This window comes from Zea mays, chromosome 8 (genome assembly GCF_902167145.1).
Source record: "Zea mays cultivar B73 chromosome 8, Zm-B73-REFERENCE-NAM-5.0, whole genome shotgun sequence".
NCBI lineage: Eukaryota > Viridiplantae > Streptophyta > Magnoliopsida > Poales > Poaceae > Zea > Zea mays.
Window position 1 is genome coordinate 143,905,700 of NC_050103.1, and position 71,034 is coordinate 143,976,733.

The 71,034-nt window shown below is 48.1% G+C and overlaps 3 protein-coding genes and 1 pseudogene across 4 annotated transcripts; 3 read left to right on the forward strand and 1 right to left on the reverse strand.

Annotated features, from left to right (window-relative positions):
- The first annotated feature begins 5,454 nt into the window (after window positions 1–5,454).
- LOC100381597 (uncharacterized) lies at window positions 5,455–12,191 on the forward strand. The gene is made up of 8 exons (NM_001365884.1): window positions 5,455–5,787; window positions 8,554–8,703; window positions 8,798–8,932; window positions 9,025–9,090; window positions 9,264–9,329; window positions 9,477–9,566; window positions 10,515–10,596; window positions 11,670–12,191. Exons 1-8 carry the CDS (start codon window positions 5,590–5,592, stop codon window positions 11,867–11,869), a joined length of 987 nt encoding a protein of 328 aa, NP_001352813.1. The 5' UTR covers window positions 5,455–5,589; the 3' UTR covers window positions 11,870–12,191.
- A 4,455-nt stretch (window positions 12,192–16,646) lies between these two features.
- On the forward strand, window positions 16,647–19,344 carry LOC103636039 (uncharacterized; annotated as a pseudogene).
- A 3,759-nt stretch (window positions 19,345–23,103) lies between these two features.
- Window positions 23,104–26,861, forward strand: LOC100273691 (putative ACR family protein). Of its 2 annotated transcripts, none has more exons than NM_001148103.1 (10): window positions 23,104–23,486; window positions 23,586–23,647; window positions 23,736–23,879; window positions 24,096–24,206; window positions 24,290–24,485; window positions 25,077–25,135; window positions 25,252–25,304; window positions 25,374–25,596; window positions 26,086–26,194; window positions 26,280–26,748. In NM_001148103.1, the coding sequence occupies exons 1-10, from the start codon at window positions 23,207–23,209 to the stop codon at window positions 26,543–26,545; spliced, it is 1,503 nt and encodes a 500-aa protein (NP_001141575.1). In that variant the 5' UTR covers window positions 23,104–23,206; the 3' UTR covers window positions 26,546–26,748. The 2 variants fall into 2 exon arrangements, with proteins under 2 accessions (NP_001141575.1, XP_008654595.2); XM_008656373.3 differs by having other exon boundaries at window positions 23,106–23,486; window positions 23,561–23,647; window positions 26,280–26,861.
- Window positions 26,862–30,038: 3,177 nt separating this feature from the next.
- Window positions 30,039–34,147, reverse strand: LOC100191347 (carboxy-lyase). The gene is made up of 7 exons (NM_001136781.2): window positions 33,728–34,147; window positions 33,042–33,139; window positions 32,415–32,445; window positions 31,406–31,505; window positions 31,238–31,308; window positions 30,626–30,769; window positions 30,039–30,551 (listed from the first exon to the last, which is right to left on the reverse strand). The coding sequence occupies exons 1-7, from the start codon at window positions 33,932–33,934 to the stop codon at window positions 30,435–30,437; spliced, it is 768 nt and encodes a 255-aa protein (NP_001130253.1). The 5' UTR covers window positions 33,935–34,147; the 3' UTR covers window positions 30,039–30,434.
- Window positions 34,148–71,034: the final 36,887 nt, after the last annotated feature.

Genomic DNA, 71,034 nt, shown 5'->3' on the forward strand with positions numbered 1-71,034 from the left:
GTCTGAGGGGTCAAATATGTTTCCCTTTTGTAACTAGGTAACGCATACGTGTACGCCAATCCGGTGGGGTCTGTCCCCATAAACCCGGCCTATTGGTCTGCACCCATGCATGACGAGTTATATAGAAAAACTACCCCCTCAGTTGAGCCCCTATTATAGTTCCATCTCGCTGCTCCATGGTCTTACCTTGCAGTTTTTCAGATAATACTTTTTATCTAACCCACCCATACGGTTCCCATCTGTCCTGACATGACGACATCCGAATTGAGCAACCAGGCTTGCAGTTTAGGGCCACCGATACGAAAGTTGGGAGGTTCGACAGCCTGGGAGCCGGCTCTAGAGAACGAGACCCCGTTCCATGGGGTGGTCCGGAGCCTGTGTGGCTTAGCCTGGTTCCGTACCCGAAAGCCTGCACACTCCACCACTCCATGACGGGTACCTAGTATTTGGGGCTATAAGTCCTGTGGGTCCGACAACCTCAGGTCCGGAGCTAGAGAATGGACATTAGTCTCCTGGGGTGGTCCGGAGCCCGTGTAGCCGCTCAGCCTGGTCCCGTACCGTGGGCCTGCACGCTCCACCACCCTGCGACGAGTGCCCTAGTATCTAGAACCGCGACCCAAGGGGGTCCGAACACGCAACTTGGCCACCCGGACTGAAACCTGCGAGTCCCGAGCATGTATCAAAGGATGGCTAATACCAGATAGGGAACCCTATGGGTGTACTACTAACGCTCCCTAGTTGAAGCTGTGTACAGATCTAGATCCCAGCGAGGTTGCCTCCCGAGAGTTGTTGACAACCTTTTCAGATACGCTGGTATCCAACCTCAACACATCGAGCTTGCATCCCAGGCGGGGGGCCAGGTACCAGGGAGGAGTCAACAATATCGCACACAGCAGAAACAAATTGAAAATAGATAAGTACTAATACTGCTTAATAAATAGTACTCTTGAGTACCTTACAAAAAGCGAAAGTATTACATCTGTTTCGAAGCGGAGCCCTAGCTTCATCTCTACTCTACAGGTATGAACTACCTCCACACCAGTAGGGCCGCGGGATAGCTAGCTCCGAGCGGCTTGCCAGCGAAGGCGACCACCTCAGCACCGACGGCGGCGACCACCTCTGCACCAACGACTCGCCAGCAGTGGCGATCACCTCAGCACGTGCGCCATTGCGAAAAGGTCCTCGCCCCCGTCTTCCTACGGGGGCGACAACGAGGCCATTAAAGCCAAAGAGTTAGAGGCTCGGCGGCAGGTGGCACTGATGGTCTCGCCAGTGGAGGCAACCGCCTCTGCAACGGGCAGACTCACCAGCGGCGGTGACCACCTCAGCACCGACGACAGCGGCCACCTCTGCACCGGTGGATGGCGGCTGCCTCAGCACGCGCGAAGAGGTCCTCGCTCCCGTCCTCACCAAGGGAGTGAGGACAAGACCATCCAAGAACGAGGTCGCCGCCCCCGCGACGCACGACGTCTTATACGACCCCCCGGTGCGGCCGGCGGCGCGAGAGAAGCCGTGGATGTGGTGAACCCGCGCACGGCGCGACCGTTGCTCGTGCGGTGGACGGATAGCCATGCCCCGACCAAACGGCAGGAGGCAGCATCGGAGGCGGCGCCGAAGCCATCCAAGCCGAGGAACCGGGCACACGGCGGCTGGCGGCGCCTGCAGTCGGCCGGTCCCGCGTACCCGAAGTTCGCCTCCTCCACAAGGCTGGTGAACGCCCTTCTCCCCCAAATGTTGGAGGAAGAAGCGGGCCGCCAGCCCATGCGGAAGGCGGGACCCCAACTCGGCTCGCCCTTCTCCCCAGCGCGGATGATGAACATCCTTGAAGCTGAGGGCAGGGGGGAGGCCACAGCCCGACTCGCTTCTCTCCACCACAAGGCTGGTGGTCATCCCTCTAGATGACCACTGGCGGGAGATTGCAGCCGGGCTGCATGATGAAAATCCTTGAAGCCGAGCGATGGCGGAAGAGCGCCAACCCCCACGGGGTTGCACTCCTCTAACAGCAGCAAGAAGAAGACAAGATCGACAGCACCACCACGAGCGCGAGCTCTCCGGCGGTGAGATCGCCGGAGGGGGCGGCCCCGACACGGATCCCTCCAGAGAACACCGGCGCACCCCATATGGAGGCCCGGAAGGCGGAAGGGCACGATGAATGCAAGAGGAGCGAGGCATGGCTACTGCCCGGGAGATCGACCCCTTTTTAAAGGTAAATTTCCCCACTCGCGCCCCAAAAGCGTCACGGGCAAAGTCTCCCCCGACGTGCATCAGGGTTCCCACCCTATGACACGGGGCCAGGCCCCACATATCATACAGACTGACCCGAAGCACGAAGAAGGCGAACCACCGCACAAGGAGCGTGCAACTACCCCGCGGTTATGCGCCCCTTCATTTTCGGAGCAACCAACGGTCAGGAAGACGAACCGCCGCACAAGGAGCATGCAACTGCCCCACGGTTATGTGCCCCTTCATCTTCGCCGAAACCAGCGGTCGAAAAGGCGAACCGCCACGCAGGAAGCGTACAAGCGCCCCGCGGTTGTGCGCCCCCTCAGCTTCGCTGCAACCGACGGTACAACATGGGGGCCCAGGCCCACATGTCATGCAACCGGTGCGCCGGTTACCGGGTGCGGAAAAATCGCACTGCCGCTCGCGCCAATGCCACGTCTTCTCAGGGTCGCCGCGGAAGACTGAAAAGATAAGTTTTCAGAACCAGTGCAGCGACTCGAGGCATCCCGCGCATGGCCCAACAGTAACATTAAGTACGAAGGTCACGGGCCAGTTAACCGTGGGAATAGGCGTAGCAGTCGGCATGCCCATAGGCGGGCCGACAGTAATTGCGTCAACAGGCGCGCAGGAGCAATATGCCAACCACTAATCATACTTTGGCCCCACCTGCAGGCTCGCATCCTCCCCTGAGGCGGGCCCGGGGGCCACTTTCGGTACTCTGAATCAGGGGTACCCTCTTCTACAGTATGAAGACACTGTACACGTACGACGCCTCCAGGCCACATGGAGAACGGCACCCGACCCCACCACATGGGCAGGTCTAAGGGCACCATGTGGCAAGGAAAGATAATACATCCTAGGATGCATCATTGGGTCCGGACCTCCACAGAGGGACACCGGACCCCTGTACGTATAAGTCCGGAGCTCCCAAGAAGGCATGTCGGGTCCCTCGGGTGGGCCACGGGTCCCTCCGAGTAAGGTCCAGGCCTTAGCAAGGTCCCGGGACGGGGAGGACCCCGGCATGAGTAAGGGTCCGGTGCTGGCACGTGTCTAGGCCATGCCCTACGCTCCTCGCTCAGGCGGAGACCCACTGCTGCTGCGTGGCTTGTGGCCCGTGACATAAGCCAATGGGCTGAGCCTGACGTAAGACCCCTAAAGCCGCATAGCCTCTGCATTTATTGCGGAGAGGACGCGCCGCCTACCACCACGCTGACGGGCGACGTGCCCTCTCAGCATTTAATGCGTCCTGTCCAATCCGCTGGCAGACGACGTTAGGGTCATCCAGCAGACGACGCGCCTGTCCAGTCTGTTGTCAAACAGTACGCCCGTGCCATGCGGGGCACAGTGCTCATTATCCCTTCTACGAGAAGCTTCCCCTGCACGCCGAGGATACGCAGATCTCGGATGTCAGGGCACGAGAAGATTGCCCCAGCCGCGAACCTTTGTAGCTTGAAGTGTTGTATTCTTTATGTCCCTGGGCCCACATGTCGGGGCTCAGTACCTTTGTGCATGCCCCCTTCAGCTATAAAAGGGGAGGCATGCGACGTTACAAGACAGATCCAATCTTAGGCTCACTCAGACACTCACAAGTTCATACAAGCTCCCAAGCAATACATCACACAGTGGAGTAGGGTGTTACGCTCTGGCGGCCCGAACAACTCTAAATCCTTGTGTGTTCTTGTGTTCTTCCCATTTTCCAACTAACAAGAAAAACGCTTAGGCCCCTCCTCATCTTAGGATTTAGGGCGGGTGCACTCCGCCACCCGGCCGGAGATTTCCTCTCCGACAACAGCCATATGCCCTCAACTGAACATGGCACGTACCCTCAACAGGAGAATTTTGCAAACACGGCACAACTACTGAGGGTTTAGGGTCAGAACATATGCCCTCAAACTGCAAATAATCAGAATCCTCCAAACAGCTATATGCCCTCAGTATTTTTTGCAGGTAACAAAACCAAGTGTAGTATACAATTATAATATTTCAAAGAAATCATCATAGGGCAACTACCAAAGTGAACTCATAACTGAAGAAGACAGCCATATGCCCTCAACTGAACATGGCACATACCCTCAACAGGAAAATTTTGCAAACATGGCACAACTACTGAGGTTTTAGGGTCAGAACATATGCCCTCAAACTGCAAATAATCAGAATCCTCCAAACAACTATATGCCCTCAGTATTTTTTGCAGGTAATAAAACCAAGTGTAGTATACAGTTCACTATTTTGAAAGAAAACATCATAGGGCTAAACAATTAGATCATCTCACATTAACACAAGCCTTAGGTCAATTTTTTCAACGAAACAGCATCAAACAGGCTAAAACAGCCATAGCCCTCAGTAATTTTGCAGCATAAAAAGAACAAGTGTAGTATAGAGTTCACTATTTTCAAAGAAAACATCACAGGGCTAAGCAACTTGACAGTAATAGTTTGAGAATACAAGCATTGCCTGGCTCAGTAATAGTTTGAGAATACAAACCTCACAGTATTTGGCCATTGTCTCCTTAGCACAAACGACGGCTGCACTCGCCTGTTTGTAAGAACGCATAACACTTTTTTCCGCCGCCACAGCGGATTCAAGAATATCAAGAGTAGAAACCACATCGTTACCTAAGGAAAATATGGCGCAATAATCACCAGCAACCATACAAGCGGTAGCAGAAGCTTTCATTATGTCACAGGCTGCATCAACGGCCGCAGACAGCTTCTGGACACATAGCTCCGCGACAGGTTCCATGACGGTCGCCTAGTCTGCAAACCCTAGGGTTACAGATGTAAGAGATCTCACCAGCGTCGGCGGGGCGGCAATGGACCATAGGCGCTGGATCCGCCTGGGGTGGAACCTGCTCAGCAGGGGAAGGGCGAGATCCGGTGGCACCACAGTGCGCGACGAACAGAGCCGAGAGAGGAAGGAGGGAGGAAGACGACGACCAGTAAAAGAACAGAGAGACTGAAGAAGAGAATAGAGAACGGCAGAGGATGACGACGTCCAGGGGAGTAACAGCGCGAGGGCACGCAGAGAAGAGGAAATGTGCTAATGACCATTAAGCGGGCTCGATGCTAAATGTTCAAACCGTGAAGGATTATAATGCCACGATTTTAATTGCCGTGATGAAGCCTGCCGTAGGTGGTGCCTCCTCGACAGTGGGCGCGCGCGCACACACAAGGGCTGAGCCCAACGCATCCGAACCACCGACCCAACCCAACCTTCACCCAGCGGCGCTGCCCCTGTCGTCGTCTTCCCGCACGCTTCCGAGCGCCGCCCTCCCCTTCTTTCCCCATCGCCTCCCTTCCACCCCCTCTCATCTCCGTCTCCCGCGCCGACGACTTAAGTAGGGTTTGGCCTTAGGGTTCAGGCAAGATGGGTGAGCGCAAAGTGCTGAACAAGTATTACCCGCCGGACTTCGACCCGTCGAAGATCCCGCGGCGGCGGCAGCCCAAGAACCAGCAGATCAAGGTGCGCATGATGCTCCCCATGAGCATCCAGTGCGGTACCTGCGGGACATACATATACAAGGGCACTAAGTTCAACTCCAGAAAGGAGGACGTCGTCGGAGAGGTAGGCCTCATACTCGCCCTCGACCTAGTTACAAGCACGGTCGCTAATTGAAATCTCTGTGGGCACTGATTGGTGCTGCAGTGGCCATATGAAAAAAATATATTATGGCTGGCCTTTGCTCGTTCGGATCAGACCCAAATGCGCTAGGAGCAGATTGTTGGATCCCTCGCTATTGTTAGGCATAGGTGATACATATCTGTTCCTGATAGTTTTATGCTGCTAAGCAAATATTAAGCCACCCACCACATTGCACGGCTTTTCCATATTGAAGTCATCGTCTTAGCTGTTGGTCTGCTGTATGTTTTGTTGATGTTGTCTTCCACAATCGAGCTGTATACTAACAGAAACGAAACGGGTGCCTGAGAGCTGCCTGTGATTGTGCAATCTTGATACCAAGAGTTCGGTTTTAGGTCATACATTGGTTGTTAATGATCCAACCAACAACAGGGTATCTAGTATTCTACATACATGGGTTGTGGACAATCATTATTAGGGTGGTCTGGTGGATAAATAAAAGGGGCTAAGTACCATTGCTTGCTTCAGCAGTATAAGCAAATAGAGCAGATGAGGTATCATAAGTGCCAGTAAAACACTTCTTGGCTTAACAAAAATATTGCTATAACTATAATCTGTTTGAATGGACCATATGCTAACTCTGAGACAACAAATGGCAGAAATAAGAGCCGGTAGAATTAACATGGTAGCAGCACTGCAGTACAATGAAGATGCAACATATAATTTGTGATCCTTGTTGTATAAATTCTCTAGATAATCACAAAAAGGAGTTCGAAAATTAGACTCTAGTCCTAGACTAAAAACACTTATATTTTTACAAACATACTTGTCGTCCACCAACATAGTTATTAAGGCGTCGTTAAAGCGACGTTTAAGCATCGCTTTAGCGATAAGGCGGAGCTCCAGGGTAAGGCGTCGCTGTCGCCTTACTCGCCGGTGTAAGGCGTCCGCTTTAGGATAGGGCGTCGCCTTCAGGGCGTAAGGCGATGGACAATGGACGCCTTAGCCCTGGGTAGGGTTGGGGAAGGGGTAAAGGAGGAGGTGAGGTCACATGGTTTAGTTTGGGATACAGAGGAGCTGTCGACTGGGAACCTTTGGTGGTGGCGGTGGCTCTCCCGCGGCGACTACTGGCTCCCGCTGCCCTCCGGTGGCGCGCGGCGCACCTGTTGGGGCCTGGGCCGTTTATGGTCCACTGGAAGGGAGAGGAGAGCGGGAGGCACGCAAGGAAGGTCGCTAGAGCCGCTCCTGTGTGTCGAGCGTGAGTGGGGGAGGGAAGATCGGTGGCGGCTGGAATCTGGGTTTGTGCCTTTGCGGCTGATGCGCCTTGCTGGAGAAGTGAAAAAATTTAGGGTAAATAAACGTATGGCGTGGGTTTGTGCCGAATTGATGGGCTTCTAGATGGGACACAAGACAAAAGTCCATACCATTTTCCCCTTTCTTTTTCCATTTCTTTTTTGTTTCTAACATCTGTTCATAGTTTATAACTCAAAAATGTTAAATCCTTTGAGTTTTGTATTAGGTATCTCCCTTTAGAGTGTTCATGCCCTAATTTATACTCCCTCTGTCTCAAAATAAAATTTGTTTTAGGGATTTATTGGATTCACACCATTGGCGAAGCTAGAGTAAAATAGAGGAGGGTGCAAATATCTTAAGGGTGCATGGTAATAACCGGTAGGGGTGCATATATGGTAAAAATCTGGTCTAAATCACTAGTTTTGTAAAATTTCGCGGGTGCATATGCACCCCCTAGCTTCACCCCTGATTCGCACAATACTTGATGTATGTGTTTTGTATATGTGTCGAGATTCATCTTCATCCATTTGAAGATAGACATATAAATCAAGAGCTAAAATGACTACTATTTTGAAACGGAGGGAGTATTATATATTTCTATAAATGCTTCATCTTTTTACTATCTTTATATATGAGTAAGGCGTTGCCTCGCCTTATGCCTTTCTGCTTAAAAGTTAAAAAGGGCCCCGCTCGTCTTAACTCGCCTTATTGCCTTAATAACTATGTCCACCAATATACATAAAAAGGGCATACCCAGTGTCAGAGGCTCCCACATGAGTGGGGTTGGGGGAAGGGATAAACCGAGGCAAGCATTCTCCTGCAAACGAGGAGAGGCTGCTTCAAACCCACGACCTGGTGACTCAGCCAGATAGCTCTCACCACTGCACTAGGCCAATATACATGATTACATGAAATCTGAACAAAAGCTGGCATCCACATCAAACTCCCAATGGTCTGCAAGCTACATGGCCTGTCTTTTGTATTTATTCTACCATTCTAGAGTAGTTTGTGGATTTTACTTATGTTGGTTTATATTAGATTTTTTTGTCAGCCCCGCGTCATTTATCTAAAAGTGTTCTTCCTGCTTATCTAGGTTGTCTGTTGTCCAGTGTTGATAGCTTCACCTTTTGCATCCTATGCCTTTGTAGAGCAAAAGATTCTGCTATCTTGGCATTAAAGTTGCTTAGAGACATCCGTTCTTTGTGTTCTGCACTTGCATCTCTTCATTTAGCTAAACACAATAGCCTTTTCATAGACATCTTTGTGCTTTTCAATTTACAACCATGGTTTTAGTTTATTTTTCACAATTCAATGGCCTGGCATAATGTTTTATTTGATTGTCTTCTGTCTTGGAACTGTGGAATTTCATATCCGTCTGCTGTCTTGGCCTGACATAGTGTTTTGTTTACTGATTGTATGCTAACCCATGCTAATGCTATTCCCTTCTTTTGTGTGCAGACATACTTGGGAATACAAATATTTAGGTTTTACTTCAAATGCACTAAATGCTCTGCTGAGATCACATTCAAAACGGACCCTCAGAATTCTGACTACACAGTGGAATCGGGGGCTAGTCGCAATTTTGAACCATGGCGTGCACAGGACGAGGTAAGTGATTTTGGGGCATATTTGAAGGATAAATTCCATGCTCCAAGCATATAATCTTCAATTTGATCACCATGTTGCACATTCTTTTCTTCAGGCAGCAGACAAAGAAAAGATTAAACGAGATGCTGAGGAGATGGGTGATGCAATGAAAGCGTTGGAAAATAGAGCAATGGATTCAAAGCAGGATATGGACATCCTTGCAGCTTTGGAAGAGATGCGGTCCATGAAGGTTGGATCTAGTTCTAGACCACTAGCTTTTGTAGAGTTCTTATTTCATGGCATTTTGCTGATTACTAATATTGTTTTCTGTGCTGTCTACAGTCTAGACATGCTGGTGTCTCTGTTGACCAGATGCTTGAAATTTTGAAGCGTTCAGCACACGAGAAGGTTAGACCTTAAAAACATTGTTTGCTTTATCATGTTTTAATAAATGTCTGAAATAAATTATTCCATCCTTTTGTTATTTAGAATAACTTTATCGCAACAATGTAGTTTCCTATCGCAACAATGTAGTTTCCTACGTCTCACTGTTAACATTGATATTCTTTATACAATGACAGGAGGAAAAAGCAATTGCAGAGCTTGATGAAGAAGATGAGGAACTTATAAAATCAATCACTTTCCGAGTAATTCTCTATCTCTGCATCACAATGCCGATTACTGCAGTCATGCATAACTTCTGCATGGAGGGTGTTGCCTTTTGAAACTGCACCCTTTTATTGTTTACAATTAAAGTGTCTCCCTTTAATTTGTGATCCTATTGTTTAATGCAGAACTCTGGATTCTATGTAAAGCGGATAGAAGATGACGACGACGATGATGATGAGGATTTGGCTCCTGGCCAATCAAGTAGAACAATAAAGGTACGTGCAGATGTGCTGTATTCCTTCCCTTTTGTTTGTTTTTGCTGCTATTTTGTGTTGATGTTTATATCGATACATTTTCATGAATATAGTTTACAATTAGGAGTATTTGGATGAACCATTTTGTTTATAGTTAAACTAAATACAATTGTTTAATCCACTTGGTTATTAGTTTACAAACTATGGGTCTAACTTGGATTTTGGAGCTTGAGCTATGCCAAACTGGGCCCTGTACCATTAATTTACACTTAATTACCTGTAACCTCAAAACATTGTTTTACCATTCCATACATCACATATGTTCTATTATCACCAATGGTGAAATACCCTTTCTTGCAGTTTTTCACTTAGTTTTTTAAGCTATGAGAATTTAACATATTAGATTTTGAATCCGGCACATGTCCTGTGTAAGGTTTCTATGATATCTAGTTTTCTTTAGGATGAGGGGACTGTTAGAGCTAAAAAAAAGGTAAAGACCCTTCGAACATAGATACGCTAATAAGACTAAAATTTGTTGTTTAGCAATGCACGAATTTTCAAATTGTAACCGGTGGGTGCATTTGGATCACTTGCTCTCGCCTTGCTGGGCAAGAAGCTGGAAATGCAGTATGTTTGGTTCCTTTACTCGCCTTCCATGTTACCTGTGCTAGGGATGTTTTCCCTTGCTAGCTTGGGAGAGCTGATTTTGCATGCCTGCTCTGGCAAGGCTAGCCTTGCTGGGCGAGGTGAGCAAATCTGGCAACTGAACCTAACGGCCCATACAAATGAATTGTTGCTACTGTGGAGTAGCCAAGTAGCTATCACCATACCATTCTTCATATGAAAAATATTATGCACCTCAGTTATGAACTCTTAGTCAATATTGTTTCTTGCCCTAAATGTATATTTTCATATGAAATGTCTTCAGTTTGTTTGTTTGATTGGCTAATATTTTGTACTTTTTTGCAGATCAATGAATCTTCTGAATCTGTGACTAAGCCAACAGATGTTTTAAGCAAAAATAACGGATCAGAGGTTGCCAATAAAGAAGGTAAGCACTAATAAGAATTTTTTTGTGTTACTACATCAGTCTACATGAAGCGCATAAAATCTCCCATATCCATAGTTATTAAGGCGGTAAGGCGACATAAGACGATCGATCCTCTTTTTATCTTTTAGGCGGTAGAGCGTAAGATGAGGTGACTCCTTAATTATATAGATAAGTATAAAAATTAGACTAAATATTAGTTATAATCACTAATACGAGCAGCTTAGTAGGCCCATTTCAGCCTAGTAAAATAGAAAAAAAGGAAAAGGAAAGAAGCCTATCCCAACAATTTTAGGGTCAAGTCACCTCCCTCACGGCAGATTCTCCCTCCCTCTCCTTCACAACAGCCGCCAGCTCTCCTTCCCCGCCAGCAGCCAGCTTCTCCCTCCGCTCTCCTTTCCCGCCAGCAGCCAGCTTCTCCCTCCCCGCAACTCTCTTTCCCTGCAAACCTCACCACAGCCGCCATGCGCCGCAACCCGTGCGTTGCCGCCGCCTTGACCCCCGTGCCACCGCCGCCTCTTCCCCTCGCCTCACTCTCGTGGGCAAGGCGACAGGATGCCTTGCCTCTCCTGGTCGCCTTACTGCTTAAGCATCTCTTTAGCGACACCTTAATAACTATGCCCATATCACAGAATTTTATTCTGTATTTCTACTAAATGCAGAATTGAATCTGGGATACATTATACATCTATTATTTACTGTTACATTATGGTTTCATTATACTGTCAAATTAGTGTTAACACGAGAACTTTAGGTACAGGGTTTTAATTTTCTTTTTGGGGAACTGTAAACTGTTACCATTTTACACATTTAACTTGGTAGTGTCTTATTATGAATTTTGACAGTTTGTCCATGGCAATGATCATTCCAAGTTTTCAAAATATATAAAACCTTCATATTTTGCATTTTACAATGAATTTATCTGTGATGTTCTCTATTGCCTGGTTAAAAATAATCATCTTTTTTTTTTCACGAAATTTTCTCTCCATATTCTTGTTCTCTTGCCCCCTATATATGTAGATTTGCGACATATTTTCATGTGTAAACTTACTGTTGGGCTTGGGCATGTTTTGTAGGGAGCAAGAGCTGGATGCCCAAATTTATTGTGAAACCGAAGTCTGCAAGCGCAGATTCTCATAAGAGACAGAAGATTGAATCCACGGCTGTCCAAGACACCGGGAAAGGCCAAGATGATGAACAAAAAAGTGAACCTGCGAAGCAAACCAATGTTCTCCAGTCCCTCTGCCAGAACTACGATAGTGATGATAGTGAATGAATGAGGACACCGCCCTCTTGAAGCCATAACAGTCCTGGTTGCCAATGCTGTATTATACCAGAGGATGTTAACACATGTAGTTCCCCAAACCACTGGCATTGTGCCATCATGGCACATGATATTTATCACAAATCTCTGATTGTCAATGGGCCAACTACAAGTATTGGCTCTTACAAATATGGGCTATCCAGATAGAGCTGCGTTATTGGATAAAATGATAGTTGCAGAAAGTCAGATCTGCGGTTTGTACATCAAACAGCCATACACAAGCTTGTTTATGCAGCATCACTGAATTAATCATTGTTTGTTTGAAGTGTGTGATATTTACTTGCTTTTGCTTGTGAAAATTCAATGAAATGTCAAAATGCAGATGAAGTGTGGTTGTTTGGTTTTCTCGTCCTAGTTGTGTTAAAAACTTGTACAAAAAACTAATATATATTTAGATCCTTGGGCTCACATTAACAAACAGAAGCCATGATCTAAATCAGGTCTGTTAGGAAACAAATACACAAATACAGTTGGTTCGACCCCACCAGTTTGCAAATCAGGTCCACCCACAACCAACGTCAGTTAGGAAACAAATACAGTTTGCAAATCAGGTCCACCCACAACCAACGTCAGTTAGGAAACAAATACTCATACGTACCCCACCTTCAATCCCGGCGTAGGCTTCCTAAACAACCGCCACGACGCCTCCTCGTTTCCTCCGCAGACTCCACGCTTTCCATTTCTTCTCTGCGTCTAGGCGACTAGGAGGCGAGCGAAGCTTTCTTCGGCGTGCAACAGAATCTTCTCCAGCAGCGAGATTCGACGGCGCGCCGAATAGGGCATTTTGTCATCACCCACCTCAAGCTACGGAGTCGGCCGACAGTTCCATCGCAGGTAAGTTTTTTCGGTCCGCCGCTCCTCTCATCGCTAGTGTGAATTCCTGGCTGGTGTCGTCGCTCGCAGATTTCTCCTTTCATAGTATCTAAACCGATCCATTTCACAGTTTATCCGCATTGGGGTTTTCAAAGGTGTTCACTGGCATTGCAAGCGACCTCGTGCAATCCGCCATTTTTCATGTAGCATCTTTCAGTGACCTAATCTGTTCATAGGATTCGAAGGCATGCCCAGTTACGAGTTTTTACATCTGTTATTGTTGCAACCGAGCTATCTAGGGTTTAGATTGCAATCTAAAATTATGTTCTAATATCTTGTATGGTATCCATAACATTAAACCCCAAACAACGGATAGCGGAACCCTAAATTATGTTCGATGTGCAATTATTATGCATATTTTATTTTTAATTAATTGGAAACAAACATACATAATGGTACACATTTAGATGGCTTAGGCAAAATCTTGCAATATTTATGCGGATTACGTTCACATTTATGATACTAATTAATTTAAAGAGACTCATATTAGGAATGCATAAATGTATTATACACGTAGGTAGTTGGATGACGTTTGCACTTATGCTAATTACTTAACAGAGACTCACATTCATCTCTTAATTTTTTATATAGTTATGACAAAATATGTTCGCTGTTATGCTGATTACGTATGTAGTTATGACAATAATTATTTACATAGATGGACATTAGTTTTGATGCCCTCGTAATATATGCTAACATGTGGATGTAGTTATATTCAATTCAATGTTTTTTGGAATAGTTAATGAATGTATCAATACAATTCATACAATGTCAGGTTTTTATATATAACATTTGTGTGGTTGTTTCATAATATATGTTTTAAAGGTGTAATATATCTCAAATATTGTACATATCATTTATGCAGATTTAACATTGTGCAGAAGTTAGATTCAGAATGAAATTTGTTGACCATCCTCCCTCCAATCCAAAGAAAATAACAATCGAATCAAGTCAGGAAGTATTCACTTTTGAAATGCCCCGCTCTGGGAATAATGCCAACAATCTGAGACAGTCGATTGTTCCAGATGTTGATTCCCCAAAGCAAATGAAGCAACTTTATGTTAGACGTAATACAAAGCGGTCTGCAGGATGAGGGAAAAAAGAACCTGACGTAAGTGAAAACATAGATAATGATGGTGATTTCATACCTGCCCCAAGAAGAATTGGTATGTCAGATTTGATGAGAAACCAACGTCTCCTTAGCGACAATCGCCACATAGACCTGTTATTTATCATTCACCAAATCTGCCAAAGCAAAAAAACATTGTTGAAGATGCAACTATCAAGCAAACAACTGTGGTGAAGAATAGAAACAAAAAGAAAACCAAAGGCAGAAGAACACATGTTGGTGACAACAACATCTAATTTTATTACTATTGCAACAATTATTTTATGGCTACTTAATCATGTTGGGTCAGTTAACTACATGTTGTTAATTGGTATTATATGTGGTCTTCATTTAATATTTATGAATCAAAATCATACGTGTTGTTTTTATGCCTTTTTCAGCTTAGCATCATGCATTATTGGGATCGATCATTTTTTATTATATTTGTTTACATGTTTCTATATGTTTTCACACAGAAACTGAACATCCGGTGCATCACGTATGATGTCATATTGTTTATATGGATAATGAATGACCGTCAACACGAGATTGTAGCGAGGAAATGCTTCCAAAGTATACTGGAAATGTCAACAGATGGCCTTGTTGTTGGATTGTTAACAAATGTATCCAGTTGACATGACCATACAGCCTGGCCCAGGAAAGGAGCTGAAGATAACAAAGGAGACTGTTCGCCTAATTCTTGGTTTGCCGAGTGCTGGAGGGGGGAAACCGTTTATGGATTGGTACGGAGAAGTTGATGCTGCTGGCAGGCTTAGGAAAGAACTCAAAATATCGAAGGGTGAGTTTGATATTGCCACCCTACATGAAATAATTATCACGGGTCGTGATGATGATCTAACCATTAGGTGTTTCTTCCTTATTTTATTCAACCAGTTGTTGTTCCCGACTTCTTCATGGTCAATCTCCAACAACGAAGTTCTAATGACAGAAGACATGGACCGGCTCCTAGACATCTATTGGTGCCAGTTAGTATTTAACAATTTGTGTGAGGTTGCTGCAAAATGGCATAAAAGGAACACTAATCATGTCACCGCTACGATATATGGGTGCTCCATAGTCATTGTGGTAATTCCTGTGACTATTATGTTCATATTCGTAAAATGTAATTAGGCTAACTTTTCAGATAAATTTTTTTTCGTTGATATCTGTTATTTGTTTGTAAATTTCTCAGATATATTATCTAGACCATCTCCATCACGAGGTAGCTCCAGAGAACAAATATGGCACTCCACGTATTAAATACTTTGATAAAGAGACAATTGATTCACTGACCAAGGCTGACATGAGGAAGCCTCGTCATGCTGGCGAAACGTATGGTCATTGTCATGTAAGTTCATTCCCATATTCAAAAGCAGATTCTTTTATGCAATTTATGCACCCATTTTTTATGTTTTGTTACTGTTTGATTAGTAACTACGTGTGTTTGTTACTGTTTGATTAGTTCCGTAACAGGACAGACACATGGTATGTTGCTGCTTCTGAACGACCAGCAAATGATACGTTCCATATTCATGTTCCTCGCATGAAGGACTTGATCTCTAGCAAGGTTATTTGCCTTCCGCCGCCATACCGCTCTAGTTTTGACTCTTTGTTGAAAGCTCATGACAAAGAGGTTGACAAGTACTATGCAACGCTTGAACGGGCTCACCGCAAATTAGTATCAAAGCAGCTCCAGCTAGCTGAGACGTTCGCATACATGATTGATGATGTCGTTCGACTCCGGTCACAGTTTCAAGGTTCCCAACAACAAGACACTCAAATAGGTGATTGAGTTTTTTTGTATGTTTTGGTTATGTACATAGCAACTTCGGTACAATAATTACACTATAAATAGGGACATGTGCACCAGCAATTGCATGTCTACATGTAAAATTTATATATAATACACAAAATTACTAATTTACGCACATACTAGTAACAATTTATGCATTACTATACATCTCAAACATCACCTATGAAAGAACTTATAGATAATCTCTACTATCCTATAAGGGTCCAAGGAGGGCGTCCACCACTCACCATGCCCCCGCTCCCGTCATCCCCGCCGAGATGCCAGCCCAGGATGCTCGCGCCCCATCCTCCCCGACATCCTTTGCGCCGTCGTTCTCGCCCCCGCGCCCCTCCATTCTCGCCTTGACGCCCTGCCTCCGCGTCCACCGGCCCTGCGCAGGTCTGTGAGCGCCCCCGCCCCATCCCGATTCGTGACCGCTGCCCCTCCCCTTCTTCCCCCCATACCACGTCTTCAGATCTGCAACTTCTGCACGCCGACGCCGAGGTCCCCGTCGGGGCGCTGATCAACGAGGCGGAGCTTCCCCCGCCCCCGCCCGCCATTCCCGCGCTAGGAAAGGAGTCCGCCCGCCCCCGCCCGCCATCCCCGAGCGAGGAAAGGAGTCCACCCACCCCCGCGACGCCGCGATGCCCGTGCTTCTCTCCGCGACGTCGCGATGCCCGCACAGCAAGGGCGTTCCCCCACCCCGACGCCCCCCGCCTCACCATGCCCTCGGCTCGCCGCGCGATCCATGCCCCCAGCCCGGCTGCAGCGATCCCAGCTTCCCCTACTACCTCAAGGTCGGTATCCCCAATTCCCCATTCCTTCTCCTCCGTCTGCGACATGCCCCATTCCATACCTGGCGGTGACGGCATTCACCGCGCCCCCTTCCCCGGCAGCCGAGATGTCGCGCGAGGCGTCACAGTGATCCCGCCCCCGCCAGCTCCACCCGTGATGCCATGGTGAGGGCCTTGTGGCTCGGTGGCCGCGCGGCCGCCGCAGCGAGGTGGTGCACCTGCCGGCGCGCCACCGTCGCCCTCTGCGTGGCCAACCTCGTCGCCACGCTGCTCGTGACCCGCGCGCTCTACGCTCCCGGCTCCTTCGCATTTGCACCCAAACGTACTCTCTTTCTCTCTCTCGTCAGCTCACTGTTAGTCCATGTGATTGTTCTGAACAAATTAATCCACCGATTAAGTTCGTGCCTGTGGCTTTAGGCGGGGAGCTGAAGTATTCCAGGGAGCACATGAGGTGGGTGGATGAGTCGATCTGGATTCGCCGCGCAGCTGAGCCCGTCGAGCTCATTGAAGCGGTAATAGCTGTCCTACAGAGCTCTTGTGTCTGGAATTCAATTTGTTCAGATGTTCCATTGAAGCGGTGATCTGAAGCTTTTGAGACATTGGGTTTTGGCCTCTGGTGCGAGAAGGTGAAGAAGCTGCGAAGGCATTCGCGAGGGAAGAGAAGACACGAAAAGGGCTGCCGCTGGAGCTGAAGCAGAAAGTTTCACTGGAGACTCTGCAGATACTGCACGATTTGGGGGAAGGTTCTAATACCACGGAACAACAAGGTTTGTATGTCAGCACCCAGGGATAACATATGAGTTTGTTTTCGCTTACTTCTTTGTAAGGCGTATTTTGGAATAAGCGTGAACTGTAATGAGATGTTTACTAACCTAAAATAAAATATTTTCCCTTCGTTTTTCTAATATATGCCAGAAGCTATAGAAGCATGGCGTGTTGGGAAGCTTAGGGACATGAGAAGTACATCTTCTAAGAATTTATCAAATTTTGGCCTCTTTCAGTGAAGATTCAAGTACGGGAGCTTACTTGAAGTTGCTATGATGACATATTTATACTTTTTTGTTAACAATTATAATGCCATCTGGTGATATTTAGGGATGTTAAAGCGAGCCTTGGAGTTTAACTGGCAAATGCTATTGGAGGACATTGGTCTTTGGATACCTCCCACTATATGGTAAAATCATATGGATTGGATCTGAGATTTAAGTTCGACTTGTACTCACTTGCTGGCAAGGAAAGTGCAAGTGTGTACACTTCTTGGTACGTTGGTGTTTGGAGTTCATTTTATTGTGTAATGAAATAACTGAATCCTTTTAGAATGCTCCGTCTCATGTCTTATTTTCCTGAAAAACCACTAATGGTCCTTTCCTTTCATTTAATTTCTCTCAAACAGAGATTATGTGTTTTTTGGGAGGAGACATTAACAACTTGGGATGTGTGAAGTCACTGAAATTTTGCTCTCTTAATAAACTCCTAAAGTTGTTTCTAACTGATCCTTGAATCATAAGTTCAAGTTCCAGATTTTACATGGCTACAACAGATATAAACCTTCGTAGTAATTTTATTGGCCTTCTTCCAAGGCATAGAGCCTTCAGTTATGAACTGCTACAATAAGTTCAAAGGTCTTTTTGATATGACTTCATAGAATGCAGAAGGAAAAAAATTTCTCTACCATTAGCTCCTGGCGAAACCATTTAGATTAGTAAAGATGTAATTTTCAATTGTAACTCCTTAAACTCCTTGTATATATTTCCTTTAATTAGTTCCAGTAGGGGTATCCACCCCTCCTGTTTCATAAAAAAAAATTATTGGCCTTCTATTTTGATTGAGTAATCCACAGTTTCCACATTTTACTTGAGTGAAATACTGAAGGGTCATGTTGAATCCACAGTGCCATTGCCCTCTAACCACATGATTTACATGTGTACTAATTTGCAAATGTCACAAGAGTCATTTTTTGGAAGTTACTCTCAGTTGATCATCTTGCAGCAAAATTCAGATCATAGTGAAACATGGGCATTTGATCTATAAATTAACGTCATATTGCACTAGGGTAGCCCCTCCTTGGCTCCTTATATGATTATATATAGTATGATGGCACATGCCAGTGTTCTTTGCAATAAAGTTAGGTTTCAGTGGTATTAAATCACAATTTTTTGTCTCAAGTCATAACTTCATCTGAACCTTCCTTAGATATTATAAAACTTAGAAATGAATTTCACTTATGCTACTTGATAAGTTTCTTTTTTTATATATGATGAATCATTTTTATGCTCTTTGGATCTCTGTTTTCTTCTATCTTTTTCTGGTTTTGTTTACGTATTAACTGCATCTTGTATTTACTCTCACCTATTCAATTCTGTTTTTGACGAAATAGGTATCTCAACGATGTGGACTACTATGGCGGGTTCGAGCAAGATGAGCTGGATGAGCTGTTTGAGGCGATGCAATCAAACTACAAGGCCTGGTGCTTAGGTTTTGCACCCCTGTGTGTTGGAGGAGATATGGAATCAGTGGCAGTTCAGGAGTTTAGCAGGACACTCTTCAATATACGTCCGGACATTGCACTTAATGTTGCCCAGACGATCTTCCAGAGCGATGTGCGCAGCCTCCTCCGGCACGTTAGTGTCCCATGCCACATTGTTCAGAGCACCAAGGATCTCGCGGTGCCAGTTGTGGTGTCTGAGTACCTGCACAGGCACCTTGGTGGCGACTCCATCGTGGAGGTGATGCCGTCTGAAGGCCATCTTCCCCAGCTTAGCTCTCCAGACATCGTAACCCCTGTCTTACTCCGGCACATCCAGCATGACATCGCAGTCTAGGTTGGCCAGCCGTTCCAAAAAGACAATGTGGAAATTGTAGCATATATATATATATATGACCATGTAATCTATTGTTCGTCTAATGTAGGATACGAGAAATTTGCTGTTTTGCCACTCTCAAATTTGGCTGCCTGTTATTATGCCATCCCGTGTCTATGACTGGTGGGACCATCTGTGTCTATGATTTGTGGGTCCGATGGCATAATGGCGAAGCCCACAAATGATAATGGCAAAATTGCAAATGGCTCGTAGGATACCGTGTTGGATGCTCTGACATCTTAAGTCCTTGAGAAGCTCTTCATGTCATTTGTGTTTTTTCCATGAAACCGAAACTACTACCAGTATATGTTGGTGTCGATGATCATTTTCGGCTGTAGGGTTTGCTTATATATGTGTTTCTCTTCATTCTCCTGTGACATGCTTCCCATCTACAATAGTTTAAACTATATTTTGTATAATCCCCATGAGTCGTATTTTCCAGATGTTCGGACCCAAACAATGTTTCAGTTGCTGGATACAGGCTTTGTGGGCCTTATATTTTCTTGTTTCAGTGAAGATGCTCAAAAGGTATGAATGCTTATAAACTCCATTTGAATAACATATTCATATCCTGTTTAAAATACAAGTATCATTTATTAGTACTGCTTAACTTGATTTTGTTATCCACACAGGTTGGAAAAATCCAAGTGACTGCCTTTCAGTCAGAGGGTGGACAACACCATGCCCTTCCTCTTGCCATTGCTCCAGTTATTGACCTTGATTCATCCCTTAGTTCATCAGATAATGCACTCACTTCACATTCTGCATTGGTTGAAGGCATGGAACAGGACACAGGGGATTCCAGGGCCTCAAAGCATAACAAGGTTTAGTTCAATACCACATGTACTTACAACATTTATTTCATGGTCTTTTCTGGCATATATGTATTCTATGTACGATTCAAGAAACTGTGCATATTTTGCTCGCTAGAAGGAGAATGCCTAAAACCATAAATTATGCTGGAAAGTTTGGGGAGATTTAGTGTACAACATATCGTCCAAGTCATAAGTCATAACACTTAGTTAATTGATAGCTGGTTGTCAAATTAAATATGTTCCGGTCTGTTGTAAGCATTATGTTTAGTTTTTCTTTGGTTTGTAACTATTTTATAGATATAGAAGTTGGTTCCAGCTTTAAACAGTGACCCACGTTAATCAGTTAAGTAGTTGTGCTGTTTGTGTCCTGAAGCTCCAGACAGACTCTCTTCTACTTAAATGATCTGGTTCAGTTTGATTAATTAAGAAGCATCTTCAGAGTGCTTGGATGGCACTACCACTCGAAAACTATTCACTGCTGATTAAGAAAATTTTAACTGTAAGCTTAAAAAATAGATTAGTGAAATGTTTTTTTATCTTGTCATATTTTATATTCTGATTTCACCCGCTTGATTGGATGCCCACCATCGCATTAGAATAATTAATTTCCTCCATGGTTAGTTTTTTATTGCTCCATTTCAATTGGTTTGGTAAAATCGTAAATCATATTGCTAATAACTACTTAACATCATTTCATACTAGGTGAGTGCCCGTCCGTTTATATGTTTCATACAAATTTTTTACTACCGTAGCAACGCACGGGCACTCAACTAGTAATGACTATAAGTTTGCAACACCTTTTTTTTGAATTTTGCAGAACAACCTACCCAGTCTGATGCCAACATTCCCAATGACCTGCACACGGGTGCAGCTGATGATGTGATGCCGGAAGCAAATACGCAATCTGAAAATTTTGAGGTGCACACAGATGACCTTAATGCAACTGATCACTGCAGTGATAAGATGCACAGCATGTCTGAAGACATCTCTATCAAAATCGATCAAGCTCATGTTCCTATGCTGCCCGACTCACCTATCAAACCCAAGGTGTATGACCAATTTTTTTATTACACTCTGTCAATATGCACAAGTTACCATTATTACATCCTAAAATACATGTCTTACTTTTCCAAAAATCACGAATACCCAATGGAAGCCGACGGTGACCTAGTATCGACCATCAATAAGATAGTTGATCTGCTTGGCCAAGACAAAGTTCAAGAGACATACAAAGATTGTAGCCCACAATTTGAACTGGGGTTTCTCTACTAAACTTTTTGATCAAAACTAGTTGAACCGGTCCCAGGACAGTTCAACCGATCACTAGGTCTTCTACCCAGTCTGACCTGGCAGACTGTCTGTCAGCTGACACCAGGGTGGTTGTGGGCCGGTTCAATCGGCGTTAGGTCAATTTGACCAGTCTGTCCAGCAGTCTGCCAATCAGACTGGCTGACAGACTAACAGTTAGCCAGAGTGGTTGAACCGGTCCTCCACAAAAAAATTGAGCCCAACAGCTCTTTTTGAGGAGTGTCTATAAATACCCCTCACATCTCTCTCCTCATAACTATTGGTCGCCTACACACTTATTGCTCACCTAACTTGAAACAAATGCACTCCCTCTCTACCTCTCACACCCGATCTAGCTCTCAAATCAAATCGATTGAAGGAGCCCCTTTGGTGTAAGGTTTGTGCTTGTGCTTTCGGATTTGGTTTTCCTCTCCCCTCTCATTCTCATCCCTTGAGATTGTTGCAAACACCTCTTGTGCGATATTGTTGTTCTTGAAACCCTAGGATTTCTAGACGGATTGAGGTTGCTTGGGAGTCTCCAAATTTGTGGACGACCCCAATAAGTTTGTATTCACCACTCTTGTGAGGAAGTTTGAGAAAAGAATCCCTTGACCTCGGTGGTCGGGTTGTGGAGGATTAGGGTTGAAAAAGATTCGACCTTTTGTGGCTCCTCAACGGGAGTAGGGCAACTTTGTGGTGTGGCCGAACCTCGGGATAAAATATTGTGTCTTGTGTTCTTGCTTGATATGTGATTGTGATTTTAATTTGGTAAGATAGACATGTAGGTTTATTCGCCGTGTGGATCTTGTGGTGAATTAACTCCCGTATTTCTCATCATCCACACTTAGTTTATCCCTTGTGTTTTCCATTATAAGAGATCCATATTATATTTCCGCGTAATTCATAGTCTAGATTTATTCTACCAGTTGGAATGGTTCCGAGTAGTTCAATTTGTCTTTATAGCAGTTGAACTGACCTGCACCAGTTGAACTGTAGATTTAGCATTATCTCGAAGTTTGTTATGATAATTTTCAGGTTTAGTCTATTCACCCCTCTAGTCTACTTTAAATTATATATGGAGAACGTATATTTTCTATTTTACACACTTTTATTGTTTAATGACTATTTAATAAGCATAGCCTAGGTAAATAACAGTAATGCATGATACAATGCATGATTTTTTTCATGCAACTCAAGAATGCAATGATTAGCTTACCATAAAACTTTGATCACAATTTGATCATAAAACATACCGTTATAAATTAATTAAAAAATATAGATCTATAACTACAACATTAGTTTTGTACTAAATCATAGTATCACACTACATAATATGTTCAATGTGTGAATATTCTCAAGTGAAGTTTTAAAAAATTAGTTTTTTTATTTTATCATTTTATATAATTTAGTATAACTTTTAAATATTATGTCAAAACAAATATAAAAGAAAAAAGAAAAAGCATCGCGGGAAACAGTTATGGGATCATGTTACCGGTTTTAAGAGATGAGTAAAAAAGCTGCATCCAATTTTATAATGAAGAAAAAAGATTGATTTTTATAATAGTTAAGAGAGGCAAGATGTATATTTTCCTTTTTACTGCATCTGTGAATTTGTAAACCCTCTCGATATGCAAATTCTCCCTGAGCCAGACCAATTCGACCGTGAACTGGCCCGAGTGAAGTCCACGCATCCGTCTCTTCCCGCTCCGGCCCATTGCCCATTCCGTTCACAAATTCACTTCTCTCTCTCTCCGTCGAGATGCTTCGTGGCTCCGCCGCCCTCCTCCGCCGCCTCGCCCCTCGTATCTCGGGCGGTGGCTGCGGAAACACGACTCACCGGCGCCTTCTTCCTCCCATCGCCCCCTTCCTCCGCGCCCGCTTCTTGTCTGCCCCGACTACCTCTTCACCGCCTTCTTCGTCTTCAGCTGCCTGCCACGAGGAGGATGCGGAGGACAGAGACCTCCCCGAGATCTCCAATGGTGATGCAGGTGCCCGGCTCAGCATCTCCGTCGACCGCTCCGGGCTCTACAACCCCACAGGTCCGCTCCGTCCGCCTCTTCTCTTTCACGAGCACTGGTGTCTGGGTTTCGGGTTTCTGATTATCTGATAATAGGTGTTGTTGTGTCAAAATGCGGCAGAGCACTCGCACGAGCCGTCGTCGGAATCCGAGCTCGTCAAGCACATCAAGAGCATCATAAAGGTGCCAGCTTCTGTTTCTATGTTAATCACTGTTGCTCGCGTTGGGGAAATGTTAATTGTCCATTTCGATGTGATTGTGGTGGCGTTAGTTTCGGAGTGGGCCAATCAGCATAGCTGAATACATGGAGGAGGTGCTGACGAACCCACAGTCAGGATTCTACATCAACCGTGACGTGTTTGGGGAATCAGGGGATTTCATCACCTCGCCAGAGGTCAGCCAGATGTTTGGAGAGGTAAAACTGGTGCTCACTAATCAATTGCTTTGTCAACACTAGTGTGAAGAACATTGCACTGTGCTGTATTTAGTTATTTAATCACGATCCAGTAATGAACTCTAGGTTTCAAGTATAGCGTTGCAGCCATAAGATGTGCTCTCTTTTTTTCAAACTAACAAGGCATTAATGAGATTCATGAACCGATTGTGCTGCTATTGAATTTATTTGGCACAGATGATTGGTGTATGGGCAATGTGCCTCTGGGAGCAAATGGGAAAGCCAGCGAAGGTGAATCTGATTGAGCTTGGCCCAGGACGAGGAACACTCTTGGCTGATTTACTTAGGGTGTGTTTTATTGCTAGCGTCTGTTATGTATTTAAGTTACACTGTGTTGTTCTTACTTCTTAGTGGATGTCTTATTTGAACAGGGATCGGCCAAGTTTGCTAACTTCACCAAGGCACTGAGCATTAACTTAGTTGAGTGCAGCCCTACATTGCAAAAAATCCAGTATAATACTCTGAAATGTGAAGATGAACATGTTGGTGATGGCAAGAGAACAGTTAGCAAGATTTGTGGAGCCCCTGTTTGTTGGCATGCCTCCCTCGAACAGGTTCCCTCAGGATGTATGAGGCTCTTTTCATTTCTAAGTTCTAACTGGTTCTTTCACCTTCAACCTTTTGGTTTTGAATTAATGATCTCTACAGAAGTTGATATTATCAGAAACACTTGTGTAATTGACTTTTACACCACCATTCATCTTAATGTATATTGGGCAAAAATTTCGAGACAATTTTCCTAATGAGATTAGTGACACTTTTAGGGTCTTTAATCAGAGTCAGTCAATTCCCTAGCTATAGTTAATATGAAAAATCCTAGGTATTCAAACATGCTCGGACACTCACACCTATTTTATTGGCTTATGGAATCTCTGAATCTGCCATCATGTATGAAAAGGAGCAGCAGTATTGGTTTATAAAACTGCGGTTTACTTTTCTAAGGAGGACCAACAATAACAGCTATTTGCCTCAACTTACTGTTAACAAATCCAGTAATGATGGGAGTAATCTTAACCCACTCCTGTAGTTGTAGGTAAAGGTAAAATTGAGATTACACAAGTGTTGGTACACCTTGTCACTGGTCTAAAGCATCCACCTTACCATTGCTGATCGGCTAGTTTATGTTTCTAATATTTGTAACCATCTTATTATATGCAGCACCAACCATAATCATTGCACATGAATTCTATGATGCCTTACCAATCCATCAGTTTCAGGTTTGTTCCCATGATTAAGTTCTTATTGTGGTTATCCATCACCAACTGAGTTTATAGCCATTGCACTGAATAATCTCCCTCTCCTTCTCTCTCCCCCTCCCTCCCTCCCTGTACAGAAAGCATCACGTGGATGGTGCGAAAAGATGGTGGATATTGCAGAAGATTCTTTGTAAGCTTTACAGGCTATGTTTATGTAATTGTAACCGTAAGGAAACGTGTAATGCTTACTTTGCAGCAGGTTTCGGTTTGTTTTGTCTCCCCATCCCACAGCCTCTTTAATCTACCTCGCCAAGCGTTGTGGTTGGGCTAGCTCCGAGGAGCTTGAGAAGATTGAGCACATTGAAGTCTGCCCCAAAGCAATGGAGCTTACCGAACAAATTGCAGATAGAATTAGTTCGGACGGCGGAGGCGCTCTTATTATTGACTATGGAAAAAATGGAATAGTGTCCGATAGTCTCCAGGTTTGGATTTTAAATCAGTTCATTCATTGTGCCAAAAGTAAATTCAAAATGTTGCCTGTTTGGTACTACTGCAACATATATTCTTGAAGCTGGAAGCTAGTCTTTGTTGATTTCGTAGGCACATGCTCTATACAATCAGACAAAAAAAAAAGATATGTTGCTGTTGTTCTGAATATTTTAGAATACTTACTATGCGTACATGGAAAGAGTAGATTTGAGTGCATTAGTAAATGATCAAAGTTGTGATTTTACTAGATTGTGTAAATATAGTGCATTAGTAAATGATCAAAGTTGTGCTTTGAGGACTGTTGATTCAAAAAGCAGTACTTTTTTTAGACTGGAAAGAGTAGTAGCGAAATCCAAGGTCCTGAACTTATGCATTGTTTAGCACACAGAGAGCTAACCTCACGGAGTTTTTTGGTTGACATATCTTTCATGATACCGGATGAATGGTCTGGGAACTAAGCAAACTATAATGAATAAATACAGGCCATCCGCAAACACAAGTTTGTGGACATATTAGACGATCCTGGCTCCGCTGATTTGAGTGCCTACGTTGATTTTGCTTCGATCAAGCGCTCCGCCGAGGAAGCTTCAGGTATGCACTGGCGTTATTACTCTACTTTTTGCTGGTATCAACAGTTACTTACACGAGAATTTTTTTTTTCTCGTAACTTGCGCAGACGATATCTCGGTCCATGGGCCAATGACGCAGTCCCAGTTCCTGGGTTCTCTCGGCATCAACTTCAGGGTAGAAGCTCTCCTGCAGAACTGCACCGAGGAGCAGGCGGAATCATTGCGGACGGGCTACTGGCGACTGGTTGGAGACGGGGAAGCCCCGTTCTGGGAAGGCCCCGAGGACCAGGCGGCACCTGTTGGAATGGGCACCAGGTACTTGGCCATGGCCATTGTCAACAAGAAGCAGGGCACGCCCATTCCGTTCGAGTGAGGGTCCGGCTCGGGCATAGCTTTCCCCGTTCTGTTGGAATGTAGCAGCGTTGTCGAGGGGTTTTGATGATCAGATCAGCCAATTCTTCTCTGCTTTTTCTCATGTACACGCAAAACATGGTCTCGTTATTTTGTGACGGACGGAAGGAGGGTACCTACTCGACTGAAACAGCTCATAATTGTGTCCTATGCCATTACAATCGCAATGTTCCTCTCCTGTCGAAATGGGCCTCTGCACGCTATTATTCGAGACGTGCAGCCCCTGAGAAAGAAGCGTGCGTCTGTTGGCCACTTGGCCTGCAGAGTCAGCCTGTTTAGATGGTACAGTACTGCACTACATGATGATGATGCTTTATAAATAGTAGCTTGTCTAATACTCCATTCGTTTCGTTTTAGTTGTCGCTGAATAGTGCAAAATTGAATTATGCAGCGACAACTAAAAAACTGAGGGAGTATTCTCCTTATATGCTTCATGTTTACTTATAGCTCCCTCCTCTGTTCTGAAGAAGATGGATATTTATAGGAAGAGATTACTGTGGTATGGAGGAAGTAATAATAAAAAATATCATCTGGTGAATTGGGTTATAGGAAGAGATTACTGTGGTATGGAGAAAGTAATAATAAAAAATATCATCTGGTGAATTGGGACTCTGTCCACTACTAAAGATAGTGGGGGCCTTCATCTTAAATCTAAGATGCATGAATGTTAGCCTTTTAACTAAATGGTTGTTGAAGCTTGAAAATGATGAGGGTCTTTGACAAACGTTAGTTAAAAAGAAATACATGAAGGGTAAACCCTTATGTGTTTTTTTTTTTTTTAAAAGCAAGGAGAAGTTCTGGAGGGGTGTCCTTGACATTAAGGATGTACATTGCACCAACAGAAAAATGATTATTGGAAATGGATGCTCTACTAGTTTCTGGTGTGACACTTGGTGTGGTGATACCCCCTTCTTAATGAAATATAACCGACTTTTTGAGTTATCTCTTAATAAAGAGATAAATGTGAATTGAGCTCTGAGCTCGGACTGTAATTCCTTAACCTTTAGAAGGAGGTTATTTGGAGATGGGGCTAAACAGTTGGAAGAATTGGAAAAAAAAGTTATGAATTGTACTGTCTTATGGACAGGGATGATAAGCCTTCTTGGTTGCTAGATAAGAAAGGATTTTCAGTGAAGTCGATGTACAAAAGCTACAAAAATAATATGACCAAAGCTCCATATTGGTTTATATGAAAATCTAAAATTCCTCAGATAATCAGAGTTTTTCTATGGCTGATTTTAAAAGACAAGATTTTATCCAAAGAAAACTTGAAAAAAGGAAATGGCAAGAGAATGTAAACTGTGATTGGTGTGGCTGCCTTGAAACAACTAAGCACATATTTTATGATTGCCAGGTAGCCACTTTCACCTGAAAAGTGATTCAAATGGCCTTAACGTCTTTATCGCTTCCCAAAAATTCAAACGATTGTTGTTTTAATAGCATCAATCCTGTTAATTCTGCTAACATTCCATTTCTTTGTTGTTTTTTATTGGACTCTTGGGCCATTCTCCAGAAAGAAACAACAAGATCTTGAATGAAGGAAGCTCCCTTATCAGAAGAATTGCTAAAGAGATTTTCAACTGAAGCTTCGGTCTGTGGATAAACGTCTATGTAATTAAGATTAGGTGAGGGCTGCTTGTTCCTGCTGTCAGATACACGCTCCAGCTTTTACTGTCTTTTTGGCTTCCATGGGCATTTTTGATCTGGATGTTGGTTTAGTTGGGGCCTTACCAAAAACTGTTGATAACTGTCGGTTTTTTCTGTGGACTTAGTTTATCTGTGTTGCTAGCTGCTTGTTTAGAATCCCGTGATCCAAAATGCTTCTGGATAGGTTTGATTCTGTTGGTGGCTATGAGACCTAATAATTAGTAGTTGGTAGACTTAGATTATGTTAAACTTTGTTCCTATATTTTAATAAAATAGGGGGGGGGATCCTCTTTCTGTTAAAAAAATGATGATGATGGCATCTGCTTCGGAGCTTTGCCTCCAAGGGGACAATAGATTAGCATTCGCGTAAACCAAGTAAGCAACCGGTTCAAGTCAACCGGTCAAAAATGCGTGTACTAAATACTTTCAGGTATGCTAATTTCCGGTCAGTTAAGTATTTATTCGATACCAACTACGCATACTCTGACATGGTGGTACCAAAGCCGCCGCCGTCAAACAAAACAGCAAAAGAAAATACCCGTATCGCGTAGACTTTGATGGGAAAACCCGGTAGTCTTTCGGCCGTCTATTACCGACGAATCACTGGGCAGCTTGGTAATACATGGAGCCTACCCAAGCCACCACCGGTGCAGGCCTGTCCGCTTGGCATGTGCGTGTAGACTGTAGTACACCAACTAGCAAGTCGGCGGCCCTTTTTCTCTTCACGAACGTGTCTTAGCTGGATAGAGCCCTCAACGTAAAACAATTACACATTCACATTCACGAGCGACATTTACAATCATAGACCACATTCACATTCGTATAATTCAACATCAATCCACATTCGTAAAATATGGAACGTGACACTGTATATGACACTGTTTGATACTGTTTGTCGGATGAAATTTAAAATAGAGAATGAGATAGGGGATGAGATAGTGAAGTTGCTGAAGGCAGCCTAATATGCTTCTAAATAGACCTGAAAGTGTGGGACGGACTACTTGGAGCTGACACATTACGACACGAAAATAAGAGAACAAAGAATGACACGAAGGAAAACGGGCCAGTTCAACATGGCCCGAATGGTCGGCAAGAAGTGAGGCACAATTTAGATAACTAACGTTTAAATGGTTATTTCATGCTCCAATATTTTTTATATTTTCACAAAAGTAATAGAAAAATATTGATTTTTCCTTCTAATATAATTTTTTAGTCTATAACAAAGTTATAAATATTTTGAAGATATCATATATATAAGTCTTTTTTTTGCCGTGTTTAGACGGGACGGCAGCCTGAAGACGATGCTACTGTAGTGAATAGTGATACTAGTGGAACACCGTGTGTTCGTCACGCTCGCAACGGGATCGGAGAGAACAGAAACCGAGTCCGACGATCAGTACCGCTACATGTTTTTGTTGTGATGGGATTTGATCCCACCCTCACTTAAGCTAAGGTACCCGCTCTGACGCCGTTACTCTGTTTCGGTGCCTACCTACAGGCTACAGCTACTACTGTCAAGGAACACCTGATGAGCAATGTCAAAGCTCGCCCGCTTTCCTCTGTGGAGAGAAAATAAAAAGAAAAGAGCACGGCCAACCGAAAGCTCGCGACAGGTGCCACTCCGGTCGCCGCCGCGGCTTGTCCTCCTGTCCCCCGCTGCCGACACCGTACGCACGGCCGGATTCCAGTCGCATCCGCTGCCAGGCCCCCGACAGCGACGACGGAACCGCACCCGCCGGTAAAACAAAAGGCTCTCAAAAGGGAAGGAGGCAGAGCTCTGATTAGATTAGAAACGAATCGATTACATTGCATAATTAGTCTTTTTTTGTTTGTTTGTTCCGGACACAGTACATCATCATCCCATTCCATCACACAGTGCGAGTGCGAGGCTGCGAGCGAACAAGAACAGCCGATCAGGTCCGTCGCCACGTACCCGGAATATACATACATACCATGCCTTCCTTCCTGCTCCTATAGGAGCAAAAGCCCAAAAGATCAGCGATGACAGAGAGACGCACTGCACTGCGGCTAACGATGCTAAGGTAAACACTGTCACCCATCCCAAAAGAACAAATCAACAGGCTGAGTCTAGAGCTAGAGGTAGACGACGACGTCCCGTTCTTGTTGGTTAATTAGATTAGTATATATATATCAGCATAGATGCCTACTACTTTGAGATCCGGCCGCTGTCGGTCAGCAACTGGTCAGAGAAGGGCAGCCGACGTCCAGAGACGAGGAGGAGGCGATCCCGGGCTCTCCAGCTCCGCCGCCGGCATCTGATCCTCCCACACCAAACCGACCTCGTATTCCGGAACATACTCCTGCGAGAATCGCACGTGAGAAACCCGTCCGCTCTACTTGGAGATTGAGGGGGGAATCGGGTTTAAGTTTCCACCTCAAGCTTGAGAACAAGCTCCTTCGCCGTGGGAGCTGAGACGACGATGCGCCGAGCGTCCTCCTTGATGAACCCTTCGTTCACGGCCATGTCGATGAAGGACAGCAACGGGTCGTAGAACCCATCCACGTTCACAAGCCCAACCTGCGCAGGTGGTGGACATCTATCATGAGGCATTGTTTAGGGAGGTTGCCAACTGCACATTCCCTTCGAAACGAGTACCAAGATCCATCAGGATCACTCTGCTCTACCTTTGTCAAAACATCCATGAGGCAATCAACAAGTCGACAAGGCGTATAAACAAGGGAGAGTGCAGATCGCATGCTCCCCCATTATGTTCCGATTAAAACAACTGTGGGTGCTAAACTAGACTAATCATCAAAAACCCAAGCTTATCACATGGGCACACCGTGCGCCACGAAGCCATGGCCAAGGCAAGATGTCAGCCAAAAAAACAAAAAGATCGCAGTATCTCTAATCTAACGACTTTGTGATAAACCACAGGATTGCAAGTACAACAAAAAGAATTCAGCGCCGCACATGATGCTCAACTATTGGGAGCATTTTTTTTTGTTTGGATCCAACAAGGTATATATCAGGATCAGTTGTTACCGGCTTCCTATGGATTCCTAGTTGCGCCCAGGTGATGACCTCAAGCACCTCTTCCAGAGTTCCGTAGCCGCCTGCAAAGTGAAGCCAAGAGAGAGCGTGTCGAATTTGGGAACCCCATGGCCATCCATCAATCAAATTGCGAGAAATTTGCGCTATGAAGAAGCATACCAGGTAGCGCTATGAAGGCGTCAGCAAAACGGGCCATCTCCGCCTTCCTCTCGTGCATGCCAGAGACCGCCCTCACTTCTCCAACAGGTTCGCCAGTTACCTGCACAAGAGAAGAAGATATCAAGAATCTAAGCATCCATATCTTTACACTACTTTTGAACATACTTAAACAAAATGCTCTACTGAGATTAGAAATGCGGTGCCACGGTGGCCTCATCCTTCTTATCTTATACTGCACATAAAAGCCCTAGTCAAGGGCACCGACCTGGACCAAATCTCCTTTTTTTTCAGCATACAAGTACAAGTGCATTGGAACAAGTAAAACACAACAGTCACACGACATATGCAAGTGCAGTAGTAAAACCAGCATAGAAGGGCGTGACTGGGACAACGGTAGTGACAGCTGTCACACTAAGGCCCCCTCTAAAAACAAGTTTTTAAAAAACTGGTTTATATAAATTGAGGTGTATCCAAATATATAGTTTATAGAAATTAGATTCTGGGGTTTTTTTAAAAACCAGGAAGCTGACCTCTACTAGCTAAAAGATAAAAAATAGTTCCTTAAAAACTGGGTTGCTTCCAATCATCGGGTCACGTGTTTGAAATAACCTCCCAACATTTACGGAGGAGGGCGGGCCGGTTTATCCATCCGCAGAACCCACCCACTCATGCGGGAGCTCTTATTTATGCCTGAAGACGAAGAGCCAGCACAGTAGTAAACCGGTAAAAAAAATCATAAAGCCTGAATACCTATTTGAAGTACAGGCACACGATGTTTAAAGTCAGGAGCGTTAGATTCATGTGATCGATATAAATGCATCGTGTCTCCCTAGACAAGAGGCCCCCTTGTCATTAATTTATTGGTACTTGGTGTCTAGTATTGTTCACTCATCAGATGCAAGCCCAGCATCACGAAAGGAGCCAAATATGCATTCCAAAGACAGCACAGCATCAGAAATCAAACGCATGCAAAGTCTCCAGGACGTAGTAGTAGAAGAGACAGGCTCACCTCTCTGGGCATCAAGGACCTCGGTATGACCCTGCAGTCAAGGAAAGAGGCGAAACAGAAAGGCACGTCAGTTTGTTTCTAGCACGAAGCAGTCCAGCGGGTAGAAGCACCAGACCATGGCCGTTCCCGTTGCAGGAAAACTGGGAAGCCAGGGCTTAGCAGCTCAGGCTAGCTAGGCACGCCACTGCAAGAGAGACTCAGAGAGAGAAGCAGACTAGCCTAGGAAGAGAGCACCCCCCTCGTACATTGCAACTCGCAATTAGAGCAGGCAGCCGAGTGGCCTTTTGAAAAACCAGGCCAAAAAGGCACTTCCATTCTACCCCTGTGATGAAGCCGAACCCAGTTGCATTCAAAATGGCTCCTGCTGAAATGATGCAGCAAGAGACTCACGTCTCAAAGGCATACCCAGGGGGGGGCAGAGCCACGGCTGTGGCGATCAAAAGCTACCATTTTGGCGCAGGAAGGCACAGCAAGCATGCACTCACAGCAGCAGCCAGCCATGACCCAGGACCAGGAGCGCCTTCTCATCAAGGAGAGCGAGCGTCTGGTACGACGCACACAGCAGCACAACTTGTCTAGACTCTAGAGAGGAGGGAAGGAAGGGTTATTAGGACTTAGGATGCTCACCCAATCACATGGCGACCTCCATCATGAACTGCATGAGAGACCAGCCCCATGAGGCCGATGGAACCTCCCCCGTAGACCAGGTCGATGCCCCTCTCCACCTGGCACACCAGGAAATCGAGCAATTCACTCGTCAATAGCAACAGCACGTAGAAATGCAGAAAAGAAGAAAAAAAAAAGAACAGCATGCGATATTTTTTCTACAGAATTGGGGTTTTGCTGCGCCAAGCAAGGAAGCAAAGATTGTTCATCCGCGGAGGCAAATGAGGTCACCGGCTCACGGTGACGGCGCGGCAGCACCATCCATTCCATTATAGTATGGGAGATGACCATCCAACTACGACACCACCGCCCTCCAAAACGGCAAAGACTCGCGGCGCCTTTCGGCTCCCCCCGACGGCGAGCAGCCGAGCTGAGGTTCGCCGCGCAGAGCGGGTGCATGATCACCCAAGGACGCGCGGCGTGCGCCACGGCCGCAAAGGCGCAGTCGGGTGGAGCGAGGCAAGCAAGATGGCAGCAACAGAGGCGCGCGGGATTTTGATGTGGTGCTGCCTGCCTGGGAGCTGGGAGACCAGACCGCGCGGCGGCGATTCACCCCCGAAAAGATTGGATTTTTTTGTTTGTTTGTTGGACCGTGAAGGCGGGATTTTTTAGGTGAGGCCGTGAGGGAGAAGGGTCCCGTGGCGTACCAACTCCTTGCCGAGCTCGACGGCGGCGTCCTGGTAGCTGGGCTTCCGGCCCTTGGCGCTGCCGCAGTACACGCAGATGCGATGGAACCGGGAACGCCTCTCGCCGCCGCCGACGCCGCCGCCGTTCAGCCCCACCTGCGCGCCCGCCGCGACCCCGGCCGCTCCGCCTCCGCCGGTCTTCTCGGCCACAGCCGCGTCCATTGCCATCGCGCGCGGCGGGTGCTTGTTTAGCTGCCGATCGATGCGAGTCCGACGAGGTGGTGGCACCGGGGAAGGAGGCCGCGCGGTTCTTTTGGGTAGGTGGGCGCGTGGGTGTAGCCGAGCGGGAGGGAGGGTAGGCAACTGTACACAGGGAAATTTCGAGTGTTCCGACGACTGGGATTGCAACAAAGGCTTCTTCGGTTGCTGCTGCTGCTGCCGCCTCGGCCTGAGCTTGAGGCGGATGGCGTTGGAGAACGCGTCAATTTATAGTGAGCTTGGGAGGTTGAACGGGTGGGGCCCCCCTTGGCTGGATTAGTGGGTCCAACAATTTGCTGGGACTGCCTGGGTCCACCTGTGGTAGTAGGTGCTTTCTCGCCTTTTCGTTTTTGTTTTCTACTGCTCTTTCTTCTTTTCCAGAGACACAGGACAGAGGAGGATGGTTTCTACTTTCTGCTGGTGCTAATATCCGCGTTTGTTTTTCTCTTGCGATTTACCCTTTTCTTTCGAGGAGGCCCTGTCTTTATACCTACGTGAACTTTGTTGGAAGAGCTGATGGTGTGTCAACTTGTAATTTCCGCGCGTGCTATTTTTTCTGAACAACTGTTTGAAATATATTATATTATTTAAAATTTATCTCAAAATACAAAGGATTGTTTTTGGCCATTTATTCAGTAGTACTATCGACGCGGACGAGGATGAGCACTGGTGTCACAAGCAGTAGCTCTTTGGCGTCGAGACCTCCAAGTTGTCGTCTTACATGGCAGGGCTGGACACTGTGTAGCTAGTGGAGGAGTTGTGTTCCCGTATCTCATCAGTCAGTAGCGGAGGAGGTGAACGAGGCGATGGCGAAGTGGAGAGGGCAACAGCGTAGGCGTGTGGAGGCAAGGAGGCCACCGACTCGGTGAGTAGGGGGCAGAAGCACAACGAAGAGAGACGGAGGCGGCAGCGAACGAGGATCCAACGCGGGGGGGGGGGGGGGGGGGGGCTGGGCAGTGGGGGCGGAGTGCGTTGTTGTAGGCTATTGTGGCACGTGGATAGTGGGTTGTTGTAGTTTTGTAGGCTGTTGCAGCGAGGGGAGGGGGAAGGCTAGAGGGGCGACGCACGAAAAGGGGTGTGCACGAAACTGGTGCATTATAATAATAGTGATGCCCCGAAAGTTTACAGCATAAATTATTAGTTTATTTACCACAAAATTTACAAGTTATCCATAAAGTGAGGGTATCCTTGTGGCGGGACCTTATTGCCCTTGATTAAGGGCAAGGCCAGGGAGTTGCCCGACGTCGTGGATGATAGGTGCCCGTGCGTCTTGACGTGGAGGCACCTATGGTTGCTACCACTATTGAGAGTGTCACCAAGTCCTTGTAGAGGAGGGTTAGAGCCTAGCCCCATTAGATGTCGAGAGGCTAGGACACCACATATGTAACTATTTTGGTCACTTCAAACGTGAGATTAATGAATATCGTGGATTGGTGGGGCTACGGTTTCATAGGCAACAAGTGTTGGCCTATGCCCACCTCTAGCCCCCTCTTTTATATTGCGATTGGTGACTCAACCAAATGTTTAAGAGGCGCTCCCGATTAGGACGCTAGTCAGTTAGGATGCCCTTTTCCTCTCTCGAAGGAGGACACCCTAACAGTGCCATTGTCCCACCATTGTCCTGTCTGACTAACGTCTCTCTTAGAAGCAGTATGTTTTATAAGATCACTTGCATATAGAAGCAGTGTCTTGTATCTTGTTTAAGCCATCATCTAAGCCCAACATAGATGTCACCAGATAGCCTGGATTTGTAACGTCATCACTGACACTAATAGTAGCCCCGGCCTACGTGTTGCACGACACGGCAAATGTTCCTCCAGTTTACTTGCGAATTAACGTATTGGCATGATGACAAATTGTTTAGTCTCCTCGAGGATTGCCTGCGCAAATATTCTGCTCTCCCACACCTTCGATCCGTCGTCACCGGGAAGTCTTGCGTCTTGCCCAATCTCACATGCCATAGATACTCGTCAATTTCTTAATGCTGCTCAGTTTGGGTTTATTTATTATTCTGCCCGGTCCAACCAGAACAAAGCCAAGATCGCAAAGGCAATGGATCACCGGATGGATTGGGCACGAGCTACCGCCTATTGGTTGATGGGAGCGCAACACTTGTCGTTTTGATTGAAGCAATTAGAAATAATCTACACTACTCTACTCAACAATGAATCTTTCTTGCGGAACAATATGACTAATTATATTGGACTAGCAAGTGGGGCACACGACCTACATGCCCATTCCGGCCCCTCAGATCTAACAAAAAGAGCACAAAAGTAGGTAAATCGGTGGGATGGATCGAATGTACTTCCTCCGTTTTAAAAATATAAAGTTTTTTTTCAAGTTAAAGCCATTTAAATTCCATAACAGATCCTAGCATCTATATTTAATGTAATTGTTGAGCACCAATAACAGGACACGGGCTGTATGAGACTGAACGGTCGGCGTGACGGCTAGGACGGTCGGCAATAGAACAGAATTAGTCAGGCTTTCTAATCTATTGTGGTATTTGTTATTAAACTCCAAACAAATTTGAGAACCAACTCAGAACGGTTTCAGACTTTCTCTTTATATAAATACAACCCCTTGTATAAATAAAGGGGTACAGCCGATTAACACCACCACAGTTGATCCAATCAAAACAATTTACCATACCTATCTTATTTTCTTTGTTCTTCTTCCATGCATTAGGAGTAGGACTAGTTTAGCCCTAGTATCAGTCTTTCTCAACCTATTTCTTCGTCACTCTTCGGCTCGACGTCATCTAAAGACGTCTTGGGAGGCATGATAACCCAAAGACAACCGTAAGATCTCTCCTCATCAACTGGGTCCATCTAGGAAGGCGAGATCTAGGTTCCTGCGAAGAAGAAGTATTCGCCATCATGGAGCATCTAGGCCCTAGGTGCGGACCATCTGGAAGCACACAGATAAAGAGCCGCTTCTGCAGGGAGGTCGCGGACCGTTCGACCCTACATAGCGGACCGTCGGTGCTCCAGCAAAGAGCAACGTCAGGTGGTTCAGTTCAGTGTTTGGTACTTGTCGGGGACCATAATTAGGGGTACCCTCAAGACTCCTAATTCTCAGCTGGTAACCCCCATCAGCATGAAGCTGCTAAGGCCTGATGGGTGCGATTAAGTCAGGGATCAGTCCATTCGAGCGACTCGATCACGCCTCGCCCGAGCCTAGCCTCGGACAAGGGCAGCCGACCCCAGAGGATTTCCGTCTCGCCCGAGGCCCCCCTCCAGCGGCGAACGTATTTCCGGCTCGCCCGAGGCCCTGCCTTCGCTAAGAAGCAACCCTGACTAAATCGCCGCACCGACCGACCAAATCGCAGGGGCATTTAATGCAAAGGTGGCCTGACACCTTTATCCTGACGCGCGCTCCCCGGCAGAGCTGAAGTGACCGACGTCACTTCGCCGCTCCACTGACCGGCCTGACAGAAGGACAGCGCCGCCTGCGCCACTCTGACTGCGGTGCCACTTGACAGAGTGAGGCTGACAGGCAGTCAGGCCCTGCCGAAGGCACCATAGGAAACTCCGCTCCGCCCGACCCAGGGCTCGGACTCGGGCTAAGTCCCGGAAGACGGCGAACTCCGCTCCGCCCGACCCAGGGCTCGGACTCGGGCTAAGTCTCGGAAGACGGCGAACTCCGCTCCGCCCGACCCAGGGCTCGGACTCGGGCTAAGTCCCGGAAGACGGCGAACTCCGCTCCGCCCGACCCAGGGCTCGGACTCGGGCTAAGTCCCGGAAGACGGCGAACTCCGCTCCGCCCGACCTAGGGCTCGGACTCGGGCTAAGTCCCGGAAGACGACGAACTCCGCTTCGCCCGACCCCAGGGCTCGGACTCCGCCCTGGCCTCAGCCGACGACCTCCGCCTCGCCCGACCCAGGGGCTCGGACTCGGCCTCGGCCACGGAAGACAGACTCGACCTTGGCTTCGGAGGAGCCTCCACATCGCCCAACCTAGGGCGCAGGTCGACCACGTCAGCAGGAGGCGCCATCATCACCCTACCCTGAGCTGACTCGGGCCGCAGGAAACAAGACCGGCGTCCCATCTGGCTAGCTCCGCCAGATAGGCAATGATGGCGCCCCGCGTACTCTGTGACGACGGCGGCTCTCAGCCCCCTTACGGAAGCAAGAGGACGTCAGCAAGGACCCAACCACTCCGACAGCTGTCCCTCCGCCAGGCTCCATCGCTCCTCCGACGGCCACGACATCACACCAGCTGGGTGCCAAAATCTCTCCGGCTGCCACGACGACATGTACTTAGGGCGCTAGCTCTCCTCCGCTAGACACGTAGCACTCTGCTACACCCCCCATTGTACACCTGGATCCTCTCCTTACGTGAAAGGGATTTAGGCTTACACCTAGTTCCTATATAATTTTGGTGGTTGAATTGCCCAACACAAATCTTTGGACTAACTTGTTTGCCCAAGTGTATAGATGATACAAGTGTAAAAGGTTCACACTCAGCCAATAAAAAGACCAAGTTTTGGATTCAACAAAGGAGCAAAGGGGCAACCGAAGGCACCCCTGGTCTAGTGCACCGGACTGTCCGGTGTGCCACCGGACATGTCCGGTGCACCAGGGGGACTCAGACTCAAACTCGCCACCTTCGGGAATTTCCAGAAGCGACTCCGCTATAAATCACCGGACTGTCCGGTGTACACCGGACAGTGTCCGGTGCGCCAAGGAGAAGCCGCATCAGGAACTCGCCAGCCTCGGACTTTAACTCAAGCCGCTCCGCTATAATTCACCGGACTGTCCGGTGTGCACCGGACTGTCCGGTGAACCACGGAGCAACGGCTACTTCCGCGCCAACGGTCACCTGCAGGCGCATTCAATGCGCGCTCTGCGCGCGCAGTCGGTAGGCGCGCCCATACCGGTGCACCGGACAATGAACAGTTCATGTCCGGTGTGCACCGGACACTCTGGCGGGCCCACAAGTCAGAACTCCAACGGTCAGAATCCAACAGCAACGATGACGTGGCAGGGGGCACCGGACTGTCCGGTATGCACCGGACTGTCCGGTGCGCCATCGAACAGAAAGCTTCCAGCAACGGCCACATTTGGTGGTTGGGGCTATAAATACCCCAACCACCCCACCATTCATTGCATCCAAGTTTTCCACTTCTCAACTACTACAAGAGCTCTATCAATAATTCTAGACACACCAAAGAGATCAAATCCTCTCCAAATTCCACACCACGCCATAGTGATTAGAGAGAGAGATTTGCTTGTGTTCTTTCGAGCTCTTGCGCTTGGATTGCTTTCTTCTTTCTTGATCTTTTCTTTGCAATCAAACTCACTTGTAATTGAGGCAAGAGACACCAATCTTGTGGTGGTCCTTGCGGGAACTTTGTGTTCCAAGTGATTGAGAAGAGAAAGCTCACTCGATCCGTGGATCGTTTGAGAGAGGGAAGGGTTGAAAGAGACCCGGCCTTTGTGGCCTCCTCAACGGGGAGTAGGTTTGCAAGAACCGAACCTCGGTAAAACAAATCTCCGTGTCTCGCTTGCTTATTCGCTTGGGATTTGTTTTGCGCCCTCTCTCGCGGACTCGTTTCTTTATTACTAACGCTAACCCCGGCTTGTAGTTGTGTTTATATTTGTAAATTTCAGTTTCGCCCTATTCACCCCCCCCTCTAGGCGACTATCAATTGGTATCAGAGCCCGGTGCTTCATTAGAGCCTAACCGCTCGAAGTGATGTCGGGAGATCACGCCAAGAAGGAGATGGAGACCGGCGAAAAGCCCACTACAAGCCACGGGAGCACTTCATCGGAAGAGTCCCGCACCAAGAGGAAGGAGAAGAAGAAGATCTCCTCCAACAAAGGGAAGGAGAAGAAATCTTCTTCTCATCACAAAGAGAAGAAGGAAAAATCTTCTTCCCACAAGCCGCATCGGAATGGGGACAAGAAGAAAAGAATGAGGAAGGTGGTCTACTACGAGACCGATTCTTCATCGGCATCCACCTCCGGCTCCGACGCGGCATCCGTCACTTCTAAGCGCCAAGAGCGCAAGAAGTATAGTAAGATCCCCCTACGCTACCCTCGCATTTCCAAACATACACCTTTACTTTCCGTCCCATTAGGCAAACCACCAACTTTTGATGGTGAAGATTACGCTAGGTGGAGCGATTTAATGCGATTTCATCTAACCTCGCTCCACAAAAGCATATGGGATGTTGTTGAGTTTGGTGCACAGGTACCATCCGTAGGGGATGAGAACTATGATGAGGACGAGGTGGCCCAAATCGAGCACTTCAACTCTCAAGCGACAACAATACTCCTCGCCTCACTAAGTAGAGAGGAGTATAACAAAGTACAAGGGTTGAAGAGTGCCAAAGAGGTTTGGGATGTGCTCAAAACCGCGCACGAGGGAGACGAGCTCACCAAGATCACCAAGCGGGAAACGATCGAGGGGGAGCTCGGTCGGTTCCGGCTTCGCAAAGGGGAGGAGCCACAACACATGTACAACCGGCTCAAGACCTTGGTGAACCAAGTGCGCAACCTCGGGAGCATAAAATGGGACGACCACGAAATGGTTAAGGTTATTCTAAGATCCCTCATTTTCCTTAACCCAACTCAAGTTCAATTAATTCGTGGTAATCGTCGATATACAAAAATGACCCCCGAGGAAGTTATCGGGCATTTTGTTAGTTTTGAGTGCATGGTCGAAGGCTCGAGGAAGATCAACGAGCTCGACGAACCCTCCACATCCGGAGCTCAACCCGTCGCATTCAAAGCAACGGAAGACAAGAAGGAGGAGTCTACACCAAGTCGACAACCAATAGACGCCTCCAAGCTCGATAATGAGGAAATGGCGCTCGTCATCAAGAGCTTCCGCCAAATCCTCAAGCAAAGGAAGGGGAAGGACTACAAGTCCCGCTCCAAGAAGGTTTGCTACAAGTGTGGTAAGCCCGGTCATTTTATTGCTAAATGTCCCATATCTAGTGACAGTGACCGAGGCGACGACAAGAAGGGGAGAAGAAAGGAAAAGAAGAGGTACTACAAGAAGAAGGGCGGCGATGCCCATATTTGTCGGGAGTGGGATTCCGATGAAAGCTCAAGCGACTCCTCCGACGACGAGGACGCCGCCAACATCGCCGTCACCAAGGGACTCCTCTTCCCCAACGTCGGCCACAAATGCCTCATGGCAAAGGACGGCAAACGAAAGAAGGTTAAATCCAACTCCTCCACTAAATATGAATCTTCTAGTGATGATAATACTAGTGATGAGGAGGATAATTTGCGTTCCCTTTTTGCCAACCTTAACATAGCTCAAAAGGAAAAGTTAAATGAATTGGTTAGTGCTATTCATGAAAAGGATGACCTTTTGGATTCCCAAGAGGATTGTCTAATTAAAGAAAACAAGAAACATGTTAAGGTTAAAAAGGCTTATGCTCTTGAAATTGAGAAATGTGAAAAGTTATCTAATGAGCTAAGCACTTGTCGTGAGATGATAGACAACCTTAGAAATGAAAATGCTAATTTGTTAGCTAAGGTTGATTCTCATGTTTGCAATGTTTCAATTCCCAACCCTAGAAATGATAATAATGATTTGCTTGCTAAGATTGAAGAATTGAACATTTCTCTTGCTAGTCTTAGATTAGAAAATGAAAATTTGATTGCTAAGACTAAAGATATTGATGTTTGCAATGCTACTATTTCCGATCTTAGAGATAAGAATGATATACTTCGTGCTAAGATTGTTGAACTTAATTCTTGCAAACCATCTACATCTACCATTGAGCATGTCACTATTTGCACTAGATGTAGAAATGTTGATATTGATGCTATTCATGGTCATATGGCTTTAATTAAACAACAAAATGATCATATAGCAAAACTAGATGCTAAAATTGCCGAGCACAACCTAGAGAATGAGAAATTTAAATTTGCTCGTAGCATGCTTTATAATGGGAGACGCCCTGGCATCAAGGATGGCATTGGCTTCCAAAGGGGAGACAATGTCAAACTTAATGCCTCTTCAAAGAACTTATCTAACTTTGTTAAGGGCAAGGCTCCCATGCCTCAGGATAACGAGGGTTACATTTTATACCCTGCCGGCTATCCTGAGAGCAAAATTAGGAAAATTCATTCTAGGAAGTCTCTCTCTGGCCCTAACTATGCTTTTATGTATAAGAGTGAGACATCTAGTTCTAGGCAACCAACCCGTGCTAAGTTGCCTAAGAAGAAAATTCCTAATTCATCAAATGAACATAGCATTTCATTTAAGACTTTTGATGCATCCTATGTTTTGACTAACAAATCCGGCAAGGTCGTTGCCAAGTTTGTTGGGGGCAAACACAAGGTGTCAAAAACTTGTGTTTGGGTACCCAAAGTTCTTGTTTCTAATGCCAAAGGACCCAAAACAGTTTGGGTACCTAAAGTCAAGAACTAAATTTGTTTTGTAGGTTTATGCATCCGGGGGCTCAAGTTGGATACTCGACAGCGGGTGCACAAACCACATGACTGGGGAGAAAAAGATGTTCTCCTCATATGAGAAAAACCAAGATTCCCAAAGAGCGATCACATTCGGGGATGGAAATCAAGGTTTGGTCAAAGGTCTTGGTAAAATTGCTATATCTCCTGACCATTCTATTTCCAATGTTTTTCTTGTAGATTCTTTAGATTACAATTTGCTTTCCGTATCTCAATTATGTCAAATGGGCTACAACTGTCTATTCACTGATGTAGGTGTCACTGTCTTTAGAAGAAATGATGATTCAATAGCATTTAAGGGAGTGTTAGAGGGTCAGCTATACTTGGTAGATTTTGATAGAGCTGAACTCGACACTTGCTTAATTGCTAAGACTAACATGGGTTGGCTCTGGCATCGCCGACTAGCCCATGTTGGGATGAAGAATCTTCACAAGCTTCTAAAGGGAGAACACATTTTAGGATTAACAAATGTTCATTTTGAGAAAGACAGGATTTGTAGCGCATGCCAAGCAGGGAAGCAAGTTGGCACTCATCATCCGCATAAGAACATAATGACGACCGACAGGCCACTGGAGCTCCTACACATGGATCTATTCGGCCCGATCGCTTACATAAGCATCGGCGGGAGTAAGTACTGTCTAGTTATTGTGGATGATTATTCTCGCTTCACTTGGGTATTCTTTTTACAGGAAAAATCTCAAACCCAAGAAACCTTAAAGGGATTCTTGAGACGGGCTCAAAATGAGTTCGGCTTAAGGATCAAGAAAATGAGAAGCGACAACGGGACGGAGTTCAAGAACTCTCAAATTGAAGGCTTCCTTGAGGAGGAGGGCATCAAGCATGAGTTCTCTTCTCCCTACACACCTCAACAAAATGGTGTAGTGGAGAGGAAGAATAGAACTCTATTGGACATGGCAAGGACCATGCTTGATGAATACAAGACTTCGGATCGGTTTTGGGCCGAGGCGGTCAACACCGCCTGCTACGCCATCAACCGGTTGTATCTACACCGAATCCTCAAGAAGACATCATATGAACTCCTAACCGGTAAAAAGCCCAACATTTCATATTTTAGAGTCTTTGGTAGCAAATGCTTTATTCTTGTTAAAAGAGGTAGAAAATCTAAATTTGCTCCTAAGACTGTAGAAGGCTTTTTACTTGGTTATGACTCAAACACAAGGGCATATAGGGTCTTTAACAAGTCCACTGGACTAGTTGAAGTCTCATGTGACGTTGTGTTTGATGAGACTAACGGCTCTCAAGTAGAGCAAGTTGATCTTGATGAGATAGGTGAAGAAGAGGCTCCGTGCATAGCGCTAAGGAACATGTCCATTGGGGATGTGTGTCCTAAGGAATCCGAAGAGCCTCCAAATGCACAAGATCAACCATCCTCCTCAATACAAGCATCTCCACCAACTCAAAATGAGGATGAGGCTCAAGTTGATGAAGAAGGAGATCAATCAAATGAGCCACCTCAAGATGACGGCATAGATCAAGGGGGAGATGCAAATGTTCAAGAAAAGGAGGATGAGCAAGAGCAAAGGCCGCCACACCCAAGAGTCCACCAAGCAATCCAACGAGATCACCCCGTCGACACCATCCTCGGCGACATTCATAAGGGGGTAACTACTAGATCTCGTGTTGCACATTTTTGTGAACATTACTCGTTTGTTTCCTCTATTGAGCCACACAGGGTAGAGGAAGCACTCCAAGATTCGGATTGGGTGGTGGCAATGCAAGAGGAGCTCAACAACTTCACTAGGAATGAGGTATGGCATTTAGTTCCACGTCCTAACCAAAATGTTGTAGGAACCAAATGGGTCTTCCGCAACAAGCAAGACGAGCATGGTGTGGTGACAAGGAACAAAGCTCGACTTGTGGCCAAGGGATACTCCCAAGTCGAAGGTTTGGATTTCGGTGAAACCTATGCACCCGTAGCTAGGCTTGAGTCAATTCGCATATTATTAGCCTATGCTACTTACCATGGCTTTAAGCTTTATCAAATGGACGTGAAAAGTGCCTTCCTCAATGGACCAATCAAGGAAGAGGTCTATGTTGAGCAACCTCCCGGCTTTGAAGACAGTGAGTATCCTAACCATGTCTATAAGCTCTCTAAGGCGCTTTATGGGCTCAAGCAAGCCCCAAGAGCATGGTATGAATGCCTTAGAGATTTCCTTATCGCAAATGGCTTCAAAGTCGGAAAGGCCGATCCTACACTCTTTACCAAAACACTTGAAAATGATTTGTTTGTATGCCAAATTTATGTTGATGATATTATATTTGGGTCTACTAACGAATCTACATGTGAAGAGTTTAGTAGGATCATGACACAAAAGTTCGAGATGTCAATGATGGGGGTGTTGAAGTATTTCCTAGGATTTCAAGTGAAGCAACTTCAAGAGGGCACCTTCATTAGCCAAACAAAGTACACTCAAGATATTCTAAGAAAGTTTGGGATGAAGGATGCCAAGCCCATCAAGACTCCCATGGGAACTAATGGGCATCTCGACCTCGACACGGGAGGTAAGTCCGTGGATCAAAAGGTATACCGGTCGATGATAGGTTCTTTACTCTATTTATGTGCATCTCGACCGGATATTATGCTTTCCGTATGCATGTGTGCAAGATTCCAAGCCGACCCTAAGGAAGCTCACCTTACGGCCGTGAAACGAATCTTGAGATATTTGGCTTATACTCCTAAGTTTGGGCTTTGGTACCCTCGGGGATCCACATTTGATTTGATTGGTTATTCGGATGCCGATTGGGCGGGGTGCAAAATCAATAGGAAGAGCACATCGGGGACTTGCCAGTTCTTGGGAAGATCCTTGGTGTCTTGGGCTTCAAAGAAGCAAAATTCGGTCGCTCTTTCCACCGCCGAAGCCGAGTACATTGCCGCAGGTCATTGTTGCGCGCAATTGCTTTGGATGAGGCAAACCCTGCGGGACTACGGTTACAAATTAACCAAGGTCCCTTTGCTATGTGATAATGAGAGTGCAATCAAAATGGCCGACAATCCCGTCGAGCATAGCCGCACTAAGCACATAGCCATTCGGTATCACTTTCTTAGGGATCACCAACAAAAGGGAGATATCGAGATTTCATACATTAACACTAAAGATCAATTAGCCGATATCTTTACCAAGCCTCTTGATGAACAATCTTTTACCAAACTTAGGCATGAGCTCAATATTCTTGATTCGCGCAATTTCTTTTGCTAGATTGCACACATAGCTCATTTTATATACCTTTGATCATGTCTCTTTTATATGCTATGACTAATGTGTTTTTCAAGACTATTTCAAACCAAGTCATAGGTATATTGAAAGTGAATTGGAGTCTTCGGCGAAGACAAAGGCTTCCACTCCGTAACTCATACGTCGCCATCACTCCAAGCGCCTCTCCATCTTTAGGGGGAGAATTCAAAAGCAAAAGGACTTTATCTTTGGAGAGAAATGAGCCCAAAGCAAAAGGACCGGACTTCGTCTTTGGTATAATCTTAACTCATTTACTTATGACCAAAGGGGAAGATAGCACTTCGAGGGCTCTCATGACTCTGTTTTTGGCGATTCATGCCAAAAAGGGGGAGAAATGAGCCCAAAGCAAAAGGACCGCACCACCACCACCACCACCAATTTTCAAAAATAGTATATCAAAACCCTCTTGAACACTAAGAGGTGGATCTCATTTAGGGGGAGTTTTGTTTAGTCAAAGGAAAAGCATTTGAAACAGGGGGAGAAAATTTCAAATCTTGAAAATGCTTTGCAAAATCTTATTCATCTACCTTTGACTATTTGCAAAAGAACTTTGAAATGGATTTACAAAAGAATTTGCAAAAACAGATCGTGTGGTGCAAACGTGGTCCAAAATGTTATATAAGAAAGAAAAAATCCATGCATATCTTGTAAGTATTAATATTGGCTCAATTCCAAGCAACCTTTACACCCACGTTATGCAAACTAGTTCAATTATGCACTTCTATATTTGCTTTGGTTTGTGTTGGCATCAATCACCAAAAAGGGGGAGATTGAAAGGGATTTAGGCTTACACCTAGTTCCTATATAATTTTGGTGGTTGAATTGCCCAACACAAATCTTTGGACTAACTTGTTTGCCCAAGTGTATAGATGATACAAGTGTAAAAGGTTCACACTCAGCCAATAAAAAGACCAAGTTTTGGATTCAACAAAGGAGCAAAGGGGCAACCGAAGGCACCCCTGGTCTAGTGCACCGGACTGTCCGGTGTGCCACCGGACATGTCCGGTGCACCAGGGGGACTCAGACTCAAACTCGCCACCTTCGGGAATTTCCAGAAGCGACTCCGCTATAAATCACCGGACTGTCCGGTGTACACCGGACAGTGTCCGGTGCGCCAAGGAGAAGCCGCATCAGGAACTCGCCAGCCTCGGACTTTAACTCAAGCCGCTCCGCTATAATTCACCGGACTGTCCGGTGTGCACCGGACTGTCCGGTGAACCACGGAGCAACGGCTACTTCCGCGCCAACGGTCACCTGCAGGCGCATTCAATGCGCGCTCTGCGCGCGCAGTCGGCAGGCGCGCCCATACCGGTGCACCGGACAATGAACAGTTCATGTCCGGTGTGCACCGGACACTCTGGCGGGCCCACAAGTCAGAACTCCAACGGTCAGAATCCAACAGCAACGATGACGTGGCAGGGGGCACCGGACTGTCCGGTATGCACCGGACTGTCCGGTGCGCCATCGAACAGAAAGCTTCCAGCAACGGCCACATTTGGTGGTTGGGGCTATAAATACCCCAACCACCCCACCATTCATTGCATCCAAGTTTTCCACTTCTCAACTACTACAAGAGCTCTATCAATAATTCTAGACACACCAAAGAGATCAAATCCTCTCCAAATTCCACACCACGCCATAGTGATTAGAGAGAGAGATTTGCTTGTGTTCTTTCGAGCTCTTGCGCTTGGATTGCTTTCTTCTTTCTTGATCTTTTCTTTGCAATCAAACTCACTTGTAATTGAGGCAAGAGACACCAATCTTGTGGTGGTCCTTGCGGGAACTTTGTGTTCCAAGTGATTGAGAAGAGAAAGCTCACTCGATCCGTGGATCGTTTGAGAGAGGGAAGGGTTGAAAGAGACCCGGCCTTTGTGGCCTCCTCAACGGGGAGTAGGTTTGCAAGAACCGAACCTCGGTAAAACAAATCTCCGTGTCTCGCTTGCTTATTCGCTTGGGATTTGTTTTGCGCCCTCTCTCGCGGACTCGTTTCTTTATTACTAACGCTAACCCCGGCTTGTAGTTGTGTTTATATTTGTAAATTTCAGTTTCGCCCTATTCACCCCCCCCCTCTAGGCGAATATCATTACGCCTATAAAAGGAAGGACCAGGGCCCTCTTAGAGAAGGTTGGCCGCGCGGGGACGAGGACGAGACAGGCGCTCGCTTGGAGCCGCTCGCTTCCCTCTCCCGCGTGGACGCTTGTAACCCCCTACTGCAAGCGCACCCGACCTGGGCGCGGGACGAACACAAAGGCCGCGGGATTCCCACCTCTCTCACGCCGGTCTCCGGCCGCCTCGCTCTCCCTCCTTCGCGCTCGCACTCGCGCTCGACCCATCTGGGCTGGGGCACGCGGCGACACTCACTCGTCGGCCCAGGGACCCCCCGGTCTCGAAACGCCGACAGTTGGCGCGCCAGGTAGGGGCCTGCTGCGTGTTGACGAACAGCTTCCCGTCAAGCTCCAGATGGGCAGTCTCCAGCAACCCCTCCAACCTAGGACGGTACTCCGTTTCGGGAGTCTTGAGTTCATGTCCTCCGACGGCAGCTACGACATGATACTCCTTCCAGCGCCGCGCGACAGCGACATTGGCGGCCGACAGCCCGCCCGCCGGTGGCGGAATCGACGACGTCTTCCCCGCGTGGTGGAAGAACAACCTTCGAGCTCATCCCGCCCTCTTCCCCGCCGACGGAGGGGAAGGCAGGGCAGCCAAGGCCAAGCAGGAGGCAGCGCCTCGTCGGCTGTCGAGCAAGTCGACGACGCCGGCACCCCAACGGGGGGCGCACCGGGTATCGACTTGAAGCTTGAGACGAAGACGAGCGCCGTCTCCCCGCGACGCGCCAATCCCGAGCAAGCGGACGACGCCAGCGCGCTTGCGAAAAGCTTGCTGGACGTCGCCCTCGTACCTGAGACGACGGTGCAGTCAGTCCCCGACGTGACTTTATCGCCGCTCGTCGACCAAGAGGTACCGACCGATTCCCATCCCACGTCATTTGGATTCAGCCTCAACCCGCCTAGCGACCTCGCTTTGGCGGGCGCTCTCGTAGAGGCGAGTCCAAACCCTCTGGGGTTTCGCATGCGGTCGCCTTGGGACCGGCTGACGGGCGTCTCGACCTACGGGCCTTCTGGGTCCGAGGAAGACGACGACCCCAGCATCTGTTGGGATTTCTCTGGACTTGGCCACCACAGTGCCATGCGGGACTTCATGATCGCATGTGACTACTGCCTCTCCGACTGTTCCGACGGTAGCCGCAGCCTCGGCGACGAGGACTGCGGCCCAGGCCGCGAATTTTTCCACGTCGATCTAGGGGGTCCCTCCGAAGGCAATCATCTCGGCATGCCGGAGGACGGTGATCTCCCTAGGCCGGTGCCCCGCGTTGACATCCCACGGGAGCTAGCTGTGGTCCCCGTTCAGGCGGGGGGCCACGACCCACAGCTCGAGCAAATCCGCGGGGTGCAGGCCAGGCTCGACGAGGGAGCATGAGCGCTTGAGCCGATCCGCCGGGACGTCGGGCAGGCATGGGCGGGCCAACCCCCGGCCGGAGAAATACGTCATCTGCCCCAGGGCTTCCAGCACCGTGTCACCGACGATGTCAGGCTCAGGCCGCCACCCGCATCTAGTGGGGTCGGCCAGAACCTGGCTGCAGCAGCGATGCTTCTCCGCGCGATGCCGGAGCCATCAACTACCGAGGGTCGGCGAATCCAGGGGGAGCTTAAGAATCTCCTGGAAGGCGCTGTGGTCCGACGGGCCGAGAGCTCTGCCTCCCGAAGGCAGGGGTACCCCTCGGAACCTCATGTCGCGACTTCCCGATTCATGCGGGAAGCCTCGGTCTACACCGGGCGCACGCGCAACACCGCGCCTGCGGCCCCGGGCCGCCTCGGCAACGAGCACCATCATCGCGACCGTCGGGCCCACCTCGACGAGAGGGTGCGCCGAGGCTACCACCCCAGGCGTGGGGGACGCTACGACAGCGGGGAGGATCGGAGTCCCTCGCCCGAACCGCCCGGTCCGCAGGTCTTCAGCCGGGCCATCCGACGGGCACCGTTCTCGACCCGGTTCCGACCCCCGACTACTATCACAAAGTACTCGGGGGAGATGAGACCGGAACTGTGGCTCGCGGACTACCGTCTGGCCTGCCAACTGGGTGGAACGGACGACGACAACCTCATCATCCGCAACCTCCCCCTGTTCCTCTCCGACACCGCTCGCGCCTGGTTGGAGCACCTGCCTCCGGGGCAGATCTCCAACTGGGACGACCTAGTCCAAGCTTTCGCCGGCAATTTCCAGGGCACGTACGTGCGCCTTGGAAATTCCTGGGACCTCCGAAGCTGCCGGCAGCAGTCGGGAGAGTCTCTCCGGGACTACATCCGGCGATTCTCGAAGCAGCGCACCGAGCTGCCCAACATCACCGACTCGGATGTCATCGACGCGTTCCTCGCCGGCACCACCTGCCGCGACCTGGTGAGCAAGTTGGGTCGCAAGACCCCCACCAGGGCGAGCGAGCTGATGGACATCGCCACCAAGTTCGCCTCCGGCCAGGAGGCGGTTGAGGCTATCTTCCGAAAGGACAAGTAGCCCCAGAGCCACCCATCGGAAGATGCTCCCGAGGCGTCAACTCAGCGCGGCGCCAAGAAGAAAGGCAAGAAGAAGTCGCAAGCGAAACGCGACGCCGCCGACGCGGACCTTGTCGCCGCCGCCGCCGAGTACAAGAACCCTCGGAAACCCTCCGGAGGTGCCAACCTCTTCGACAAGATGCTCAAGGAGTCGTGCCCTTATCACCAGGTGCCCGTCTAGCACACCCTTGAGGAGTGCGTCATGCTTCGGCGCCACTTTCACAGGGCTGGGCCACCCGCGGAAGGTGGCAGAGCCCGCGACGACGACAAGAAGGAAGATCACCAAGCAGGAGAGTTCCCCGAGGTCCGTGACTGCTTCATGATCTACGGTGGGCAAGCGGCGAATGCCTCGACTCGGCACCGCAAGCAAGAGCGCCGGGAGGTCTGCTCGGTGAAGGTGGCGGCGCCAGTCTACCTAGACTGGTCCGACAAGCCCATCACCTTCGACCAAGCCGACCACCCCGATCACGTGCCGAGCCCGGGGAAATACCCGCTCGTCGTCGACCCCGTCATCGGCGACGTCAGGCTCACCAAGATCCTTATGGACGGAGGCAGCAGCCTCAACATCATCTACGCCGAGACCCTTAGGCTCCTGCGTGTTGATCTATCCTCTGTCCGAGCAGGCGCTGCGCCCTTCCATGGGATCATTCCCGGGAAGCGCGTCCAGCCCCTCGGACGACTCGACCTTCCCGTCTGCTTCGGAACACCCTCCAACTTCCGAAGGGAGACCCTGACGTTCGAGGTGGTCGGGTTCCGAGGAACCTACCACGCGGTACTGGGAAGGCCATGCTACGCGAAGTTCATGACCGTCCCCAACTACACCTACCTGAAGCTCAAGATGTCGGGCCCCAACGGGGTCATCACCGTCGGCCCCACGTACAAACACGCGTTCGAATGCGACGTGGAGTGCGTTGAGTACGCCGAGGCCCTCGCCGAATACGAGGCCCTCATCGCCGACCTGGAAAGCCTCTCTAAGGAGGTGCCAGACGTGAAGCGTCATGCCGGCAACTTCGAGCCAGTGGAGACGGTTAAGGCCGTCCCCCTCGACCCCAGCGACGACGCCTCCAAGCAGATCCGGATCGACTCCGGGCTCGACCCCAAATAGGAAGCAGTGCTCGTCGACTTTCTCCGCGCAAACACCGACGTCTTCGCGTGGAGTCCCTCGGACATGCCCGGCATACCGAGGGATGTCGCCGAGCACTCGCTGGATATTCGGGCCGGAGCCCGACCCGTCAAGCAGCCTCTGCGCCAATTCGACGAGGAGAAGCGCAGAGCGATAGGCGAGGAGATCCACAAGCTAATGGCGGCGGAGTCTATCAAAGAGGCGAAAGGCGCCAAGCTCAATCCTAGTCTTGGGGCTCATCATCTCCAGGTGGGGCATCGAAGCCCACCCGGAGAAGATCGCGACCATCGCACAGCACCCCGAGCCCTTGTTGGGGGCACCCGGGGGCTACACGCACCCCCGGGAAGGAACACTTGTCGTCGCCAAAGTTCTGAAGCTCAGAACGTACAAGCTGGCCAACAGTCAGGGCGAGGTCTACGGCAATGCTTGGAACATCCAACAGCTACGTCGCTTCTACTCTTAAGATGTTTTCAAGTTGTTCGTATACCTCGCTCCCACGCAAGTCTTAGTCGTCAAGGAAGGGTCAGCCTCGCCTCGGCAGAACCTGACCCTCCCTCGGGGGCTAAAAAGGGGGGGGAACCCCTCTACGTCAAGATTGGGGAACCTCTCTGCGTCCAAAATTTTCAATCAAAAAGGCTTTTGCGTTCCCCCGGCTATGTCAGAAGCAGGACCCCAAGGAGCGAACGTGGGTGCATGTAAGTGGCAAGGCCGACTGACCCGAGGGACTCCCATGCCTCCGGGTTAGGGACACCTCACTCGTCACCCGCCACGAAAAGTGACCCCTACTTGGGGAAGCCACCCTGCTACTAACAGGCGAATCCGGACACGCAAAATAAAAGGAAAAGGAGTACGACTTCATGCAACGGTAACAAAGTGTTCAGGCCTCAGCGGCCGCAGAAAGACACACGCGCATCCAACAGAAACTGTTCCAACAGAGTTAGGCGTCGCCTTGGGAAGGAGCCGTGCCTTCAGCTCCGTCCTCACCTTCGGCGAAGTCCATCTCGGCTTCCGGCGACGGCGCAGGTGGGAGGATCTCCGCCTCAAAGGTGGTCGCCAGCACTGCGCTCGGACCCGCGGCGACCGCATCGAGCCTCTGGACTTCTGCCAGGGCGGCTTCACCTTCGTCGGGAAGGCAATACCCCTCGCTAACCCGCTCCAGGTCCACAACGTAGTGGGAAGCGAGCACGGCGAAGGCCCGCCTGACGCCGTGGTGTAATGCCTCGCGGAGTCTGCCGCGCACATGATCGCCCAATACTTGAAGGCGGCTTTGAGGAGAGCTTCCTGAGGGACGTCGCCGGAGCCAAGGATCCGGTAAACGTCCGAGACGGCTTCGGACATGGCCGCGTGGTCGGCCTCCCTCTGCTCGGCCGCCCCGGCAAGCGCCTCGGCAAGCGCCTTGGCGGACTCATCAAGGGCGGACTCGAGCTCTGCGAACAGCCAGAAGAAAGATCTCAAACACAAGCAGAGGAAACAAACAGGAACGAAGACCAAGGATGGCCAAGACGTACCTCCGGCTCGGGCACGCTGCTCCGAGGCTGCGACCTGGGCTACGGCTAAGTCGGCTGCAAGGGTTTCAACCCGGCTTACGGCCTCGGCAGCCTGGCCCCGAGATTGGTCCCGCTCCTCGACGACCCGGTCGAACTCCGACCGCTGTCGTTGCGCTTCTGCGCGCGCCGCGGCCGCCTCCGCGCGCGCCGCTGCCGCCTCGGCTCTTAGATCGGCGCAGAGCAACTGGAGGTCCGCTACCTCGGCACCCTGCTGAGAAAGGCGCGCAGTAGCCCCGGCGAGCGAGGTCCTCAGGGATCGCAGCGAGCCCCAGACGTCGACCTCGCGGTGGATGAACGACGACTTGGCGGCGCTCCGATCCGTCAGATCCTGAGGGAAGGAAGCGGGGCGTCACGAAAGACGCCCTGGTCACAGAAGAGAAAAGGTATGCCTGAAACCGTTACCTGGAGGATTTTGGGAACGTCCCTGCAGAAAACCTCCAGCGACGACCGAAGCGACCCCACCGTTGCTTCGGCACACTCGCGGAGCTCGTCCCAAGACTGGTCCTCCCGTTCATCGTCGAGAACGAAGACGGGACCCGAGGCCTCACGGGTCCGGAACCGGAGCAGCTGGCGCCGGCCCTCGGAGCTCCGCCGCACAGCGACGAGGCTGTCGCCCGGCGGGACGGATCGCGTCTCCACGCCCCCCTCTTCCGAGGCACCCGGCGCCGACGCATCAGCCGTTTCAACATCGGCAGCAACCGGTCGCTTTCCGACTGGGACGGCGACGACTTCAGTAGCGGTAGGCGCCGGCATGGCCGGCACTTCCGGTGGGCTCGGGGCCACGTCCGCGTCAGCCGCCTCCCCTATCAAAATGGCCGCCTCGGCGGAAGAGCCAGCCTCGGGAACCCGCTCCACGGCGACTGGTGCCGCCTGAGCCCCCTGCTGTGGAACGCTTTGCGAGAAGGTCGGCAGAACAGCGAGGCCCGGAGCGGCGCTGGCCACGCAAGCCGGCACCGTCTTAAGGGCCTTCCGGGGTGCCAGGTCGGTCAGGCCATGGCTCCGCTTGCTGAGGGAAAAAGGAAAATCACGACCGAGACGTATGAATGAAAAGTCAGGACGAAGACATTCCGAGACACTTACCCGCTCCGGGCCATGATCAACCATGCCTGGGGGGAAGTCTCTTGGATCTCGTCCCCCGGAACCACCGCCGAGGTCCGCTTCACCGGCAGCTTCGGCACCACCCTTGCTTTGAGCGCCCTGGACGCCCGGGGGGCGGACCGCCCAGGCACTATCACGGCAACCTGAGGGTCGCTCCCCTGCGCTGCCGGCGCGGGCGGCGGCTCTCGGGGAGCAGACGCTCCGGCCTGGCTCCCCGGGGTCGCCTCAGCTCTTCCAGCCGAGGGGTCAGGTACCCTCTCGGATTGCCCCCGCCCCTCGGGCCGGGACCCCGGCGTCCCGACTCCGGGGACTGACGGCATCAGCCCGCTCGGGGGCTGGTTTGACGGCTCCTGGCCAAACCCCAAGCCGGGGCTGAGGCCGAGGCGGGCAGCCATGTCGTCCTCCTCGTCGTCATCTTCATCATCGTCGTCTTCGTCAGGCGTTTCCGGCGACGGCTCCCTCGGGAGCCCCTCCCTCTCCTGCCGGCGACGAAGCTTTTCCAAGGTGTCTCGAGCCCGCCTCCACTCGCGGGCCTGGGCCTTCTCCGTGTCCTTCTTCTTCTTCTTCTCCTCCGCGGCGACCCGCCGCGCTGCTCGGTCCACCGCGTCCTGCGGGACCCGTGGCAGGGAAGGCTTGTGCCACCCCACCTCTTGAAGAGGGGGGAAAACCCCAACCGTAAGAACCAGGAGCAACCCGATGCAAGAGAAGGGAAGAAGCAGACACTCACCAGAGTCACGCACCCTTGGTCTGGGCGCATCAAAAGCTGGGAGAAGGCGTTGGGGTCCGGCTTCCCCAACGCGACGGACACCCACCCGTAGAGGACGTCGAAGGGAAGAGGATCGGAGGACATCCGCGAGCCCTCCAAGTCAGCCTCCGGTGTCATCTCCCAAAGCGACAGCCGTCGCTCCGCCAAGGGAAGCACCCTCCGACGGTGGATGGCGGCAATCACTCCCGCAGCGGTGAGTCCCCCCTTTCGCAACGCCTCCAAGGCCTGGAGAAGGGGTTCGAGGTTCTTTTGTCTTTCGTGCGGGGTCCCGTGGCGCCAAGCATCGGTGGCGGTGGTGACTACTCGCTGGGAGAACGGCGGGAGCAACGCACCGTCATTCCGGAGGTAGAACCACCGGCGCTGCCACCCCTTGTTCGAGGACGCGAGGATGGCAGGAATGTACAGCGACGCTCGCGACTGCCTCAGCAGGAGGGTGCAGCCGCCGGCCCGCACCGCTGCGCGGACCCTCCTCTCCCCCGACGCCGAGGCAAAAAGCTCCGCGAAAAAGAGATGGGTCCACAAATCCCAATGGGGGGCGATCCCCAAGTACCCCTCGCACACCGCTACGAAGATGGTGGCCTGCGAGATGGAGTTGGGGGTGAGGTTGTGCAACTCCATCCCGTAGTGGTGCAGGATCGCCCGCATAAAGCAGCTCGCCGGCACGCCAAATCCCCGCTCGTGGAAGGAGACGAAGCTCACGATGTACCCCGGCGGTGGGGACGGAGCGGCTCCGCCCATAGGAGGAATCCATTCCGGTCGCTGCTCATCGGTGAGAGGGCGGAGTAAACCCTCGCCAACAAGATCCTCCAGATCACCCGCCGTCACCGTGGAAGAAGGCCATGGGTCGCGCGGCGAGATGATGGTCACCCGGTCAGCCATCACCAAGCGGAAGGGGTGGTGGCGCGAGGGGCAGGGAGGGCAGTTTCCTCTTCTCTGGCTAAGTCTCTCGGGTTGCGAAAACCTAAGAGGGAAGCAGGAAGCGGAGCAAAGAACCGTCACCGGACCCTCTCCCGGGTATATAAAGACCAAGGCGAGACCGGTTCAAACGTTCCGCCCGGACCGGACGCGGGATTCGAAATCGCAACGCGAAACAGCCGTTCCCCGGACGGCTCGCGCACGCGCAACGACCGCCCCGCCAACCACTCGCCCCGTCGCATTAACTCCGCGGTGGGACAGGCGGCGCCTCTGGCGGGAGAAGCGGGCGACGCTTCACCTTCGCCATAATGACCGCGTCAGTAAAGGTACGCCGCGTCGTTCGATTTCGTATCATTTTCCTTTTTTCCTCTTTCTCTCTCTTGCAACAGGGACCGGGAAAGGGGGATACCCCGAAAAGGATCCTTCCCCGTGAAGGAACCAGGCTCCGAGCCTCCCTACTGATCAGAGGTTCGAAGGTTGGCCCCCCGGAAGGGTTTGACAGCCGCCTCAGATCGCGTGGGCCCTACACCCACTACTGGTCAGAGGTTCGAAGGCCGGCCCCTCGGAAGGGTTCCACGGCCGCCTCAGGCTACTCGGGCTCCGCGCCCATTACTGATCAGGGGTTCGAAGGCTGGCCCCCGAAGGGTTCATAGCCGCCTCAGACGCCGAGCGAGGGATGACCATGGGTACGTTCGATACATAACCAAGGCTCGGGCTGCGCTCCTGAGGTACCCTAGGACATTTCCGAGACCAGCGGGAACGATCTTGTAATAGAATCCCATCAGAGGGAGGCATCGAGCTCTCGGACCCCGTCGCCAGGGGACCGGGTCCGGTAGATCACCCGCAGGTACTTTTGGGCGTGCCTCTGGGCCCCTAGCCGACCCCTAACGAACGGGGCACGGACGTCCACTCGGATTACCCGCTTGCAGCTCACCGGAGACACCATGTTCGGCGCCCATCGAGGGCAACATGGCGCTTCCCCCCCTCCTCCTTGCGGAAAGGCGACGCAGGGGCGTATGTAAAAAAGCCGAGTCTGTCCCTGATCGCCCTCTCGCCCTGTGCAGAGGCTCGGGGGCTGCTCTCGCAAACCCGGCTCCGGCCGAACCGTTGACAGCGTCAACATACCAGCCCGAGAACTTGGGACCCGACCGTACACCCGGGCAACGGCCAGCTCGCATGAGGGAACAACCAGACCAGCCGAAGCATTACGCGAGGCATTAAGACCTCGAAGGAGTGAAACCACTCCTCCAAGGCCTCGGGGGCTACACCCGGCGGGTGCGCTCGCGCGCACCCACCGGAACAAAATGCAACCGAGAAAGGCTGGTCCCCTTGCAAAAAAGTGCGACGAAAGCCTCCAAGCGAGTGCTAACACTCCCTTCGAGGCTCGGGGGCTACTGTCGGGGACCATAATTAGGGGTACCCTCAAGACTCCTAATTCTCAGCTGGTAACCCCCATCAGCATGAAGCTGCTAAGGCCTGATGGGTGCGATTAAGTCAGGGACCAGTCCATTCGAGCGACTCGATCACGCCTCGCCCGAGCCTAGCCTCGGACAAGGGCAGCCGACCCCAGAGGATTTCCGTCTCGCCCGAGGCCCCCCTCCAACGGCGAACGTATTTCCGGCTCGCCTGAGGCCCTGCCTTCGCTAAGAAGCAACCCTGACTAAATCGCCGCACCGACCGACCAAATCGCAGGGGCATTTAATGCAAAGGTGGCCTGACACCTTTATCCTGACGCGCGCTCCCCGGCAGAGCCGAAGTGACCGCCGTCACTTCGCCGCTCCACTGACCGGCCTGACAGAAGGACAGCGCCGCCTGCGCCACTCCGACTGCGGTGCCACTTGACAGAGTGAGGCTGACAGGCAGTCAGGCCCTGCCGAAGGCACCATAGGAAACTCCGCTCCGCCCGACCCAGGGCTCGGACTCGGGCTAAGTCCCGGAAGACGGCGAACTCCGCTCCGCCCGACCCAGGGCTCGGACTCGGGCTAAGTCCCGGAAGACGGCGAACTCCGCTCCGCCCGACCCAGGGCTCGGACTCGGGCTAAGTCCCGGAAGACGGCGAACTCCGCTCCGCCCGACCCAGGGCTCGGACTCGGGCTAAGTCCCGGAAGACGGCGAACTCCGCTCCGCCCGACCTAGGGCTCGGACTCGGGCTAAGTCCCGGAAGACGACAAACTCCGCTTCGCCCGACCCTAGGGCTCGGACTCCGCCCTGGCCTCAGCCGACGACCTCCGCCTCGCCCGACCCAGGGGCTCGGACTCGGCCTCGACCACGGAAGACAGATTCGACCTTGGCTTCGGAGGAGCCTCCACATCGCCCAACCTAGGGCGCAGGCCGGCCACGTCAGCAGGAGGCGCCATCATCACCTTACCCCGAGCTGACTCGGGCCGCAGGAAACAAGACCGGCGTCCCATCTGGCTAGCTCCGCCAGATAGGCAATGATGGCGCCCCGCGTACTCTGTGATGACGGCGGCTCTCAGCCCCCTTACGGAAGCAAGAGGACGTCAGCAAGGACCCAACCACTCCGACAGCTGTCCCTCCGCCAGGCTCCATCGCTCCTCCGACGGCCACGACATCACACCAGCTGGGTGCCAAAATCTCTCCGGCTGCCACGACGGCATGTACTTAGGGCGCTAGCTCTCCTCCGCTAGACACGTAGCACTCTGCTACACCCCCATTGTACACCTGGATCCTCTCCTTACGCCTATAAAAGGAAGGACCAGGGCCCTCTTAGAGAAGGTTGGCCGCGCGGGGACGAGGACGAGACATACGCTCGCTTGGAGCCGCTCGCTTCTCTCTCCCGCGTGGACGCTTGTAACCCCCTACTGCAAGCGCATCCGACCTGGGCGCGGGACGAACACGAAGGCCGCGGGATTCCCACCTCTCTCACGCCGGTTTCCGGCCGCCTCGCTCTCCCCCCTTCGCGCTCGCACTCGCGCTCGACCCATCTGGGCTGGGGCACGCGGCGACACTCACTCGTCGGCCCAGGGACCCCCCTGGTCTCGAAACGCCGACAGTACTAAATCGGCGCCAACAAATTTTTTAGCGACTCTATTGAGGATAAGTGTGTTCTAGATCTATTATAATCGGTCATAAATTGACGGTTGTAAAGATGGCGCAGACGTTTCCCAAAATAATATCTTTAGATCGACTAGTAACAACAATATTAGGATCTCATGCAGATATAGTAATGTTACATAGAATTAGTGGTGTGACTTCACCTTTGATCGAGTTGGTTGCAGCACGGCAGCGGCAGCAGCAGGGTTTTCAACTATGCTGCTATCCTATACAGCCAGTCACGGTCGCCATTTTTTAGTCTCCCATATCGTTTTGCTTGCCCATCTGAAGGCAAAGATTCCTTGGCTGGAGATGGCTGCAGTGCAGAGCATTTGTTTATTTCGTTTGGAAGCTTTCAACTCCACCGACCAAGGTAGCCTTTGGTTAGATCATCTCCAATAATACCTCAAACTGATGTCTTAAATTGAAATTTAGAACTCTACCTAGCAAAAACTACTCTAACAGTGTTTTATTTTATAAAATTTAGTAAAAAATTATAGGACACCCTCTCAACTAGTGTCTCAAATATATTACACCGCTGTGGCCACCATATATTCTAGATTTAAAGTTTTACTGTTGGAGCAAAATGTTTTATTAGAGTCCTCAATTCTATAAAATATACTCATTTTTAAAGTATAAGACATTTTATATGTTAATTTGTTGGAGATGCTCTCAGAAGGAACGACGATCTTCATTTTTAAAGTATAAGACATTTTTATAGGTTAATTTGTTGGAGATGGTGATCTATCCATATGTTTATAACGGTCTATCGTTTTGTTTTCTGTTTGGCATGGGATGAGATGAGGAGGAAAGATAGAATGGATGGATGGGGGTTTTAACACCGTCGTCATCTGCAGTTTTGTCGGCCTCACGTGCCAGCAGCGGGGTCCACTAGGCCATGTGGGGGAGATATGGGCCGATATACACGCTGCGTCTATCTCTCTTCTTCGCCGGCCGAAAGAGCAAAGTGCTGCATGCTGCGCTGGTCTCCCCATCTTTGCATCCAAACGGGCTTGACCGTGGCTACTAATGCAGAGGCGACGCGTGGATATATAATAGCGACCAAATCGGGATGGAACCAGACCGTGCAATTCAACTAATCGTTGTTGTTCAATTGATCGGATGTGATGCCTCGTTTTGTTAATATAATGATAATGATGATAGCTGGATCCGGACGTTACCCTTCTAGTTATAGTTGTATCACAACTTTGAAGAAATTATTACATTTTATCTTATAATGCCTGAATAGCTCGTAGGTATAAACATTAGATGTAAATGTAAGTAACGTTAGAATTTTGGGCAAATTAATTCAGACCTCACACAATTATATTTGTTGCCCATAAAAAAATATTGAAGTGAACATATAATCCATATATCAGATATTAAACTAATAAGAACAACAAATATTACATTTTAGTTGGCAAAAACATAAAAAAAATTTAGATCTCTAAAAGTTATGAAACTTTTTAGTTGACAGCTTTTTTATTTGAAATCATTTGAGCTCTCAAAAGTTACATCTAAATTTGTCAAATTTAAAAATGCAAATTTTACAAACGACCTCGGATGGGAAAAGTACCAAATAAAAGTTGTATAACTTCAAAAGTTATGAAACTTTGTAGTTGACAACCTTTTCGTTTGATTCGTTTACGGTATCAAATAATTAATTTATACTCGGATTGTTTTAATATGTGGACAACAAAACTGCAATATAAACATCAAGTAAGTGATATGTGCTATTGCAGAGAGGGCTATGTGCAAGGAAGAGGTCGAGAATTTTTTGCGAAAAATGTCACGACTTTGACGGAGACGAGAGGAGCTTGGGTGAGGCCACCCCTAATATATTTTTTTGTTATTTTTTAAACATGTTTTATGTTTCCTAGAAAAGATTTCCACTTGCGGTTTTATTACCTCAACTATCAGTAGAAACTGATTTCCACTGGAGGTTTTCTTAGATCAACCGCAAGTGGAAATCAATTTCCATTAGCGATTCTTAGTTACTCGCATGTCCAAATAATTGTTTGTACTGGCCCCTAGCACTGTTAGTTCTGAAAAACGACTGTGTAAATAGGTTCACAACCGTCTCTATAGAGCTTGTACTAGTGTTAGCGTTGCGCTGCGTGTGGCTCTCAGTCGTGTTGGGTTTGAGTGGTTTCTCACGACCTATATGTAGTATAGCGGTCTATTTGTTGTAATGACCCAATGATAGACAAGAAGCGATGAAGAAAAACAGATCTACACGCTTCGCTCGTGCCGCATGATACTATTAGGTGAAAAACGGAGGTGGACAGATCTATGTGCTTCGCACAACACATGACGCACTAGCCACGAAATTGATGCTCACGGGTAGAGTTACAGAAGATTCACAAAAAGATCGAATCGTGTTGATAGGCGCTATCCAAAAATCTAATTGTTGACCTTTACCTGATCAGATATCGGGCAAGAACACTACACAAACAACAGATACTGAACTCAAACGTACTGTATACTGCATCAATACGAGTATGAGGCACAAGCACAAGCGATGTGAATTCATAATAACAGAAATCGGCAAAACCAACTCTGGCATGTTTGGTTTCCTACCTAAGGCGCCACAATCTGCCTAACCTTAGGCGCTCGAATTGAAGAACTAAGGTTAGGCAGAAAAGTTTGGCACATTGTGGCGTCTTAGGCACCAAACCAAACAACCCTAACTCTGCACCACGTCGTTCTGGGCCCGAGCCCCTGCCCGTGCACATGCCTCGTCTCAGCGGTAGCGCGCACGAGTACAACACACCTTTTCTCTTTCGACTTGTTAATAATTTTACGTACAGTTGTCCACCTATATTAGTTGAGTCAATATTCAGAAAAATTCATGTATAGATAATTAAAACAATAGCGTTGATCACTTACTTTTGATTGCTATATGCATAAAAAAAAATAGCGCGCTATAGCGTCGCAGACTACATGCCGCGACCATATTCTGTTTTTTTCGTGCTATCGGCGCTATTGACACTATAGCGCGCTACAACGTCGCTATTCTTGTTTAGCGGCATAGCGCCGCTAATAGCACGCTAAGCATGTTTATGTGCCTAGCGCGCTATAGCGTCGCAGACTACATGCTGCGACCATATTCTGTTTTTTCGCGCTATCGGCGCTATTGACACTATAGCGCGCTACAACGTCGCTATTCTTGTTTAGCGGCATAGCGCCGCTAATAGCACGCTAAGCATGTTTCTGTGCCTAGCAAAAAATGATGCGTGACCCAGCCCACTAAAAGCCCAAATTTCAGTCGAAATCCTACCACTATGGCCTACACTGGGCATTCCTCACGATGAGCGGTTGGACGACGTCGGCTGGGTGAAGGCGACGGGGTTCGGAGTTAGGCGAGCACGGTCTCGGCATTGCGACCTGGGGGCTCGTCGGACGCGGTTGCGTAGCACGGGGTCTCGGTGGCTCGGTGGTGTAGTGAAGGTGAGTGCAACCAGCAGCAAAGGGGAGACCGGCAGCGCGACAATCAACAACGATGTCGGAACCAAGTGAGAGCATTCCAAACAGTAGGCAAGTTGTTCTCCCTGCTCTTCTCCCTCCCAGATTCTTCTGGTTGTCAGCGGACCGTTGTGAATCATCTAGGCCCCTTTGGTAATGTTTTGGTAATTAATGACAACTACTTGTGGACTAACGATTCTTGGAGAAATAAGAATGCAGGGTTGGACCACATAGAACTGAAATGTTGAAGAGTCATACGCATTGGTTGTGGATCAGATGAAGGCAAAGGTATAATATAGGTTTTACTTTTGCCGGTCTTGAGGAGTTTAGAGAAGATACCTGACCGGATTAGTAGGCTAGATAGCCGTACTATTAAGAGGAGTCAATGACTTAGATCTGTGTAAAACTTAGTGCCTCATAGAGCATCAAGTAGTTGCATTTGCATAAGGACTAACAGCGCCTCTCATTTCGTGAGTTAAAAGTTCATTCAAAAGCTTGTTTGAAATTTGAGAAGTCTTGGTCGCGCGGACTGTCCGGCCCTTGGGGGCGGACCATCCGCGATCCTCCAGAGGGTCCGAGGTTTGACCATTTGTGTTGACTCTGTGTTCTTTTGCACTGCGGACCGTCCGGGCCTTAGGGCTGGACCGTCCGCAGTCCTGACCAGAGGAAGGTAGCTTCGGGTCAGTCCCTGAATTATAGGCGGACGGTCCGCCTGTGAGGCGCGGACGGTCCGCATGTGTCTAACTCGGTTTTGGACAGGGACTGTGTGTTTTTATAGATTTGTACTACGGACGGTCCGGGGGACCAGTCCGGACAGTACTGTCTCAGGTCGCGGACGGTCCGGGATTTATAGCCGGACGGTCCGCGTGTGTTAACTCCGTTTGATCCGAGGCTCGGGTGTTTGAAATTGCCAGGTCGCGGACGGTCCGGTCTTGAAGGGCGGACTGTCCGGACCCACCTTTTGAGTCTGCTCTGACATGTTTCAACGGTCATTATAGCCGTTATGGTGTACGGCGGACCGTCCGGCCCTAGGGCACGGACGGTCCGCGTGTGCGCAGAACTGCCCCCTTTTGCACATAACGGTTGGTTTTAGATGGGGGACTATAAATAGAAGGGTAGCTCGTGTGTGAGACCTCTCTTAGCCATTCCTTGCACACATTGAGCTCATTTGTGATCCTCCAACTCACTCTCTCACACTCTTTGCTTGAGATTGCATTCTAGTGAGAGATTGAGGGTTCCTAGTGCATTTGCATCATTTGGTGATTCTTGAGGCACTAGGTGGTACACCGAGCAAGCGTCGTTGGCTTGTTACTCTTGGAGGTTGCCGCCTCCTAGACGGCTCGGGTGATTGTCTCCGTCGAGCTCTCCAAGAAGATTGTGGAGAAGCCGCGGTGTTGATTGTGAGGGGTTCGCGCCTACCTCGCCGGAGCGGCAAAGGTGACATTAGTGGAATCGAGGTATTGAGTGATTTCTTGTCCACTTGGCTCAAAGATCAAGTCGTGTCTTGATAGAGGAGCTAGTGAGAGCTTGAAGTCCACCTCAACGTGGATTAGGGGTGATCGGCAAATCACCGATACCACGGGATAAATTTCGGTGTCTATTCCTTCTAGCATTACTTATTGCCTTGCAATTGATTAGTGTTTTGCTTATTGTTCTTCAAGTATTCAATCTCCGTAGTTGTCTTTCATACATTGTTTACTTATTGACTCTAGTAAATTTATTCCTCTTGTTGTATTGATTAAATTTACTTAGTATTGTTGTTTTTAGTCAAAACTGTCTATTCACCCCCCCCCTCTAGCCGGTGTCCTAGATCCTACAAGTGGTACCAGAGCCGAGGACTCCATTGTTTGTGGATTTAATCATCCCGGAGTGGGACAAAATGGCTAGTAACAACAATGTGCACATTGGGAAGCCACCGCACTTTGATGGAAACAATTATGATTATTGGAAAATAAGAATGTCAATGCATCTTAGAGCAATGGGTGGAAAAATTTGGCCAATTGTTAGAGATGGATTTGTTGTATTGAAGGAAGATGAACCATCCGTTAGTGATAATGAGAATATCCTCACAAATGATCAAGCCATGAATGTCTTTTATGATGCTCTTGATATAAATGAGTTCAATCGTATCAAGAATCTCACAACCGCTCATGAGATTTGGGTAAAACTAATGGAAATTCATGAAGGAACTACAATTGTGAAGAGTGCCAAACTATATGTGTGCAAAGGGAAGTTTGAGCAATTTATTATGAAAGAAGATGAGAGTGTATCCGATATGTTCAATCGGTTGAATGAGATAGTAAATGAACTCAAAGGACTTGGTTTTAATGTACCGGATGTGGATTTCACACACAAGTTCCTTAGATCACTTCCGGAGAAATATGAGACTATTGTGACAATGCTAGTAAGGAGTGATCTATCTACAACCTCTCCAACCGAAGTATTGGGAGAAATTCTCACTCAAGATATATTTAAGAAGTCACAAGCCGATGCTTTAAGTTTGGCAAAGAAGGTGAAAAATGAATCTATTGCTCTCAAGGCCAAGGCCTCAAAGGCAATTGAAAAGGAAGATAGCAATGATGAAGAAAATGAAAGTGAGAGTGATGGTGACATGGCTTTATTTGTAAGGAAATTCAATAAATTCATGAAGATGAAAAGAGGTCAACCTAGAAGAGGTCAAACATCTAGAAGAAATGCTTTCAATGATAGAAAATGTTTTGAGTGTTGGGAACCCGGTCACATTGCTATGAATTGTCCAAGCAAGAAGAAGAAGGGCAAAGATGAAAGTGACAAGAAGAAAAAGAAATACTATAACAAGAAGAAAGATGGCAAAGCCTACTTAGTTGAATGGGACTCGGATGATAGCTCGGATGATGATGATGATGACACCTCATCCAAGCTTAATGCCGGAATTGCCATCAAGGAAGCTCCCTCACTCTTCTCATCCCCCCATTGCCTCATGGCAAAGGGAGATGCTAAGGTAAAAATCATCACCGATTTAAATGATATAAATGATGATGATGATATCGATGATGTTGATGATGATGGCTATTCATATGATGATCTTGTTAGAATGTTAGGTGAGGCCGATGACTACATGCACAAAGAAAAAGAAAAATTCAAGGCCTTGAAGGAATTGTATAAAAACCTCCAAGTGTCTTTTGAGGAGCTCAAGACCTCTCACAATGACCTCAAAGAAAATTGTGAGAAGCTTGCGGATGCTCAAAAATCATCTATTGTGCATGAAGTTGAGGTGGTCACTAAGGATGTTGGAGTCACTTGTGACTTACTTGATAGTCTTACAAGTGAACCACTACCTACTAACTCTATTTGTGATAAATGCAAAATTTCTCTCAATGATAACATTGCTCTTGATGAATCAAAAATTATTGTTGAGAATGAAGTGTTAGTAGATAGAATAAATACTCTAACTCATGACCTAGAAAAAGCATATGGTGGTAAGACTAAATTGGATTTCATATTGGGAAGTCAACGATGCTCTCTTAACCGTGAAGGTCTTGGATATGTTCCCAAGAAAGGAAAGAATGCTTTTATAAAGCAAAAGACATTGTTTGTGAAAGAATGTGACAAAGTGTGTCACAAGTGTCACAAAAAGGGACATATTAAGAAAAATTGTCCCAAGTTCAAAAATGTATCCTCCACTTGTTTTGAGCATTGTTATGTTCTTTCTCATAATTCAAAAGGTGTTCATACTAAATTTGTTGGTACTTCAATTATTGGAAACAAAAAGAAAGCTATTTGGGTACCGAAGACCTTGGTCACTAACACCCAAGGACCCAAGCAAGTTTGGGTACCTAAAAGAGATTGATTTCCTTTTGTAGGTAAACTACAAGGCGGGAGGGAATCATTGGGTGTTGGATAGTGGATGTACTCAACACATGACCGGGGATATGAAAATGTTTACCCAAATGAGTGAGGAAGATTGCTCAAATTATGATAGTATCACATTTGGAGATAATCGTAAAGGAAAGGTTAAAGGTTTGGGTAAAATTGCTATCTCAAATGATCATTCTATATCAAATGTGCTATTGGTTGAGTCTTTGAATTTTAATTTACTTTCCGTAGCTCAATTATGTGATTTAGGATTTTGTTGCAATTTCACGGTTGAAGATGTTATTATCTCTAGTGTTGATGGTAGCAATCTTAAGTTTAAAGGTTTTAGACATGAAAATCTTTATCTTGTTGATTTCTCATCTAATGAGGCAAAGCTCACAACTTGCTTATTTTCAAAAGCTTCACTAGGTTGGTTATGGCATAGAAGACTTGGTCATGTTGGGATGAAGCAACTCAATCGGCTAACCAAGCATGACTTAGTTCGAGGCTTAAAAGATGTGAAGTTTGAAAAGAACAAATTGTGTAGCTCTTGTCAAGCGGGTAAGCAAGTGGCAAACACTCATCCAAATAAAAGTCAAATGTCCACTCATCGACCTTTGGAATTACTTCACATGGATTTATTTGGGCCCACATCTTTTGTAAGTATTGGTGGTAATTCTTATTGTCTTGTGATTGTGGATGACTATTCAAGATTTACTTGGGTTTATTTTCTACGAGACAAATCAAATGTGTTTGAAACATTCAAGTCATTTGCTATATTGGCGCAAAATCAATTTGACTTTGACATCAAAAAGGTTAGAAGTGATAATGGGTCGGAATTCAAAAATGCAAGAATTGATCAATATTGTGATGACAAGGGTATCAAACATGAATTCTCTTCCAAATATACCCCGGAACAAAACGGTATTGTTGAAAGAAAGAATAGAACTCTTATTGATATGGCAAGGTCTATGTTAGCGGAATATAATATTTCGGATTCTTTTTGGGCCGAGGCAATAAATACCGCTTGTCATTCATCAAATAGACTATATTGTCACAAGCTCTTGAAGAAAACTCCATATGAATTGCTCATTGGTAGAAAGCCAAATATCTCATATTTTAGGGTATTCGGTTGCAAATGTTATATTTTAAGAAAGGGAAGTCGGCTTTCTAAATTTGAGAAGAAATGTGATGAGGGCTTTCTTCTTGGATATTCATCAAATAGTAAGGCTTATAGAGTCTTCAACAAAACTCATGGTATTATTGAGGAAGCATATGATGTTGAATTCGATGAAACAAATGGGTCTCAAGATGAGAGTGATAATCTCGATGATGTTGGGGGAACTCAATTGATAAATGCAATGAAAACAATGGCCATTGGTGAAATAAAACCAAAGGAAGATGATGATGAAGATAGTGTGGTTGTCATTCCTTCATCCTCAACTATAAATGAGGAAGATCACCAAAGCCAACAACTCAATGAAACCATGGATACTCATGATCAAGATACTTCAAGACCTTCGGTTCCTCCTAATGCTTCAACAAGCAATTATCAAACGGTATCAAGAATTCATCATTCCATTGTGAAGGATCACCCGGTTGATCAAATTGTGGGTGATATTAGTAAGGGTGTTCAAACTCGCTCTCGCATAGCTTCATTTTGTGAACATTTCTCTTTTGTATCTTGTATGGAACCTAACCGTGTAGATGAAGCTCTACTTGATGTTGATTGGGTGAATGCAATGCATGAAGAATTAAATAACTTCGCTCGAAATGAAGTTTGGGAGCTTGTTGAGAGACCAAAGAACCACAATGTTATTGGTACAAAATGGGTGTTTCGCAATAAGCACAATGAAGATGGTGTGGTAGTAAGAAACAAGGCAAGATTAGTTGCACAAGGATATACTCAAATTGAGGGATTGGATTTTGGGGAGACATTTGCTCCCGTAGCAAGATTAGAAGCAATCCGGATTCTTCTTGCTTATGCTTGTGCACACAATATCAAGCTCTACCAAATGGATGTAAAGAGTGCCTTCCTAAATGGTAAGATTAGTGAACTAGTGTATGTTGAACAACCTCCCGGTTTTGAGGACCCCAAAAGACCTAACCATGTGTTCAAGCTTTCTAAAGCTCTCTATGGGCTTAAGCAAGCTCCACGCGCTTGGTATGAAAGGCTTAGGGATTTCTTGCTTTCCAAAGACTTTAAAATTGGGAAGGTTGACACTACTCTATTCACTAAAAGAATTGGCAAAGATTTATTTGTTTGTCAAATCTACGTTGATGACATTATTTTTGGATCTACTAATGAATTATTTTGTGAGGAGTTCGGAAAAATGATGTCAAAAGAATTTGAAATGTCTATGATAGGAGAATTGAGCTTCTTTCTTGGCCTTCAAATCAAACAATTGAAAGATGGAATTTTTATAAGTCAATCAAAATATTTGAAGGACATGCTCAAGAAGTTTGGTTTAGAAAATGCTAAGCCTATCAAGACTCCAATGGCAACAAATGGTCATCTAGACTTAGATGAAGGAGGTACTATAGTTGATCAAAAACTTTATCGTTCAATAATTGGTAGTTTGCTTTATATTACCGCATCTAGGCCCGATGTTATGTTTAGTGTATGCATGTGTGCTCGATTTCAAGCTTCTCCTAGAGAGATTCACTTGAAGGCCGCTAAAAGAATTCTAAGATATTTGAAGTATACTCCCAATATTGGTCTATGGTATCCCAAAGGTGCTCAATTTGAATTAATTGGATATTCGGATTCGGACTATGCGGGGTGCAAAGTTGATAGAAAAAGCACCTCCGGTTGTTGTCAATTTCTTGGTAGATCTCTTGTTTCATGGTCTTCTAAGAAACAAAATTCGGTTGCTCTATCTACCGCCGAGGCGGAATATATATCGGCCGGAAATTGTTGTGCTCAACTTTTATGGATGAAACAAACCTTATTGGACTATGGAATTATTTTCAAGAATGTGCCTCTCATGTGTGATAATGAGAGTGCGGTAAAATTGGCTACCAATCCGGTCCAACACTCAAGAACCAAGCATATTGATATACGGCATCACTTCTTAAGAGATCATGTTGGCAAGGGAGATATCTCTATTTATTCCATTGGCACCGATGATCAATTAGCAGACATTTTTACAAAACCTTTGGATGAAACAAGATTTTGTTCTCTAAGAAGTGAAATGAATGTGATCGATATCTCAAATGTGGCTCGAAGTTGATCACACATGTGTCGTCTTGCATCTCGGGTCTAAGTATGCTCTTTATGCTATTTATTTGGTATTCTTTGTGCATCTTTCATTTCTAATTGCTCTAGATAGTTTAATTCAAAAATTTTGCATTACTCCATTACATCATATGTATATGCATGCATACCAACTCTTGGATTGGTCAAAATGTCCATATATGAGCACCAATTCGGATTCGGAATTCAAAATCAGAAAGTGGGCAGAAATTGGAAAAATGAGTATCAGGCCGCGGACCGTCCGCCCATGGACCGTGGACCGTCCGCAGCGTCAGGAAATGGACAGTCCGATCAGCCTCGCAGACCGTCTGAGATCTTCAGGGCGCGGACCGTCCGCCGCCCCAGCGCGGACCGTCCGCGACAGGGCAGAAAAAGGGGCAGAGCCCGCAGACTTGCCAGTTGTGTCCATTTGCTTGTTCTCTCTAGCTCTCTTCTCACCAAATACTCTCTTGTGTCGAGTGTGCGCGGACCGTGAAGTGCAGTTGCGTGCGGACAGTCCGACAGCTTGCAACAACATTCCCTCAACATGTCTTCATCACGGTATCTTCAAATCTTGTGGATTTAATCAAATTTCATCAACTTTGAGATTATTTGGGTTTCTTCTCTGATCTGAAATTGAGCAGTGGGTTTCAAAATCTGATTGGTGGGATTGATAGTTCTCCTCAATATCAATGCTATGCAAAATTTTGAACTTGTTTTGCCGGGTATTATCTGCAAAAACATCAATTTGAACACTTGGGGCGGCTAGGGTTCTTGGAGTCGCCCCTGGTCGGTCGCGGACCGTCCGCCTGGTGGACGCGGACCGTCCGGGCCTCTGGCGCGGACCGTCCGGCCCCCTAGCGCGGACCGTCCGGACCCTGGCAGAGCATTACCATTCCATTCCTTTTTATAAGTGGCGATTGGTATCAATTATTTATCTCTGGATGTCTGTCACCTTGTTGCAGTGGTTTTGGTGGTCTCCGCAAGAAACTTGCAGGTCGCTTTAAATCAAAGCGCCCTCGTGGCAATGATGATGATTATACACCGACCACTGATTCAGAGGCCCAATCCTCAGTTGGGGGCACTGAATCCATGGATGCTGAAGATTTTCTTCATGTTCATCCTGATTATCCCATTGATATCCAAGGCTGGACTTATCCCAAGCGGAGATTTTCTATGGCTGAGTACTGCTCTAGACGGACTGTGAACCAGTATGCTCTGCCATCTGATACAAATATCCAGTTTTTCCACACTCAGCTGCAGTTTGATGTCTTTTGGGGCACTCTGGTGGATACCAATTTTCATAAGCATCAGGTGATCGATTGGTCCTTCTTGCTCAGTCAATCAGTCATGGAGGGTCTCATCCCCAAATTTGAAACATGTGGATTATATCAGTTTATGGGGCAACGCACCGATTTCAATGAAATGGCAGTTAAGCAATTCTTGGCTACCTCGGAGATTGATATTGCAGAAGAATCTATCACCTGGATGACTGGCTTCAAGCGCTATTCTGCTTCTTTTGCTGACTTTGCCGCTGCTAACAGTCTGGACTATGGCACCATTTCTGCTGGGCTGGATCTTTATACTGAAGATAATTTTTAGGATTTTGTGCAGTTTTATGAGCCAGCCAGGCTCGGTATACCCAGGAGGTTTGGAGAGACAGCAGGACTCAGACATCATCCTGCTGTCATCAACAAGATTGCCAGAGTCACCATTCTTCCCAAAAGTGGTGATA

What these genes read in the sequence shown, in the direction of transcription:
- LOC100381597 (NM_001365884.1), top strand. Translation starts at nt 5,590, where the DNA reads ATGGGTGAGCGCAAAGTGCTGAACAAGTATTACCCGCCGGACTTCGAC. An exon ending in CATGGCGTGCACAGGACGAG is followed by an intron (nt 8,704 to 8,797) that starts GTAAGTGATTTT and finishes TCTTTTCTTCAG; the next exon opens with GCAGCAGACAAAGAAAAGAT. An exon ending in AGCGTTCAGCACACGAGAAG is followed by an intron (nt 9,091 to 9,263) that starts GTTAGACCTTAA and finishes ATACAATGACAG; the next exon opens with GAGGAAAAAGCAATTGCAGA.
- LOC100191347 (NM_001136781.2), bottom strand. Translation starts at nt 33,934, where the DNA reads ATGGCAATGGACGCGGCTGTGGCCGAGAAGACCGGCGGAGGCGGAGCG. An exon ending in GGTCCTTGATGCCCAGAGAG is followed by an intron (nt 31,506 to 32,414) that starts GTGAGCCTGTCT and finishes TCTCTTGTGCAG; the next exon opens with GTAACTGGCGAACCTGTTGG. An exon ending in AGCTTGTTCTCAAGCTTGAG is followed by an intron (nt 30,552 to 30,625) that starts GTGGAAACTTAA and finishes CGATTCTCGCAG; the next exon opens with GAGTATGTTCCGGAATACGA.
- LOC100273691 (NM_001148103.1), top strand. Translation starts at nt 23,207, where the DNA reads ATGCTTCGTGGCTCCGCCGCCCTCCTCCGCCGCCTCGCCCCTCGTATC. An exon ending in ACATCAAGAGCATCATAAAG is followed by an intron (nt 23,648 to 23,735) that starts GTGCCAGCTTCT and finishes TGGTGGCGTTAG; the next exon opens with TTTCGGAGTGGGCCAATCAG. An exon ending in GATATTGCAGAAGATTCTTT is followed by an intron (nt 25,305 to 25,373) that starts GTAAGCTTTACA and finishes ACTTTGCAGCAG; the next exon opens with GTTTCGGTTTGTTTTGTCTC.